General features: G+C 46.2%; 4 protein-coding genes across 6 annotated transcripts; 3 read left to right on the top strand and 1 right to left on the bottom strand.

Moving 5' to 3' along the window:
• The first annotated feature begins 32,998 nt into the window (after positions 1–32,998).
• Positions 32,999–37,530, top strand: LOC109736449 (uncharacterized). Its single transcript, XM_020295679.4, has 7 exons — positions 32,999–33,398; positions 33,482–33,562; positions 33,668–33,844; positions 34,443–34,613; positions 35,497–35,706; positions 35,835–35,923; positions 36,609–37,530. Exons 1-7 carry the CDS (start codon positions 33,302–33,304, stop codon positions 37,290–37,292), a joined length of 1,509 nt encoding a protein of 502 aa, XP_020151268.1. The 5' UTR covers positions 32,999–33,301; the 3' UTR covers positions 37,293–37,530.
• A 2,866-nt stretch (positions 37,531–40,396) lies between these two features.
• LOC109736460 (rRNA-processing protein fcf2) lies at positions 40,397–42,637 on the bottom strand. The gene is made up of 5 exons (XM_020295686.4): positions 42,195–42,637; positions 42,043–42,103; positions 41,434–41,508; positions 41,208–41,323; positions 40,397–40,810 (listed from the first exon to the last, which is right to left on the bottom strand). Exons 1-5 carry the CDS (start codon positions 42,431–42,433, stop codon positions 40,702–40,704), a joined length of 600 nt encoding a protein of 199 aa, XP_020151275.1. The 5' UTR covers positions 42,434–42,637; the 3' UTR covers positions 40,397–40,701.
• Positions 42,638–51,678: 9,041 nt separating this feature from the next.
• LOC141026123 (uncharacterized) lies at positions 51,679–54,909 on the top strand. The gene has a single exon (XM_073502100.1). The coding sequence runs from the start codon at positions 51,679–51,681 to the stop codon at positions 54,907–54,909; it is 3,231 nt and encodes a 1,076-aa protein (XP_073358201.1).
• Positions 54,910–63,455: 8,546 nt separating this feature from the next.
• LOC109736501 (sulfate transporter 3.1-like) lies at positions 63,456–70,913 on the top strand. 3 transcript variants are annotated; one of them, XM_073500678.1, is made up of 12 exons: positions 63,456–63,879; positions 63,981–64,360; positions 64,473–64,538; positions 64,636–64,749; positions 64,839–64,955; positions 65,043–65,456; positions 65,554–65,744; positions 66,210–66,295; positions 66,585–66,661; positions 66,834–66,960; positions 69,461–69,497; positions 70,522–70,913. In XM_073500678.1, exons 1-11 carry the CDS (start codon positions 63,534–63,536, stop codon positions 69,487–69,489), a joined length of 1,947 nt encoding a protein of 648 aa, XP_073356779.1. In that variant the 5' UTR covers positions 63,456–63,533; the 3' UTR covers positions 69,490–69,497; positions 70,522–70,913. The 3 variants fall into 3 exon arrangements, with proteins under 3 accessions (XP_073356779.1, XP_073356778.1, XP_073356780.1); XM_073500679.1 differs by lacking the exons at positions 69,461–69,497; positions 70,522–70,913 and adding an exon at positions 68,157–68,343 and having other exon boundaries at positions 63,534–63,879; XM_073500677.1 differs by lacking the exons at positions 69,461–69,497; positions 70,522–70,913 and having other exon boundaries at positions 66,834–67,098.
• The last annotated feature ends 380 nt before the right edge of the window (positions 70,914–71,293 follow it).

Genomic DNA, 71,293 nt, shown 5'->3' with positions numbered 1-71,293 from the left:
GTCATGTTCATCGGGAGGCAACAGAACGCGTGGGAGCCAACCGGCTGGGTCGGAACGGAATGCGTGGTCGTGTTCATCGGGAGAGCTTGGACGGAACAGGCGATGGAAACGAGGCCTGGCGTACTGCACAACGGAGGAAACGGACCTCCTACGTTCGGAACGGGGTCATGTTGATCGAGAGGGGTGTGGCGTACCGCAAAACGGAGGAAACAGATCTCCTACGGTCGAAACGGGGGTCCTGTTGATCAGGAGGGGTGTGGCGTATCGTAAAATGGACGAAACGGACCTCCTACGGTCAAAACGAGGGTCCTGTTGATTGGGAGGGGTGTGGCGTACCGCAAAACGGACGAAACAGACCTCCTACGGTCAAAACGGGGGTCCTGTTCATCTCCACCGTCGACCTCCTCCAGCCTCCACGGGCTACCGTCGACCTCCTCCAGCCTCCACGTGCTCATGTTCATACAGACTCCACCGCGCGCTACTCCACCGGCTACTGTTCAACCACCCCTCCACGGGCACCCCTCCACCGTCTACTGTTCATCCAGCCCTCCACACCACGGGGTCCTGTTCAACCACCCCTCCACGGGCAGCCCTCCACTGTCTACTGTTCATCCAGCCCTCCACCAAACCACGGGGTCCTGTTCATCCAGAGGCAACGCCACCGCTCACTGTTCATCCAACCCCCCCCCCCCCCCCCCGCAACACTCACTGTTCATCCCAGAGGCAGCATCGATCGGCTTCAGTTAGCAGCAGTAGCGAAGGAATCGCTCGATCGGGTTCAGGGACCCCGTGAACAGGACCCCTCCACGGGCACCCCTCCACCGTCATGACATAATTTTGGCTCTCTCAAAAAGGTGTGTCCAGCAAGGATTGATGACTTAAAACACAAAATAAAACAAGCAAAGACACATATCATACAAGACGCTCCAAGCAAAACACATATCATGTGACGAATAAAAATATAGTCTCGAGTAAAATACCGATGGTCGTTGGAAGAAAGCGGGGATGCCACTCGGGGCATCCCCAAGCTTAGTTGGTTGCTCATTCTTGGATAATAGTTTGGGATGACGTGGCATCCCCAATCTTAGGCTCTTACATCCTTCCTTCATCCATCGTAAGATAACCCAAAACTTGAAAACTTCAATCACACAAAAGTCAACAAAACCTTCGTGAGATCCGTTAGTGTAAGAAAAATAAGCCACTACTATAAGTGCTGTATCAAACCAGTTATTATTTTGTTTTTGTATTATATCTACTGTATTCCAACTTTTCTATGGCAAAAACTCATCAAAGAAAACCATAGAGCCATCGAAATAAGCACACAACACAAAGAAAACAGAATCTGCCAAAACAGAACAGTCTTTAGCAATCTGATCTAAACGAATACTTCTGGAACTCCAAAAATTCTGAAAAAAATAGGAAGACCTGAGCAATTTGTATATTAATCTTCTGCAAAAAGAATCAGGGAAAAATATCTTTCTGAATAAAAATGAGAATTAATTTCGTGAGCACAAAGTTTCTGTCTTTTTCAGCAAGATCAAACAACTATCACCCAAGAAGATCCATTTGGTTCTACTTGGCACAAACACTAATTAAAACATAAAAAACACAATGATAACAGTAGCATAATTGTTCTAACACTCAAGAACAGAAAGAAAAAAGCAAAAATAAATTTTATTCATTGGGTTGCCTCCCAACAAGCGCTATAGTTTTACGCCCTTAGCTAGGCATAAGATTTCAAAAATGCTCACACGAAAGATAATAATTGAAACACAAAGAGAGCATCATGAAACATGTGACAAACATATTTAAGGCTAACATACTTCCAATGCATAGGAATCTTATAGGAAAACAAATTGTCAAGACAACAAATATCTAGCATATGCAAAGGAGAGGAATAAAACATTGAAAATCTCAACATAACGAGAGGTAATTTAGTAACATGAAAATTTCCACAACCATATTTTACTCTCTCATAATAATTACATGTAGGATCATACTCAAATTCAACAATATAGCTATCATATAAAATATTCTCTTCATGATCCACATGCATGCAAAGTTGACACTCTTCCAAAATAGTGGGATTATCATCAAATAAAGTCATGGCCTCTCCGAACCCACTTTTGTCAAAATTTTCATAAGATTGGACACTCTCCAAATATGTGGGATTATTTTTAGCTAAAGTTGACACTCTTCCAAACCCACTTTCAATATTATCGCAAACATATTCATCATGACTCTTAAATAAATTTTCAAGATCATAAGAAACATTATCACCCCAATCATGATCATTGCAATAAGTAGCGGACATGACAAAACAAGCATCCCCAAGCTTGGCGTTTTGCATATTATTAGCACAATTGACATTAATGGAATTTATATTAAAATTATTGCAATCATGCTTTTCATTCCAGGAGCTATCATGAATCACTTCATAAATTTCTTCATCACAATTTTCAGATTCACTATTCTCAAGCAAAACTTCATAAAGATAATCTAGGGTGTGTTTGGTTTCACGGCAAAAATGGTTATAGCCTTGCTGGGCCAGGATATGTATTTGGTTCCCCTATCATAAACTTGCTTTGGAGGGCCAGGTAGCCTCGCTCGGCGAGGAAATCCTCGCTCGCCAGGGAGAACCAATTCGGCTCGCTCTCGACGGTAAAGTCACATCGCTCAAAAAGAATCCATGTGGAACATTAGTTACGGGCAGGAGTCCATGCATTACGGAGTATATACACGGCACGATTTGATTTATGCTGGAAGACGTCTATTTTTAGACTCCAAAAAAACAAATAACCAAACGCGCAGCCCAGGCAAGGCTGTCAAAGCCGAGTTGAGCTAGTTGGGCTAGCTCAGCCATAGCCTATCCCAGCAACGAACCTAAAGTACCCCTAGTGAACTCAACTCACTAGCAATTGGTTCATCATGATTGGATCTTTTAAAAAGATTAGCAAGTGGATGGGGATCCATATCAATAGATTTTTAGCAAGCGAAGATGCAAGCATATAGAAGGCACATGGCAACATAAGCAAACAAAAGATCAAACGAGAAAAGGCAAACGAAAAAGAGGGCGAATAAAACGGCAAATTTTGTGAAGTGGGGGAGAGGAAAACGAGAGGCAAATGGCGAATAATGTAAATTGCGAGGAGATGAGATTTGTGATTAGGACCCTGGTTATGTTGAAGATCCTACCCGCAACGGCGCCAGAAATCCTCCTTGATGGTAGCTGGAACTATGTCGGTATTTCCCCGGAGAGGGAGGGATGATGTAGCACAGCGACGGTAGAGTATTTCCCTCAGTTATGAAACCAAGGTATCGAACCAGTAGGAGAACCAAGCAACACAACGTAAACAACACCTGCACACAAATAACAACACCTCGCAACCCGATGTGTTAAAGGGGTTGTAAATCCCTTTCGGGTAACGGCGCTAGAAATTGGCAAGTTGACGGGAGAAAGTTGTAATAGATTGAAATAATAGATCACAAATAAAATAAAGTGCAGCAAAGTATTTTTGTATTTTTTGGTTTAATAGATCTGAAAAATGCAAAGTAAAAGTAGATCGCAAGGCAAATATATGAGAAAGAAGACCCGGGGCCGTAGGTTTCACTAGTGGCTTCTCTCGAGAACAATAGCAAACGGTGGGTAAACAAATTACGGTTGGGCAATTGATAGAACTTCAAATAATTATGACGATATCCAGGCAATGATCATTACATAGGCATCACGTACAAGATTAGTAGACCGACTCCTGCCTGCATCTACTACTATTACTCCACACATCGACCGCTATCCAGCATGCATCCAGTGTATTAAGTTCATGGGAAAACGGAGTAATGCAATAAGAACGATGACATGATGTAGACAAGATCCGTTTATCTATATGGCGGTAGATATAGATCTTGTCTTTTTATCCTTAGTAGCAACGATACATACATGTCGTTTCCCCTTCTGTCTCTGGGATCGAGCACCATACGATCGAACCCACAACCGGGCACCTCTTCCCATTGCAAGATAAATAGATCAAGTTGGCCAAACAAAACCCAAATATCGGAGAAGAAATACGAGGCTATAAGAGATCAAAGAAACTCAAATAACTTTCATGGATATAAAAAGATATGACTGATCATAAACTCAAAGTTCATCAGATCCCAACAAACACACCGCAAAAGAGTTACATCATATGGATCTCCAAGAGACCATTGTATTGAGAATCCAGCGAGAGAGAGAGAGAAAGCCATCTAGCTACTAACTACAGACCCGAAGGTCTACAACGGACTACTCACGCATCATCGGAGAGGCACCAATGGAAGTGGTGAACCCCTCCGTGATGGTGTCTAGATTGGATCTGGTGGTTCTGGACTCTGCGGCGGCTGGATGAATATTTCGACGCTTGTTCTAGGGTTTCTGGAATATTGCGGTATTTATAGAGCAAAGAGGCGGTCCAGGGGGCACCCGAGGTGGGCACAACCCACCAGGGCGCGCCTGGGCCTCCTGGCGCGTCCTGGTGGGTTGTGCCCCCCTCGGGGCACCCCCCAGGTGCAACCAGGGCCCCTTGCCTTCCTTTTGGCCCATAAAAATCATCGTGGAGTTTCGCGGCATTTGGACTCCATTTGATATTGATTTCATGTGATGTAAAAAACATGGAAAAAATAGCAACTGGCACTTGGCACTATGTCAATAGGTTAGTACCAAAAAATGATATAAAATGACTATAAAATGATTATAAAACATCCAAGATTGATAATAAAATAGCATGGAACAATCAAAAATTATAGATACGTTCGAGACGTATCAATCAGCATATTCCTTTTTCATCACTTTCTTCTTGGAGGTGACTTCCTCCTCAACAGCAACATAGTCCTCATCTTCAGAATCTGAATTTCTCTTCTTCCTTGTCCTTGTTGCTGCTTTGGGCTAGTTGCTTGGAGTACTTCTGCTACCCTCATCATAGCTGCCAGAGGGACTAGTGCCCTCACTTAAGTTAACTTGTTCCTCAGACTTGTTTTGACTATCACTGTTGTGTGACATGGCTGAAATCTGAAAGCCGACCCTATGAATAGATATAGTTGAGACAGAGTGGATGAGCATCACAAAGTGCAGGGATTTTGCAAAACAATTGAGTCAAAAACTTAGTTTTAGTTTTCTACAGAAAGCATTTCGGAGCTACCAATTTGTTAAACTCGGTGACACCGAAGAAATATTAGAGTCTAAACTACTGGAATCGGTCAGACCGAGACACAGTTCGGTGACTCCGAGATTGCTAGGGTTTCACTGAGAATTGAACTCGGTCACATCGATTTATAAGTTTTGGTCGGAATGAAAATCACAAGTGCAATGGCCTAGGCCAAATCGGTGAGACCGATTTCTACAACTCGGTCAGTTCGAGATGAATTCGGCGGAAACCTAACCCTAAGTTTCGAATCAAAACTAATCTAAAGGAAGTTTTTGCTGGATAGAACAATCTCAAACGTGGAAAGAATCATGGCATTGTCTTTGTGCTAAGGAAATCACAACGGATCGAACTCATACCCTAACTTGGCGATGAGCTCGCTACGGCGACAACGGCGGCGGAGACCAGCCGCAGGGGGTCGCTGGCAATGAGGAGACGATCCGAAGACCTCGAGTCGGCAGAGCTGGATATGCGCGGGCGAAGGGTTTCAAAGAAATTTCCAAAATTTGACCCGTGGTTATATATATCCAGACCCTGTCGGTGTGACTGAACTGTTCAAATTGGTTGCATCGAGATTGAAACCTAGATCAACTCAATGAACTCGGTATGACCGAAAGGAATGAATTGGTCAGACCGAAATACATTAAGAGGTTTTGGAAGTTTAAGTTTATGACGAATCGGTGGCTCCGAGTGCTCCTCACCCAGAGGGTTCGAATCTGACTTGATCAAACCTTGTGATGTAGCATGAATAGAGTTTGAGACGAGAAAAGCATAGATAGCTAAGGGAGTTCTTAGGCATTCTTGTCCATCCATTTGGCAAAAGAAAAGACCAAACCATCAAAGCAACAAATGGATGTCCTCGAATGAGAAAAATATGCACTCAACATGCTCATACAATAAGATGGCAAATGAAATATGTGGCAAAGCATGCACAAAAACTCTCTAGCATCTATCAAACAATTGGCGATGACTAGGTAATCTATATATGAGTATATTGACTGAGGAGTCAAATGAGAACATTTGATCGTAGGTCATACTCATCGTTTAAGCACAAGTGGGGTTACCACTTTTACATAAGCATTGTTGTGTTCACACCATTAGAGTTGCTTTAGCTCAATTCTTTAGAGTAAAGCTCCACCTAGATGTGAAATCCCCCTAAGAGGGATGAACTAACCTTGGGTTTTGTTGATGATGACTTCACGTAGGTGTTGAATATGTAGATGCTCAATGTTGATGTAGATCATTTGGAGCAATCCATTGGAGTGAGTTGCACTTTCAATACCTACATGGGTTAGTCCCACAAGGAACAAACAAGGATATCCATAGACATAGAGTGAACTACACACAAGATGATGTCCATGAAAGCATTAGACTACCTTGTCCCTTGACTTACCAACAAGAGGGTTTGTGACTCCTTGAATTAGTGCAAGATATGAAAGTTGATTGCTCTTGTTCTTGCCAAATGAATATGAGTGAAGTATGTTGGCGGAGTCACCCTCAAGAACTCTCTAGTTCTTCTTCTTCGGGATCCACATCATCTTGATGGGAATCCTTGGAGTCGTAGTCGTACTTGATGAAGTAGAACTTGATGTAGTCTTGGGAACCCACTTGACCAAAGCCTTAGGAGCTTCTTCAAATGCATCAATCTCCTCTTGAAGCTTGTCCTTGCCTTTTAGCTTGTGGTCTTGTGGTGGAAGATCACTTGTGTCCCCTTGAAGGAAGTAGGATCATACTTATCTTCTTGAGGAACAAACTTCGTCTTGGGGTATTAATCTTCTTCCCACTCCACTCCATTGGCATTGAACTTTCTTTCAAAACCAACACCTTGATTCTTCCGGTGCCTTCCTTGCTTGCGTACAATTTCCTCAAATTGCTTATTTTCAGCAAGGCTCTTGTAAACACCTTTCTCTATAATTCCCTTCAATAAGCTATTTTCTTGCTCAAGTGTAACTTGGCTAAGAGTATCATTAGTGGAATCGAGAGAACTACTAGAAGCAACAGTATTGGATTTAGCATGATTATTGTTACTACTAGAAGAAGAATCTTTCTTACTCTTGTTGCTAGATTTAATTTGCGGCATGTAAGTAGACAAGAGTAAATGCTTGGCAATGTAAGAAGAACTTTTCTTACGAAGATCATAATTGATTGCTTTTAAGAACCCATGCTCTTGCTCTAGATTGAGCTTTTCAAAGCATAGCTTCTCATGAGTCTTTAAAAGCTTTCGATGATCTTCTACGGTAGTTTCATGAGCTAACTTAAGAGTGTTTAGTTCTTTAGTTAGACACTCAATCTCCTTATCATCGTCATTCATTTTATCTTGATTAGCATGATTCATAGCAAGTTCATCATAGTTTTCATCACTAGAGTTGTCAACAAGTAAATCATCATCACCTAGCAAATCATCTTCATCACTATTGAAATCAACATACTCGGGTGTGATACCTTTGGGCCTTTAGCCATGAAGCATCTTCCAATTCCTTCATTTGGTGAGTCAAATATATCATAGGAGTTGGTTGACACAAGTGCTAGACTGGCAACACCTTCATCTTGAGTATATTCGGAGTTGGAGTGATAATTTCTCTCGGAGTGGTGGTCGGAGTCGGAACCGGATACCCATTCACCAACATGACCTTGATGTTTTCGTTTTGTATAGCTCCTTGATGACTTGTCCTTTCTTTCCGAATCCTTGCTTCTGCGAGAGGTTCTTTGTTCATAATGATCATATCTATTCCTTCTCTCTCTTGGGGGTGATTCTTCTCTTTTGATTCTCCTTTTAGGTGAGTCTTCTCTTCTTTTGTAAGGAGCTGTACACTCATTGGAGTAGTGTCCGGGTCTTCCACAATTTTAGCAATTACGTTCATGACTAGAAGATCTTTTGTCATTGTAGGACCTTGATTTGGAACTTCTTTCTTTGCTTCTACTCGTGTAGAACTTGTTCAAGTTCTTCACCATTAGGCTCAATTCCTCATTCAAGACTTGTTTCTCACTTGATGTTGTAGGCGCATCACATGAAGCTTTATAAGCACCACTAGACTTGTTGTGAAGCTCTTCTTTGTCCTTGGGTGACATCTCATGAGCAACAATTATACCAATGACTTCCGTTGGCTTGAGATCTTTGTAATTGGGCATCATTTGGATCAATGTGCACATGGTGTCATATTTTCCATCCAAGGCTCTTAGGATCTTCTTGATGATGAATCTATCGGTCATCTCTTCACTTCCTAAGCTGGCAATCACATTTGTAATGAGAGCAAGCCTAGAGTACATTTCAGCGACACCTTCACCATCCTTCATGTTGAACTTGTCAAGTTGACTTTGAAGTACATCCAATTTGGATTCCTTGACGGAGTCGGTACCTTCGTGCATATCAATCAAAGTATCCCAAATTTCCTTTGCATTCTCAAGACGGCTGATTTTGTTGAATTCTTCGGGGCACAAACCATTGAAGAGGATATCGCAAGCTTGAGCATTGTATTGCAACATCTTCAATTCTTCAGCGGTTGCTTCGCGATTTGGTTCTCTCCCATCGAAGAATTCACCTTGCAAGCCAATACACACAATAGCCCAAACGGCGGGGTTATGTCCAAGAATATGCATTTTCATCTTATGCTTCCAACTAGAAAAATTGGTACCATCAAAGTAAGGACCTCTACGGTGGTAATTTCCCTCGCTAGACACCATACTCTCCTAGGTTGAGAAACCAAGGCTATGATCACCAAAGCTATGGAAATCAAGGCAAATGGAGACCAAAGCTCTGATACCACATATAGGATCGAAAGTATGTATAGAGGGGGGTGATTAGACTACTTGACCAAATAAAAATCTAGCCTTTTCCCAATTTTATATCTTGGCAGATTTTAGCAACTTAACACAAGTCAAGTAATCAACCTACACATGCAATTCTAAGAGTATAGCAGCGGAGTGTAAATCATTGCATATGAAGGTAAAGGGGAGGAGTTTGGAGGGAGCAAACACAATGTAGACACAAAGATTTTTGGCGTGGTTCCAATAGGTGGTGCTATCGTACATCCACGTTGATGGAGACTTCAACCCACGAAGGGTAACGGTTGCGCGAGTCCACGAAGGGCTCCACCCATGAAGGGTCCACGAAGAAGCAACCTTCTCTATCCCACCATGGCCATCGCCCACGAAGGACTTGCCTCACTTGCGTAGATCTTCACGAAGTAGGAGATCTCCTTGCCCTTACAAACTCCTTGGTTCAACTCCACAATCTTGACGGAGGCTCCCAAGTAACACCTAACCAATCTAGGAGACACCACTCTCCAAAAGGTAATAGATGGTGTGTTGATGATGAACTCCTTGCTCTTGTGCTTCAAATGATAGTCTCCCCAACACTCAACTCTCTCTCGCATATTTGGATATGGTGGAAAGATTATTTGAGTGGAAAGCAACATGGGGAAGGCTAGAGATCAAGATTCTTATGGTTAATAGATGGTGTGTTGATGATGAACTCCTTGCTCTTGTGCTTCAAATGATAGTCTCCCCAACACTCAACTCTCTCTCGCATATTTGGATATGGTGGAAAGATTATTTGAGTGGAAAGCAACATGGGGAAGGCTAGAGATCAAGATTCTTATGGTTGGATTGGAATGTCTTGATCACAACACATGAGTAGGTGGTTCTCTCTCAGAAAATGAATGTTGGAAGTGTAAGCACGTTCTGATGGCTCTCTCTCTCTCTAATGGAGAGGAGGGTGGAGGGGTATATATAGCCTCCACACAAAATCTACCATTACACACAATTTACCAAAATCGGTGGGACCGAATAGTGAAACTCGATGAGACCGACCTGGTTCAAAATGTGAACGTTAGGCTTTTCGGTGGGACCGGCATGATCAACTTGGTGAGACCGCTGTGCTAGGGTTAGGGCAAAACTTGATCTCGGTTTGACCGATTACTCCAACTCGGTGAGACCGATTTCAGTAATAAGCAAACAGAGAGTTGGTCAGGCAAACTCGGTGGGACCTGATACGTCTCCAACGTATCTATAATTTATGAAGTATTCATGCCATTATATTATATTCTTGGATGTTTTACAATCATTTTATAGCAACTTTATATCATTTTTTGGGACTAACCTATTGACCTAGCGCCCAGTGCCAGTTGCTGTTTTTTGCTTGTTTTTTACATCGCATGAAATCAATATCAAACGGAGTCCAAACACTGCGAAACTTTTTGGAGATTTTGGATGGACCAGAACACCCAGGATGGGCCAGAGAAGCACCTGGGGTGCCCGGTGTCGTGGTTCTAAGTCTGATAGTAGAATAGGGGGTAGGGATGTAGAGGCAAGATCCTAGCTATGGAGAAGTTGTACGCACGAGTCTTACGAGTTCAGGCCCTTCTCGGAGGAAGTAACAGCCCTATGTCTTGGTACCCGGAGGCGGTCGACTGGATTATATGCGTGTGTGTTATAGGGGGTGCGAACCCTTGTGCATGTGGAGGGGGGTGGCTTATATAGAGTGCGCCAGGACCCCAGCCAGCCCACGTTACAAGGGATTTAAGGTACATCAAGAGGGGGCCGTTACTGGTAACGTCCGTAATAAAGTGTTATAAATGGCTATTAAGTCTAGGAGTTAATTCCCGACCGTTGTTGTGTTAGAGTGACTTTAGGTCTTCTGTCCGTCGAGTGTTTCTTGTTACGGTCGAGTGACCTTGATTCCTCTGAGTGGAAATGTTTCTGGTCGAGTGGATGATGGTACCCCTCGAATGCTTCTGGCTTTAGAGTGATGTCCTTGGGGAGGGTGTTTAGGTCAGGCCTGTGACCCTACCCTAGGTACATGTCCTCATCATTAGCCCCCGAATGGATCAGGGTTTGAGTGGAGAAGGAGTTGAAAATACTTCCGACTCATTTTTCGCGCTTCGGGTGTGTCTTGTTTTGGATCAACGAACCGAGGTGGTGACACCAACTTCTTTTTCAGTCGCCTTGATCCATTCCTGGTTTTGTCGAGTGAACTTTTGCTGGAAGAGGTCCGAGTGCTAATGTGGAGGAGATCTTCCGTCTGACAAGTTGTTCTGCTGTCCGCGGATCTCGCGGGATTCGAATTTCGGGAAGCGCGCGGGGCGGAGGAGGCCGCAGTAATCGGGCTGGATAAGGCAAGGCCGCCTCGATTCCCGTGCCGCCTTTTTTGCCACGTATCGCGCGCGCGACTGTTGCGGGATTTGATAAGATCGCCCGGGCCTACAGGTCATTCACTCGGAAGCAACCCCATATAAGGCGCCGGACCGGGTTTTTTGAACAGTGCGTCCTCATTCTTCTTCTCCCTTCTCAGTTTTCCCCACTGCGCCTGCTCCTGCTCCAGCGCCGCCGCTCCGTTCGAGCTCCGTCTGCGGCAATGGGGAAAGAAAAGACAGTGGCTCTGGAGCGCGCGAAGAAGGCGACGGCGAAGGCGAAGGGGGAAAAGTCCAGCCGGGGCGGATCCTTGTCGCGGTCCGGTTTGCCACGTGGCTGGATCCAGGGCGACTGGATCCGGTCGACGATCCGCCACGACGACCTCGACGATCTGGCGGAGGAGGGGCTGATTCCTCACGGATGGGCGCGGCTCCCCGAGGATGAGACCGAACCTCGACCGCGGGAGGGTGAGTGCGTCCTCCTCGCCACTCACGTCGACCATGGATTTTCTTTGCCTCCGCATCCTTTTTTCAGGCTTTCTTGAATTTCTTTGGAGCACAACTTCATCACTTTTCCCCCAACACCATCATATATCTTGCTGCTTTCGTGTCTTTGTGCGAAAAATTCTTGGGTTGTCGACCACACTGGGGTCTTTTCAAGCACATTTTCACGTGTCGCTCCCAGTCGGTCAAAAAGGCCAACCTGGGTGACGAGAGGACCCAAGTGATCCAGATGTGTGGGGGTCTTGGGATTCAGATGAGGGGTAAGAGCTCTTTCCCAGCCATAATTCTTCCTAAGTCAGTACGAGGGTGGCAGTCGACCTGGTTTTACTACAAAGACCAGCCGACTCTAGGTCAGTCGACTGGACTTCCTCCTTTTTCTATGGCTCGCGTAGAGAAGCCCTCCGCCTTGAAAGTGACCCCAGGGGAGAAAGCGGAGGTGAAAGTGCTGGTTGAGCGAGTGGTCCATCTCATCTGTGAGGGTGTAACTGGAATGGATCTGCTGGAAGTCTTCCTCAGACGACGCATTCAGCCACTTCAAGCCCGCGACCATCCGATGTGGATGTATTCGGGCATTGAAGATTCCACTCAGGTGCACCCAGAAGAAGTCAACGAGGATACGGTGGAGAAGTGGTTGAGGAGTATCACTGGCAACAAGGATAACCCCAGAGGGGCCAGGAGAATCCCTCCACTTGACCAATCCTATGAACCAGACAAGGTCCAATTCTGAATTACCGAGAGCCATCTTGATTTAACATGCAACTGTTTATGCTTCACCGACTGACTTTGTCTTGCTTGTTTTCTTCTAGGCCTTACTGAAATGTATTCGATGCCCAACGGAGAGCAGGAGCAGGACCCGGAGGGGGAGGCAAGCGGAGGTGAAAGCGGCGAGTGGCATTCCGACGGAGAGGGGGGTGAGGAGAGCGATGACCCGAGTGACGAAGAAGAGGTCGGCTCTCCTCACCGCAGGGAAAGGCGATCCAAGCTTACTCACGACCCGGCGAGCGCCCGTGACAAGGCGACCGTTCAGGCCGGGCAGTCGTCAAAGCGTCCTCGGCCGTCCTCTCCGACACCCACTGAAAAGGCCCCAAAGCAGTCTAAGGTTGTAGTGCAGAAGACTCGGAAGGCGCTGCCGAGAATCAAAATTGACGTTCCTGTTGCTTCTGCGTGAGTGTTCTTCCTTTGCTTTTACTCGACGTTCTGTGCTGCTTATTTTTCCCTTGGTTTGACCGAATGAATCTTGAAACTGGCAGTGCCGCTACCTCTGGGACCTCTGCTTATAAGAACGAGGATGAGGAAATGGAAGATGCGGTCACCTCCAATCTGGGTACAATCTTCGCGATTTTGTCTTTGCTTCGTCGATTGAACTGTGATATACCCAATCGGGTGATGAAACTTTGGCGACTGATCTTTTTACAGCCCTCAATATCATTGACCTCCCCGACAACGACGAGGATGAGCCACAGAGGCCCTTGGGGAGAAGAAACATGAAAATGTCCGCTGGCAAGACGCTTCAATTGACACCGGTGGCGGAACCGGTAATTCAGGACATCGGCGATGCCAATCGGACTTCCGTCTCCTTCGCCATACCGTTGTCGAGTGCTCGGCCTTCCGCGTCAGCTGCACAGACTCCCGCCGATCCACCTTCACTTTTTGCTACACATCACGTCCCAGAGGACCAAGTGGGTGCTGCAAAAGAGGCTATACGCCAGGCGGGCATTATGATGGAGAAGATGAAAATGGTGCGGGAAGCCAGCCAAGCTGCTTATGATGCCAGCTCCGCTCTCCAGAGCAACGTCCAGGTTAGTAGATCGTCGACTGACTCTCCTGGCTTGTTCTGTTAGGATATGGTACCTGAAAACTTTCTTTCCAAGAATCTTTGCATCCATCTGCGCCTTGCATCTGTACACCCACTGGGTGTTTTGATTTGTCACTGAACAGATTCACACTTTGAGTTGATAATGTTGTTGTCGATTGAATCTTTTGACCAGTGGGGGCACGCTGAGTGCACCCACTGGGTGTAGTCCCCGAGACCATAATTGACTGCGGGCAGTCGACTATGGTCTGAGCATCAGAATTTGAATTTCTCCACTCGGTCTGGTCGGGCCATGTCGAGTGGAACTTTGAACCAGTAGGGGCACGCTGAGTGCACCCACCGGGTGTAGTCCCCGAGACCGTGGTCGACTGCTGGCAGTCGACTATGGTATGAAGACTCTGTTTGTTGCTTTCTCTCTTTTTTTTTGCACTCGTGCTGGACAGGCCTTGTCGAGTGTAAACTGAACCAGTGGGGGCACGCTAAGTGCACCCACTGGGTGTAGTCCCCGAGACTACTGTTGGATGTTTGATTCGGCAGTAGTCTTAGAATTTGGTGGCTTTACCCTTTTACCTCTCCGAAATAACCAATCTTTTCACCAGTCGACTGACCTGTTCTTTGGTTGCAGAAATCTTGTGATCTTGGAGCTCGTTTTGCTGACCTGGAGAAGCAGCAGATTCAACTCAACCTCGATCTGGAGCTGGCCAAGACAGAACTGCAGAAAGCCAAGGATGACGCCGCTGGTAAGGAAGACCTGTTGACTGAGTTATCCCTGAACCGGATTTCATTCTGCTTTTTCTAAATCCAACATTATTTCTTTCAGAGAAACTGAACCAAGCTCTGGCAAAAAAGGATCAAGATCTGGCGGCCGCGCAGAAAAAAGTTGATGAGAAAACCGCGCTCGGTGAACAGAAGTTGGCTTCAGTCGGCAAATTGGAGGAAGAAAACTCCAGGCTGAAAACTGCCCTTGACGAAGCCAATAAGGAAGCAACTCGCCTGAAGAAGGACAAGGAAAATCTGAACGAGAAGATGGAAGGTATTGCCCGCAGGAGGAATGATCTGGAGAGTTATCTGGGAAGCCTTGCTAAGAAGTTGTTCATCATGCTTGAAGGTGTTTTCTTTGATCCGACTGGTTTGTTCTTGTCGACTCAACATATGATCATTGACTTACCCTTGAATTGTGTATGCAGAGTTTTGTCGGGACTTCGAGGAAGAGACCAGGCGAATTGAACCAAGCTTGGACCCCATCAACTCTCCAGTGAAGGATGAAGCTGCCATGAATGTGCTCCGACTGGAATCCCGCATCACTGGTGTTGTTGATTATCTCGCCCGACAGAAAGTCGCGATGCCGCGGATTGACACAGCTCTCTGGCCCATGGCGACACTTCAAAATGACCTCGAGTCTATTATGGCTCGGCTCAATGAAGTTCCCAGTCGAATTCAAGAATGGAAGAAGTCTTCTGCCCGGTGCGGCGCTGATGTGGCTCTATCTCTGGTTCGCGTCCACTGTCGAGAAGCTCGGGAAGAGAAGCTGGCGGCGATTAAAGTTGCTAACACCAAGAGGCACGACTTCCAGTCCTTCATGGAGACTTTCATTGCTGCCGCCACTCGGATTGCTGACGGGATCGACCTGGACGAATTCGTCGAGCCTGCCAGCCCTTCTCCTGTGGAGTGAACAAACTTTTATGCCCTGCCTTAAATTTGCCTGGGAATGCCGAGTGATTTTGTAAACGTTAAACTCCTTCGGGCTGAATGCCCGAGTACTTTGATCCGTAGTCTTGAACTTTAGGATTTATCTGAACTTGATTTATCTCTGAATATGCTTGCATTTTCCTTCGAGTGGAATTTGTTCTCCACACGGAATAATCTTTGTGCTTGAGATGCAGCTCTGAGGTGGATGCTCCAGTCGACCTGCACCTCATCGTCCTTGCGGATAGGGATGGATCGCACGTTGTACTTGTGGCGCAGCTCCGAAGGAGAAGGTTGCAGTCGACCTGCACCTCATCGTCCTTGCGGATAGGGATGGAGCGCACGTTGTACTTATGGCACAGCTCCGAAGGAGAAGGTTGCAGTCGACCTGCACCTCGTCGTCCTTGCAGATAGGGATGGAGCGCACGTTGTACTTGTGGCACAGCTCCGAAGGAGAAGGTTGCAGTCGACCTGCACCTCGTCGTCCTTGCGGATAGGGATGGAGCGCATGTTGTACTTATGCCACAGCTCCGAAGGAGAAGGTTGCAGTCGACCTGCACCTCGTCGTCCTTGCGGATGGGGATGGGCTTCGAACTTAGGCAAGTACTGGACTGCAGCTAAGCCCCCGAGTGGGAAGGTTGCTCACCACTCGGTAGGATTTTTCAAACTTAGGCGAGTACTGGACTGCAGCTAAGCCCCCGAGTGGGAGGGTTGCTCACCACTCGGTAGGATTTTTCAAACTTAGGCGAGTACTGGACTGCAGCTAAGCCCCCGAATGGGAGGGTTGCTCACCACTCGGTATGATTTTTCAAACTTAGGCGAGTACTGGACTGCAGCTAAGCCCCCGAGTGGGAGGGTTGCTCACCACTCGGTATGATTTTTCAAACTTAGGCGAGTACTGGACTGCAGCTAAGCCCCCGAGTGGGAGGGTTGCTCACCACTCGGTAGGATTTTTCAAACTTAGGCGAGTACTGGACTGCAGCTAAGCCCCCGAGTGGGAGGTTGCTCACCGCTTGGTAGGATTTTTCAAACTTAGGCGAGTACTGGACTGCAGCTAAGCCCCCGAGTGAGAGGGTTGCTCACCACTCGGTAGGATTTTTCAAACTTAGGCGAGTACTGGACTGCAGCTAAGCCCCCAAGTGAGAGGCTTTCTCACCACTCGGTAGGATTTTTCAAACTTAGGCGAGTACTGGACTGCAGCTAAGCCCCTGAGTGAGAGGCTTGCTCACCACTCAGTAGGATTTTTCAAACTTAGGCGAGTACTGGACTACAGCTAAGCCCCCGAGTGAGAGGCTTGCTCACCACTCGGTAGGATTTTTCAAACTTAGGCGAGTACTGGACTGCAGCTAAGCCCCCGAGTGAGAGGCTTGCTCACCACTCGGTAGGATTTTTCAAACTTAGGTGAGTACTGGACTGTAGCTAAGCCCCCGAGTGAGAGGCTTGCTCACCACTCGGTAGGATTTTTCAAACTTAGGCGAGTACTGGACTGCAGCTAAGCCCCCGAGTGAGAGGCTTTCTCACCACTCGGTAGGATTTTTCAAACTTAGGCGAGTACTGGACTACAGCTAAGCCCCCGAGTGAGAGGCTTGCTCACCACTCGGTAGGATTTTTCAAACTTAGGCGAAACGGATTCGCGACTAAGTCCTCGAGTGAGAGGCTTGCTCATCACTCGGCAGGATTTTTCAAACTTAGGCGAAACGGATTCGCGGCTAAGTCACCCACTGGGGGATTTGAGACGCAAACAAAAGCAACAACAATCGTTTAAGAAGACTGTAAAGCTCTTGTCTTTGATAAACAAACTACAAAGGTATTTCTTATTACATCTCATCCGAATGAGTACTTAAGTATAAAAGGGGCAGAGCAGCTCCGCATTCCAAGCCCGTGGCTCGTCTTTCTGATGCTCGACATTGTAAAGATGGTATGCTCCATTGTGGAGAACTCTAGTGACAATGAAGGGACCTTCCCAAGCAGGGGCGAGCTTGTGTGGTTTCTGCTGATCCACTCAAAGAACCAAGTCTCCCTCTTGAAAGGCTCGGCCCCTCACGTTTCTGGCGTGGAATCAACGCAAGTCTTGCTGATAAATGGTCGACCGGATTAAGGCCATCTCTCTTTCCTCCTCTAGGAGATTGACTACGTCCTGCGGGCCTGTTCTGCTTCATCTTCAGAGAAGAGCTCGACCCGGGGTGCATTGTGAAGCAGGTCACTCGGTAGAACAGCTTCAGCTCCATAGACCAAGAAGAATGGAGTTCGGCCAGTCGACCGATTGGGAGTTGTCCTCAATCCCCAAAGAATTGATGGAAGTTCATCGACCCAGGCGCCTGCTGCGTGATTGAGATCACGCATCAGTCGGGGTTTCAGTCCTTTGAGAATCAAGCCATTTGCTCTTTCTGCTTGCCCATTCGACTGAGGGTGGGCGACTGAAGCATAGTCGACTCGTGTGCCTTGGGAAGCGCAGAAGGTTCTAAACTCATCAGAATCGAAGTTCGACCCATTGTCAGTGATGATGCTGTGCGGAACCCCATATCTGAATGTCAACTCTCTGATGAAGCTGGCGGCAGTACTGGCTTCAAGATTCTTGATCGGCTTGGCTTCAATCCATTTGGTAAACTTGTCGACTGCTACAAGCACATGAGTGAAGCCGCTCCTACCAGTCCTCAGTGGTCCAACCATATCTAATCCCCAAACAGCAAAGGGCCAGATGAGTGGAATGGTCTTCAGGGCTGACGCAGGCTTGTGGGACATATTGGAGTAAAACTGGCAGCCTTCACATTTGTCAACTATATCTTTCGCCATTTCATTTGCTCGTGGCCAATAAAATCCAGCTCGGTATGCTTTGGCCACAATGGTCCGAGAGGACGCATGGTGGCCACAGGTCCCCGAGTGGATATCGTTGAGGATCACTCGACCTTCTTCTGGCGTTATGTATTTATGGCTGACTCCAGTCACACTTTCTCTGAACAGCTGTCCTCTTATCACAGTAAAGGCTTTGGACCGACGGACGATCTATCAAGCCTCCTCTTCATCCTCTGGGAGTTCCTTCCTAAGGATATACGCAATATATGGCACTGTCCAGTCGGGAGTGATGACTAAAACCTCCATGATCAGGTCGACCACGGCTGGGACCTCGACTTCAGTCGGATCTGTAGCACTCTTAGGCTGCGGGGGCTCTTCAGTGAAAGGATCTTCTTGAACTGAAGGTGTATGAATGTGTTCCAAAAACACATTGCTGGGAATGGCTTTTCTCTTGGAACCTATCTTTGCCAAATCATCGACTGCTTGATTTTTCAGTCGGGGTATATGATGGAGCTCTAACCCCTCAAACTTCTTTTCCAACTTCCTCACCGCATTGCAGTAACCAGTCATAGCTGGGCTTCTGACGTCCCACTCCTTCATCACTTGATTGACTACCAAATCTGAGTCGCCATAGACCATGAGGCGACGGACGTCGAGTGAGATGGCCATACGTAACCCATATAAGAGTGCTTCATATTTCGCTTCATTATTGGAGGAATCAAAGTGAATCTGGAGAACATATCTGAGCTTGTCTCCTCGGGGGGATACCAGTACCACCCCAGCACCGGAACCATTCAGCATCTTGGAGCCATCAAAGAACATGGTCCAGTGCTCCGAGTGGACTTGAGTCGGCAGTTGCTGTTCGATCCACTCGGCGAGGAAATCTGCTATTGCTTGGGACTTGATAGCTTTCTTTGCCTCAAACTTGATATCCAAGGGAAGGAGTTCAATCGCCCACTTTGCCACTCGACCAGTTGCATCTCTGTTGTTCAGAATCTCTGATAATGGAGTGTCGCTGACGACTGTAATGGAGTGGTCAGAGAAATAGTGTGCAACCTTCTTCGTGGTCATATAAATCCCATAAACAAGCTTCTGATAATGTGAATATCTTTGCTTTGACGGAGTCAAAACTTCAGAAACATAATATACTGGGCGCTGAACTTTATAGGCTTTTCCTTCTTCTTCCCGCTCGACCGTAAGTACTGTACTGACGACTTGTCCAGTGGCTGCAATGTAAAGCAGTAAAGGCTCTTTGCTGATTGGGGCAGCAAGCACCGACTGGGTGGAAAGCAGGGCTTTGAGCTCTGCAAATGCTGCATCAGCTTCAGGAGTCCACTCGAACTTATCAGACTTCTTCATCAGTCGGTAAAGAGGCAATGCCTTTTCACCGAGGCGACAAATGAATCGACTTAAGGTGGCCAAACAACCTGTAAGCTTCTGGACATCGTGCACACGCACAGGGCGTTTCATTCGGAGAATGGCACCAACTTTCTCTGGGTTAGTGTCGATCCCCCGTTCGGAAACGAGGAAGCCGAGTAATTTTCCGCCCGGAACTCCGAATGTGCACTTTGATGGATTAAGCTTGATATCATACCTTCTGAGGTTGGCAAAAGTTTCAGCAAGGTCAGCCAGTAGGTTGGGACCTTTACGTGACTTGACCACAATGTCATCCATGTATGCTTCCACATTCCGACTGATTTGAGTGAGTAAACACTTCTGAATCATCCTCATGAATGTGGCTCCAGCATTCTTCAGGCCGAATGGCATGGTGACATAACAGAAGCACCCAAATGGAGTGATGAAAGCTGTTTTTATCTCATCGGGTCCATACAGTCGGATCTGATGATACCCGGAATATGCCTCCAAAAAGGACAAGCGCTCACACCCCACAGTCGATTCGACTATTTGGTCGATGCGGGGGAGAGGAAAGTGATCTTTCGGGCAGGCCCGATTGATATGCTTGAAGTCAATGCACATGCGAAGTGAGTCGTCCTTCTTGGGGACCATGACAACATTGGCTAGCCACTCGGAGTGGTAAATCTCTCGGATAAACTCAGCTGCTAGGAGTCGAGCCACTTCTTCACCAATTGCTTTTCTCTTCTGTACGGCGGACCGTCGAAGATGTTCTTTGACTGGTTTCACTTTTGGGTCGACTCACAAACGGTGCTCGGCTAGCCCCCTGGGAACACCCAGCATGTCAGAAGGTTTCCATGCATAGATGTCCCAGTTCTCACGGAGGAACTGGATGAGCGCTTCTTCCTATTTCGAGTCGAGTGTTGTCGAAATGTGAGTCGGAGCAGCATTTGGATCGGTCGGGTGAATATGAATCGGCTTCGTTTCACCAGACGACTGAAATGCAGAATCTGTGGCAGGTTTCTTAGCTCGCAACAAATCACTCAGATCTGCATTTTTTTGATATTCCTGCAATTCTACTACTGCAATTTGTGCATCAGCGATCTTTGAGCCCTTCTGGAAGCACTCTTCTGCCTTCTTCCGATTGCCAGTGATAGTGATCACTCCTTTAGGACCAGGCATCTTCAATTTGAGGTACACGTAACATGGTTGAGCCATAAAACGTGCATAAGCCGGCCTGCCCAGAATAGCATGATAAGCACTCTGGAAATTCACGACTTCAAACGTCAACTTTTCTTTGCGGTAATTCTTGGAATCACCGAAAACCACATCGAGGGCAATCTGGCCGAGTGACTCAGCCTTCTTGCCAGGAATAACTCCATGGAAATTCATATTGCTTTCACTAAGTCTGGACATCGGAATGCCCATTCCCTTCAAGGTCTCCGCATACAGTATATTCAGGCCACTGCCACCATCCATCAGAACCTTAGTCAACCGAGTGCCTTCGACGACTGGGTCGACCACCAACGCTTGCCTCCCAGGGGTGGCTATGTGCGTTGGGTGATCAGACTGGTCGAATGTAATGGCAGTCTGGGACCACTTCAAATAACTGGGTGTCGCCGGAGCAACCATGTTCACTTCTCTGTTGATGACTTTCAGTCGACTTTTGCTCTCAAAATTAGCAAAAATCATCAGAGTGGAATTGACGTGGGAGTAACCATCATCGTCCTCTTCCTTATCTTCAACTTTGTCCGACTCTTTCTCCTTCTCTTTGGGTTGTTTCTCTCGGAACTGCTGGATTAGGAGCCGACACTGTCGAGTGGTATGTTTCGGGTAAATGAGATTACCCTCCTCATCTTTTTTGGTGTGAATGTGGCATGGTAAATCTAACACATCATTTCCATCTTGATATTTTACTTTCTTGGGGTTCCATGGCCCTTTGGGCTTCCCCTTGAACTTTCCTTGAGTCACGGCTAAGGCTTCTCCAGGAGCAGCTGGCTCGGCTTTGCGCTTCTACTTCTTACTGGAGTTCCCTCCTCCGGTTTCGTGGGCGACTGTTTTGTGCTTGCCACTCCGGAGCCGATCCTCCTCTTCACCATTGGCATACTTGGTGGCAATCTCCATCATTCAACTCAGAGACATATCTCCGGTCCGACCGAACTTCAGATTCAACTCTCGATACTTGACACCTTCCTTGAAGGCACAAACTGCTTGGTGATCTGACACATTTTCCACCGTGTGGTGCAACGTGATCCATCTCTGGATATAATCTCTCAAAGTTTCATTCGGCTTCTGCACACAAGATTGCAGCTCTGTTAGCCCTGCTGGCCGTTTACATGTACCTTCAAATGTTCTAACAAACACTCGAGCAAGCTCTTCCCAACTATAAATGCTGCCGGGCGCTAACTGATTCAACCACGCTCTCGCCGAGCCCTCCAACATCAGAGGAAGGTGCTTCATGGCCACTTCATCATGGCCACCACCAATCTGCACAGCCACTCGGTAGTCCTCAAGCCAAGTGTCAGGCTTGGACTCACCAATGAATTTACTGACTCCAGTCGCCAACCTGAAGTTGGGAGGAATCACTGTTGCTCTGATGGCTCTGCTGAAACACTCGGGACCTGAAACATGCACTCTGCTGCCGGTCGGATAATCTCTATCGTGGCCATCTCTGTGTGCCCTGTTCTTGTCAACCAGACCTTGAACGAGAATGGATCTCGCGTCAAAGCCCGGCTCCCGGGGGTCGACTGGAATCCTTCGCCCACCACTGTGAGGGTGTCTGTCATCGTGTTGCCGAGGCGCGTATGACCCACTCCTTGGGGGAGGCGTGGGTACTCGACGACGATCATACTACTCACGGTTTCTGTAGTGATCCTGTCGATCTCCACGTCCCTCACGCCTTGGGGGCGATCTTGGGCTGTGAGCCGACTGAACTGTGTCTGCAATTACAGATCTACTATGAATCCTATTCCGAGACTGTGATACTGATGTGTTCTGCTCCCCCGCCGCCTGGAGCAAAGCCCGGATCTGCATCAAACCTCTACCAGCCTCCGACTGGGAAGGCTGAATCGACTCTGCTATTCGGGCAGCAGCTGTGATATTCTGGATCGGAGTTCGATATACCTGGGTTGGAGCGGAAAAAGTTGTCGTCGACTGGACTCAGGAACTCGCTGCCGAGCACGCTCATCGAGTGCGTGCTGGAGGTTCTCCAGTCGAGTGCGCTCAGCCAAGTTGGCCAGGCGCGCCTGCTCCAAGGCCCGGGCCTCGGGGGTTTCTCCAATGATAGGAGTGTGAAGTACATCCATGTTATGGCGGTGAAGTTCTTCCCTCTGCTGCGAAGAGAGGGGCTCGGGGCGGTACTCCTCGTGGACACGCGACGGATGGCCTCCGCCATCGCCACCGTCATCGCGGGGGAAGCCAGGAGGACTACGCGGTCCGTTGACCATCAGGACTTCCGCCGCGGGGTCACTGCTGTCGCACTCGGACGTAGTCTCAACGGAGCCAGTCGAACAGGCCGTAGAGAGTTTCGTCGGGCTCGATTGCCGCGACTTGGGTGGTGGTCGACTGGCGAGCCACTGCGTGCCTCACCCACCGCTGGAGCCTCGACCGACCGGAACGCTTGCGCCGGCGGGCAGCAGGGAGTGAAGACACCACAGGAGCCGACCAATACTGAGTCGACGGCTGCCGCAGGAGGACGCCGCAGACGCACGCGCGAAAGTGCGTTGCCCCGCGGACGGGGAGCGCCTCGACGTCGAGTGGAGCCTCTTGGAGCCTCGATTTAAGGTACATCAAGAGGGGGCGTTACTGGTAACATCCGTAATAAAGTGTTATAAATGGCTATTAAGTCTAGGAGTTAATGCCCGACCGTTGCTGTGTTAGAGTGACTTTAGGTCTTCTATCCGTCGAGTGTTTCTTGTTACGGTCGAGTGACCTTGATTCCTCCGAATGGAAATGTTTCTGGTCAAGTGGATGATGGTGCCCCTCGAATGCTTCTGGCTTTAGAGTGATGTCCTTGGGGAGGGTATTTAGGTCAGGCCTGTGACCCTACCCTAGGTACATGTCCTCATCACCCGGGGGGGCACAACCCACCAGGGCGCGCCTGGGGGGCTAGGAGCGCCCAAGTGGGTTGTGCCCACCTCGGTGGCCTCCTGCACCCTCTCTTTACCCTATAAATTCCCAAATATTCCGAAAACCCTTGGGGTTAACCTAGATCAGAAGTTCCGCCGCCGCAGGCCTCTGTAGCCACCAAAAACCAATCTAGACCTCATTTCGGCACCCTGGCGGAGGGGGGAATCATCTCCAGTGGCCATCTTCATCATCCCGGCGGCCACCACGATGAGGAGGGAGTAGTCCACCCTCGGGGCTGAGGATTTGTACCAGTAGCTATGTGTTTAATCTCTCTCTCTCTCGTTTTCTTGAGATGTCATGATCTTGATGTATAGTCGGATCATATGGTGTTTTCCCCTCTCTATCTTATTGTGATGAATTGAGTTTTTCCCTTTGAGATTTCATTGTTATCGGATTGAATACTTTTATGGATTTGAGAACACTTGATATATGTCTTGCAATTGAATACTTGTGGTGACAATGGGGCATCGTATTGATTCACTTGATATATGTTTTGGCACTCAACTCGCGGATTCCCGAGGTGACATTGGGGTAATCTATGCATAGGGGTTGATGCACATTCTTGTCTTTGTTTCTCCGGTAGAAATCTCGGGGCACTCTTTGAAGTTCTTTGTGTTGGATTGAGTATTATGAATATGAATTTGCTTTTGTGTTATTTTAGTACGAACTCTAGGATAGATCGAACGGCAAGAATAGCTTTGTGTTATTTTAGTAAGGACTCTTGAATAGATCGAACGGAAAGAATAGCTTTGAGGTGGTTTCGTACCCTACAAACAATTTATTCCTATGTTCTCCGCTAGATAGGAACTTTGGAGTGATTCTTCACCGCACTTTGAGGGATGGTTATATGATCCAATTATATTAGCATTGTTGAGAGGTTGCTCTAGCAAAAGTACAGACCCTAGGCCTCATTTCAAGCATTGCAATACCGTTTTTGTGCCTGTTTACTATTTGCTACCTTGCTGTTTTTATTATTCAGATTATAAAAATATATTTCTACCATCCATATTACACTTTTATCACCATCTCTTCGCCGAACTAGTGCACATATACCATTGTATTGGGTGTGTTAGGGACACAAGAGATTTCTTGTATTTGGTTGCAGGGTCATTTGAGAGAGACCATCTTCATCCTGCACCTCTCACGGATTGATAAACCTTAGGTCATCCACTTTAGGGAAAATTGCTACTGTCCTACAAAACTCTGCGCTGGGAGGCCCAACACGTGTCTACAAGAATAAAGTTGCGTAGTAGACATCGGGACCGATCGCTCATTTCGGTGAGACCGGAATGTTACGAAAAGGAAACAGAGAGTTTGCATTGCCAACTCGGTGGGACTGATCACTCATCTCGGTAAGACCAAAATGTTACGAAGGGAAACAAAGAGTTTGCAATCCCATCTCGGTGAGACCGAGATCCCTATCGGTAAGACCGAACTGATTAGGGTTTCTGGCTATGGCTGTCAAGTGAACTCGGTGGCGTCGGATAGATCAAATCGGTGGAGCCGAGTTTGACTTTAGGTTTAGGACATATGTGGAAATGAGAAAGTGGTTGAGGGCTTTTGGAGGATATCACTAAGCATTTTGAGCAAGCAAGCCATTAAGCAACACCTCATCCCCTTTTAATAGTATTGGCTTTTCCTATGGACTCAATGTGATCTTGGATCACTAAAATGAAAATGTAGAGTCTTGAGCATTTGCCAATATGTGTCCTTAGCATTTTGAGGGGTCCACATCTCTAGTCCATGCCATGCCAATCATTGAACTTTCTGAAAAATTGATCTTGAATGGATATTAGTTCAATGAGCTATATGTTGTTATGAATTACCAAAACCACCCAGGGGTTAGTTGCACTTTCACTCGGCACGATGAACTATCGCAACAGTGCATACTCAGGGAGAACACTTATACCTTGAAATTTTAGTGAGGGGTCATCTTATAATGCTACCGCTGTACTAAGAAAAATAAGATGCATAAAAGATAAACATCACATGCAATCAAAATATGTGACATGATATGGCCATCATTATCTTGTGCCTTTGATCTCTATCTCCAAAGCACCATCATGATTTCCATCGTCACAGGCTTGACACCTTGATCTCCATCGTAGCGTCGTGGTCGTCTTGCAAACTATCGCTTCTACAACTATCACTAACACATAGTGATAAGGTAAAGCAATTACATGGAGTTTGCATTTCATACAATAAAGAGAGAACCATAAGGCTCCTGCCAGTAGCTGGTAACTTTTACAGAACATGATCATCTCATACAATAACGTATATCACATCATGTCTTGACCATATCACATCACAGTATGCCCTGCAAAAACAAGTTAGACGTCCTCTACTTTGTTGTTGCAAGTTTTACGTGGCTGCTACGGGCTTCTAGTAAGAACCGTTCTTACCTACGCATCAAAACCACAACGGTGATTTATCAAGTTTGCTATTTTAACCTTCAACAAGGATTGGCCGTAGTCAAATTCGATTCAACTAAAGCTGGAGAAACAGACACCCGCCAGCCACCTTTATGAAAAACTAGTTGCATGTCTATCGGCGGAACCGGTCTCATGAACGTGGTCATGTAAGGTTGGTCCGGGCCGCTTCATCCAACAATACCACCAAATCAAAATAAGGCATTGGTGGTAAGCAATATGATGATCACCGCCCACAACTCTTTGTGTTCTACTCATGCATATCATCTACGCATAGACCTGGCTCGGATGCCACTGTTTGGGAACGTAGCATGCAATTTCAAAAAAATTCCTACGCTCACGCAAGATCTATCTAGGAGATGCATAGCAACGAGAGGGGGAGAGTGTGTCCATGTACCCTTGTAGACCGAAAGCGGAAGCGTTTGACAATGCGGTTGATGTAGTCGAACTTCTTCTCATTCCGACCGATCAAGCACCAAACATACGGCACCTCTGATTTCTGCACATGTTCATCTCGTTGACGTCCCTCGAACTCTTGATCTAGCAAAGTGTCGAGGGGGAGTTTCGTCAGCACGACAGCGTGGTGATGGTGATGGTGAAGTGATCCGCGTAGGGCTTCGCCTAAGCACTACGACAATATGACCGGAGGCGTAAACTGTGGAGGGAGGTGCCGCACACGGCTAGGAATCAATGTTGTGTGGTCTAGCGGTGCCCCCCCCCCACATATATATATATAGGTGGGAGAGGGAGGAGAGCAGCAAGGGGCGCCCCAAGTAGGAGGGATCCTACTTGGGCGCCTCCTCCAAGTCGGCCTCCCCCCTTCCATATTCATTGGAGGGGGAAGGAAAGCGAAGGGGGGAGGGAAGGAAAGGGGGAGGTCGAATCCTCCCTTTCCTTCTCCCTTCCCTTCCTTTCCTTCTCCTCCTATTCACCCTATAGGGGGCGCACTAGCCCCTTAGGGGCTGGTCTGTCCCTCTCTTGGCCCATTAGGCCCATATAGTTTGCCGGGGGGGTGCCCGGAACCCCTTCCGGTGCCCCGATATGTACCCGGTACCCCCAGAACACTTCCGGTGTCCGAATATCATCGTCCTATATAAAAATATTTACCTATCGATCATTCTGAGACTCCTCGTCATGTCCATGATCTCATCCGGGACTACGAACAACATTCGGTCACCAAATCACATAACTCATATAATACAAAATTGTCATCGAATGTTAAGCGTGCGGACCCTACGGGTTCGAGAACTATGTAGACATGACCGAGACACCTCTCCGGTCAATAACCAACATCGGAACCTGGATGCTCATATTGGTTCCCACATATTCTACGAAGATCTTTATCGGTCGTACCGTAATGACAACATACGTTATTCCCTTTGTCATCGGTATGTTACTTGCCCGAGATTCGATCGTCGGTATCTTCATACCTAGTTCAATCTCATTACCGGCAAGTCTCTTTACTCGTTTCGTAAAGCATCATCCCGCAACTAACTCATTAATCACATTGCTTGCAAAGGCTTATTATGATGTGCATTACCGAGTGGGCCCAGAGATACCTCTCCGATACTCGGAGTGACAAATTCTAATCTCGATCTATGTCAACCCAACAAACACCTTCGGAGATACCTATAGAGCATCTTTATAATCACCCAGTTACGTTGTGACGTTTGATAGCACACAAGGCATTCCTCCGCTATCCGGGAGTTGCATAATCTCATAGTCAAAGGAATATGTATATGACATGAAGAAAGCAATAGCAATAAAACTTATCGATCATTATGCTAAGCTAGCGGATGGGTCTCATTCTCCTAATGATGTGATCCCGTTCATCAAATGACAACACATGTCTATGGTTAGGAAACTTAACCATCTTTGATTAGCGAGCTAGTCTAGTAGAGGCTTACTAGGGACATTGTGTTTTGTCTATGTATCCACACATGTATCAAGTTTCCGGTTAATACAATTCTAGCATGAATAATAAACATTTATCATGATATAAGGAAATATAAATAACAACTTTATTATTGCCTCTAGGGCATATTTCTTTCATGGCGTTCTTGAACTCCGTTCCGTTGTCGCTGCGAACCTTCTTGATCTTCACTTCAAATTGATTTTGGGCCTTCCTAGCGAAGTTCTTGAAGATCTTTTGGACCTGCGATTTATCATTAAGAAAGAACACCCACGTAAATCTTGAAAAGTCATCGACAATGACTAAACCGAACGAGTTACCACCGAGACTTTTGTATGCGTTTGGACCAAAAAGATCCATATGAAGCAGCTCGAGCGGTCTTCTCGTGGTCATGATGTTTTTCACGGGGTGGCTTCCTCCAACCTGTTTTCCTTCTTGACAAGCACTACAAAGTCTATCCTTGTCAAATATAACGTCTTTAACTCCAAGGATATGATGACCTTTAATAATCTTATCAAGATTTTGCATGCCCACATGACCTAACCTTCTATGCCACAACCAGCCTTTAGATGATTTAGCAATTAAGCAAGTGAGCCCTTTTAGTGAAATCAACAATGTATAGATCACCTCTACGTATACCGGTAAAGACCATATTATGATTATCTCTTTGAAACACTTGGCAATCTACTTCAGTGAATAGGACATTGAAACCGAAATCGACTAGTCTAGATACGGAAAGTAAATTGTATCCAAGAGATTCAATGAGCATAATATTTTGGATGGAGCTGTCATGTGAGATGGCCACCTTACCAAGTCCAACCACCTTACCCTTAGAGTTATCACCAAAAGTGACATACTTTTGAGGGCCGTCATTTTCAGCAAGCTCACGAAACATATCCTTGTCTCCGGTCATGTGATCGGTACATCCACTATCAAGAACCCATTCCTTTCCTCCAGCCATATAGCCGCGAAGGTTAGCCATAAGACCAAAGTGTCTCATAGACTCATCGAGATCAAAGTCACTATCATCATCCTCATCATAGTATCCATGTTCAACATCATCTTGTGATGGATCATCACCTAGAGTGATTCATTAGATGTATGACCATGGAAATGTGCATCTTTATGAATTCTAATGACTTGAGAGATAATGCTACTAATGACTCCAACATCTCCTTTGGCACGCATAAGGTCATGAAGCTCAAATAGACAACCATCAAATTTAGGATCACTAGGTTTCATTTTATGAAAAGCTATGGACTTTTGAAGAATCACATCTTGATTTTTCAAGGAATAGTTTGGAAACCGTTCCTCAAGAAATCTCCATATGGTGTAAGCACATTCAAGAATATGCAAGCATACAATCAAATTTCTAGGTAATCCTCTAATGATAAGATTGATAGTTCTAAGATTGCGGATCATGTCAAGAGACTCATCGGGGGTAGGATGCAATGGATCAATAAGGGGCGCACAAGGGCTAGTAATATACTTGTTCAAATGATATTCATTGAAAATCTCAAGCATCTCATTTTTCCAAGCATTAAAGAACTCTCCATCAAGCATAGGCACTCTACATCTAAAACTCCCCATCGTAGACTCATCCATCTTCCTCCAATGGTGACCAATGCTCTGATACCAATTGAAAGTATCGAGAAGAGGTGTCTAGAGGGGGTGATTAGACCCTCAACAAGCAAAAGTAGCAGTTTTTAAGTTCTTCAAGTTGAGGTGGAGTTTGAGCACAAGTTTAAGCATTCACAATACATTTCAAGCAAGCATGGCAAGAGTATATGAGCAGCGGAAAGTAAAGCATGCAAGTTGCAAGAAAGTAAAGGGATGGGATTGGAGTGTGCAAACGCAATTGAGGACACGAAGATTTTTGGCGTGGTTCCGATAGGTGGTGTTATCGTACATCCACATTGGTGGAGACTTCAACCCACGAAGGGTAACGGTTGTGCGAGTCCACAGAGGGCTCCACCCACGAAGGATCCACGAAGAAGCAACCTTGTCTATCCCACGAAGGACTCGCCTCACATGGGTAGATCTTCACGAAGTAGGCGATCTCCTTACCCTTACATACTCCTTGGTTCAACTCCACAATCTTGACGGAGGCTCCCAAATGACACCTAACCAATCTAGGAGACACCACTCTCCAAAAGGTAATAGATGGTGTGTTGATGATGAACTCCTTGCTCTTGTGCTTCAAATGATAGTCTCCCCAACACTCAACTCTCTATCACAGATTTGACTATGGTGGGAAGATGATTTGAGTGGAAAGCAACTTGGGGAAGGCTAGAGATCAGGATTCTTGTGGTTGGATTGGAATGTCTTGGTCTCAACACATGAGTAGGTGGTTCTCTCTCAGAAAATGAGTAGTGGAAGTGTAGGCACGTTCTGGTGGCTCTCTCTTGAATAGAGAAGGGGTGGAGGGGTATATATAGCCTCCACGCAAAATCTAACCGTTACACACATTTGACCCAACCCGGTCAGACCAAATAGGTGAACTCGGTGAGACCAGTTTAGTTCAAATTTTGAACGCTAGGATTCTCGGTGGGACCGACATGATCAACTCGGTGGGACCGATGTGCTAGGGTTTAGGCAAAACTCATCTCGGTTTGACCGATTACATGAACTCGGTGAGACCAATTTCAGTAATAAGCAAACAGAGAGTTGGTCAGGCAAACTCGGTGGGACCGATTGCATATTTCGGTGAGACCGAAATAATTGCAACAGGCAACAGAGAGTTTCCAAGGCCATCTTGGACGGAGATCCTATCGGTGAGACCGAATTGATTAGGGTTTCTAGCAGTGGCTATATCAAGTGAACTCGGTGGCGCCGGATGGATCAAATCGGTGGGGCCGAGTTTGACTTTAGGTTTTAGGACATATTTGGATTTGAGAGAGTGGTTGAGGGCTTTGGAGCATATCGCTAAGCACTTTGAGCAAGTAGACCATTAATCAACACTTCGTCCCCTTTTAATAGTATTGGCTTTCCTATGGACTCAATGTGATCTTGGATCACTAAAGTAGAAATGAAGAGTCTTGCGCTTTTGCCAATCTTTGTCCTTAGCACCTTGAAGGGGTTCCACATCCTCTTGTCCATGCCACGCCTTTGTTAAACTTTCTGAAATATACTAGATAAAGATATTAGTCCAACAAGAGGTATGTTGATATTAATTACCAAAATCACCCAGGGAGCACTAGTGCTTCACTAAGCCGCTGAGAATTTGATGAACCATCAGAATCAAGCACTACCACTCGGAACCACGTGAGTAGAAGGAAACCAAGCAAACCGACCAGACAATTCATGGGCCATGAAGGTGTGACATTGCTAGTCATGGTTGCTTTTATCATGCCGACAGCAGGGCAACAAGCGGCATGCCTATGTTGGCGTCAGATGGGGCCTTCACACTTGGATCTAAACATGTGGGCGTCAATGCGCAGAAGCTAGAGCGGCGGCTCCGATGCATTGTGGTGTTCGTGGAGTGCTACCAGGAGCGTGTGCGATGGTGCATTGCAAGTGGTGGTCCGGGTGAGGTTGTTGGCTTTTTGGTGGCATCGAAGGTTAATTTGGCGGCAAGGAGGGCTAGCTATCCTTGTGGCAACCTGTTGATGGTTGTGGCGCTCCGAACGAAAGTCTTTCTAGACTATGTCGATGCTCTTCGACGTCGTTCCCATCTCGATGGCATCACCATGGAGACCCCGACCACCCTCCAATCGTTGAAGTCTCATCCTTCGAGTGAAAACCCAGATCTAGTTAGCTAGACCAGATGTCAATGGCATCTTTGATGCCTCCTGCTTGGAGGCGCTATCTTGGAGGGGTGGCCCAATTGGAGTGCTTGGCTTTGGCGCTATCCAGTAGGATGTTGGAGGGTTCTGGTGTAGTCCACATGCGTCACAGGCTAGGTTCGTTCTAACATATAAAGTAAGAGTATCCAAAATTGAAATGCTAGGACCAAGAAGATATGTAATGTGATCGCGACGAGCGTTTACTCAAAAATTCCCCTCTAAGATATATCCAAGGGCTCATAACACCGAATCCAAGAAGATACACAACATGATCCCGACGAGCGTATACATAAAAGTTGCCCTCCAAGGGCTCCTTAGTATCGAATCCAAGGTAACTCATGATTTTTCTCAAGTAAAACACATCAAATGAAGATTTTTCTTTATACAAGCTATTGGATTAGCGTATCTAAATACATATGTAATGCATATGATACGACTTAAGATGAAATACATCGGACGACCTTAACCCGCGTTTCCATGAAAGTTGTCCTCCAAGACACAATTATGTGTTGAGGGCATATACACATTTTAGTGTGACTAGCACTAAAGGCTTGATTTAACGTTTTGACGCTATCCAGTGGGATGTTGGCGTGTTTGGGTGTGGCCGACGGGTGGGCGTCACATGCTCAGTGGTATGGTTCTAACAAATAAATTAATAGTATCCAAACTACAACACGAGGACCAAGAAGATATGCAGCGTGATCCCGACAAGCGTTTTCGTAAAAAAGTTGCCCTCCAAAATACATCCAAGGCCTCCTAGCACCGAATCCAAGGCAACACAGATCTTTCTCGCGTAAAAAAACATTAAATGCAAGATTTTTGAAGATACAGGCCATCGAATAAGCGGAGATAAATACACATCTAATGCATACGATACGACTTAAGATACAATGCATATAGGAGCCTTAACCCGCGTTTTCATAAAAGTTGCCCTCAAATAGACAGTTGTTTCCCCCCTAAAATGCCCAATAGAGAGTTGGGTGTCGAGGGCATATATGCATTCAAGAATGATTAGCACTCGAGTGTTTAAAAAAAAAGGCTTGATTCAACGCTTAATATTCGGTGGAGATTTAGCGAGTCCCTAAACAAAAAGCTCGTTTCTTTCCCCAGATTCCTCTAGTCCAGTGAAAAGGCGGCGAGGGGTTTTAAAGGGGACGCCGAAATGACGGATGAACACCACCTACATCACCACCCTCTCTGCACGTGAACGCCCCTCTTTCTCTCTCGTCGCCGTCACATCCTCCTCTCCCCTCCCCCCAAAACCCCTGCCGAAAAATTCCGTAGAGCGAAGAAGGCGACCGGAGAGTGGCAGCCAGCAGCAGCGGCGGCAGCAGCCAGGCGAAACAGCGCCTCTCTTGTCCCTTTCCCCCCTTTTTAATCTCTCTCTCCTCCGCCCCCTTCCCGCAAGAAAAGCTCGGATTCCTGGGCGTTTCCCCCCATTCCCCTCCTCGATCTGAGACCTTTGTCGTCCCCAAATGGCCGCCTCCCGCTCCCACTGAACCCCCCCGCCGGCACACCCTTCGCTTCCCCGCTCCTTGGCTTCGCGCTGTCGGGGGCTCCTCAGTGACCGTGCGCCGTAGTAGTAGTAGTGGCCGAATGGGTGCTGCAAGGGGAGGCGTCTCGGCGCTGCTCGTGGCCGCGCTCCTGCTCGGCGCCTTCGCCCCTCCGGCCTCCGCGGCGTCGTACCCCGCAAGTGAGCCCGGGTTCTCGCTCTCTCCCCTTCCGCGTTTCTTGATTTGGTTCGGTCCTGACGAGCTTTCTTGGTTGCCGTCGCAGAGGTGGTCAGCGGCTTCCTCTCCAATGCGGCGTCGGCGGTGCTGAAGCGGCTGTGGTCGCTCAAATCGACGGTCAAGACAGGTGACTGCTGGAACCCCTCTCTTCGCCTGCGCCGCGACGCGCTTTCCAGGTTTCCTGAATCGGGGTTTTCCTCAAACAATGTTGGTTTCTCTGTGTGGGGAGCAGCGAGCGGGGCCAAGTCCATGGTCAAGTACGAGGGCGGCTACACCGTGGAGACGGTCTTCGACGGCAGCAAGCTGGGGATCGAGCCGTACACCGTGGAGGTCACCCAGGGTGGCGAGCTGCTCGTCATGGACTCCATGAACAGCAACATCTACCGGATCGCGCTGCCGCTGTCCCGATGTGAGCCCCCTTTCTTTTCTTTCTGGTGCTCCCTGAATTTGGAGTATCTAGTTAGTGCCTAGTGGGATTCTGCTAATCAGATGCACGCCAAGTGATTGGCCAGGGTTGGTGTTGAACTGCTGATGCTGTGGGTTGGTTGGAGTCATGAATTCTGCTCTGGCCTATCTCTTGATTGCGATGTATTTGTTAGTTAGCCGTCCGAAATTGCGACGTTTTTCATCTGTTCTTATTACCTGGTTTGTTTCATTTGAAGAAGTGATTTGCACATGTAAAAGTGGGCAATTGGGTCTATAATTTGAAAGTTGTTCGATCCACGTGGTTATTTTAAAAAGTTTGTGCTATTTTTTTTGCGGGGTTCATGTTAATCTCTTCAAGTTGATGATATAATTTATAGCATTGGCAAGGACAAGTTGGCATGATGATATCCTGACTTAAGATGATTGTCCTATACAGCTTTACCCTGTTTTGTGATCTACTTTTTTTGTTTCTACATTTTCCATAAGGTGATGATGACATGGCTATCCATGTTCAGCGACAGATGATTTTGAGCTATATTGACCCTGGTTTCATCTTGTGGTCCTGATCTGAACAAATGCAGATAGCAGACCAAAGCTTGTTGCTGGTTCACCAGAAGGAATTCCTGGTCATATTGATGGGAGGCTGCGAGAGGCAAAGATGAACCATCCAAAGGGATTTACGGTGGACGGCAGGGGCAACATATACGTGGCTGATGCTATGAACATGGCTGTTAGAAAGATCAGTGATACAGGTAAGCTAAAATGTCTTGTGGGGTATATGCACATGGTTTTGTCTGTTCCTTGAGCATCCTATGTCTGCCTTTTGGATTTTGTTGGGCTTCTCCAGCATGTATTTAGTAACTGGCACCTACATCCAAAATTGCACTTGGAAGGATGAAAAGTGTAAACTAATATCAAAGCATATATGTACCCAGCTTGAGTAAATCTGCTTAGAGTGATCTCCGAAGTCGTCGTGGTGACCAAAGTACAACATGTTTCTAAAAACTTACTGAAAGCACTGTATGGACATCACTTGATTTGTAGAAACGGAAGATAATTTTTAGCTTAATTGTTAGCACAGAAGAGCACAACTGTGAGACAAGAAATGATAGAGAATACTGCTTTCTTGTATGCATACAAAGCTATTCTTGGAACAGTATAATGTTCTGAAGCTGCATATAAGAATCATTAAACGAAACCTCTCTGCTTTTCTAACTTGATTAAGTTGCTATAGCTATTCTATTTCATAACAACAATTGTTCCATGCACAACACTTTTACTTGTCACTGTTAAATGCAATAATGCTGTCTTGCAATGTTACCGTGTGCCCCAAATTTACCCATCCATCTAACTTAATGAGAAGTCTGACAGTTGAATTTTCGTAACATGCATAATTATATTATGACCTTCAAATTAACTGAGTTACTTTGCAGTAAAATTGAACCATTCATCTAACTTAATGAGAAGTCTGACAGTTGAATTTTCGTAACATGCATAATTATATTATGACCTTCAAATTAACTGAGTTACTTTGCAGTAAAATTGAACCAAAATACTCTCCCATCCCTATACATGTTTTTTCTTATCTAATTTATTGTAAAAGAAGTGCTTGACATATTGTGTTCTGGCATTTAGGAGTTACAACTATTGCTGGTGGGAAATCAAGCAGAGGAGGGCATGTTGATGGACCAAGTGACGATGCAAAATTTTCTACTGATTTTGAAGTCCGTTACATTGCCAGTAGCTGCTCCCTTTTGGTGATTGACAGAGGAAATCAAGCTATTCGGGAGATTCAGCTCAACTTTGATGACTGTGTGTACCAGTATGAAGCTGGTTTTCCTCTAGGTATATATTCATCATATATTGTGCAATTATTATATGCCCTGAATAACTTGTTGTCAATGCTTACTACCTGAGTTAGCTTTTTAACATTTGTACCGTATAGCTAAACTTCATAAGCTGTATCTTTACAGGAGTAGCACTGCTTCTTGCTGCTGCTTTCTTCGGCTACATGCTTGCATTGCTCCAACGCCGGGTTTTAGGGATGGTATCAACAGAAGATGTAAGTGCTTACTGTTTCTTTTCTTTTTCTGTGAGGGAAAAACATCATGTAACTTACCTGCCAGATTGGCAGAGTTAGCAAATAAGGCAATGGCTACAATGGACCGTGGGCCTGCTGTACCCCAGCAGGTCAGCACATGAATATGTTGCCATCAGTCTTTTGTCACTCCTGGTACTGATGTCCATCATTCATTGGCCCCAGCCAGCTTCCTTACTATGCCCGCACATAGCCCACAGTTACCAGTTTGTTGGATAGCTAGTACACCTGTACAGCATTCTAGTTGAAATTGCTGGGTAAAATAACGTATTATCCGGAAGTTCACAATGCTACCTAGCAGACCAGTTAACGTAATTCGGAATGGAAGCTTGTAAATATCTACACTTACACTATTAGAATTGCCCAATCTTAATCAGAAGCTGCTTCTGATTAACTAGGTGGGGCATGTGAAATTTCTGCATAAATGTCCAATTTGTTTATTCTGGAAGGGTAATCCAGTATGAAATGTTTTCAAAATATAACACTGTAAATATCTCAACTGTGTAGGTTTATGCCATCCTTCTCCTAAATTTGAAAATAGGTGTCATTTTATTTGCATTTTCTTTTTGTGCAGTAGTTGGGTTTTGACAGGGATCTTGTTGCAGTAAATTTGACCACAGCATTGTCTTGAATGTAAATTATCTTGCAGGAACTCCAGACTCCAATGAAAGCCAGCATCGCAAGCATCCCTCCATACCAGATTCAGAAGCCGCTAAAGCCTTCCCTTCGACCCCCGCTAATCCCAAACGAGGACGAATCCGAGAAACAAGAAGTCGAAGAGGGGTTCTTCACCTCACTAGGCAAGCTAATCGGAGGAGCAAAATCATCCGTTGCCGAGATCGTCGGTGCAGCATTTTCCAGGAAGAAGCGCCCAAGCGTCCACCATTACCAGCAGGGCAGAGCAAGCCCCTGGCCAGTGCAAGAAAGCTACGCCATCCCGCGCGACGAGACGCCTCCGGTGGTGGACACGAGGACGCCGACCCCTCGCAAGAACTACGCTTTCATGTCCAAGGAGCCGGAGAAGATCCACCACATCCGGCAGGGCCGGGCCCCGTACAACGGCTGGAACAACGGAGAATCGCCCCAGCAGCAGCAGCAGCAGCAGCAGCAACAGGTGCATCACCAGTACCTGCAGCACAACAGGCAATACTCCCTGGGGCCGCAGACGTTCTACGAGCCGAGCTGCGAGGCGGCGAACGAGATCGTCTTCGGGGCGGTGCAGGAGGTGGACAGCGCGCGCCGCGCCGTGGAGATCAAGCCGGTGAACCACTGCGACGCGGCGGCCTACGAGCAGGGCGGGCTGCGCTACCGCAGCAGCGGCTACATGGGCTAGACAGACAGCTAGCCCATGGTTAGATTTCGGTATTTTGCCGCCTCTGTTGTACTACCTGTAAGGCTGTGACAAGGAGAGAAAATGGAGCAGCAGCTCCAGGTTGAATCATGGATGGAAGTCAAGGGAAAGCTGGGTTTTTGCTAGTAGAAGGTGGTGATCTTGGACTAATATATTACCGAGGAATATATGTTATATGTATGTAGATCATGAAATGCGTTTTGATCTGTTGGTCCTGGAATTCATCGTGTGGTGGATGACTTGTCGCACCGGCCGCATGGTCGGGGCACTGTGCTGGAACATGCGCCGTCGCCCATGGGCATGGCAGACAGGCGTGGTGATTTGCTGCTCATGGTCATGGGGGTAGGGCAGGGCAGGCACGGCTGGCGGTACAAGGATTCAGTGTAAAAATGTGGTGGGCGTTCAGTCACATGCTGCCACGCCGACCCTGTCGGCCGCCACTACGGACGGCGCCGGGCCAAGGGGACAAGGCAGTACGCATCGGCGCACTTCTATGGTAGTTCCTTTCCATAATTTCACGCACGACCGATGCCAATGGAAAGAAGCAGGGGCACGGCCCAGCGACTATCTCTAGGATAAACAGTGAAGCTGCCATGCACTACGTTTGGCGATTACCGCCCAAACCCCATTCACACCTCACTCATTTACTGTCCCTTCGGTTTCACTTTTTTTTTTGCGTATACGCTTCGGTTGCACTGATGGCCTCTCCACCACCGCGCCGCCCCAACCCTTGCCCCGTCCACGATAAGCTAGCCCCACCAGCACTGGCTCGACGGCTTGATGCGATGTCCACATCGCTACCAAAGACATATGACGTGTTTGGTAGGCTGCATCCGTCCCAACCAAGCCATGTCGATGCAAACTTGCATGCTTGGTTGGCTGGGCTGCACCTGATTCGTGGACCGCAGAACCGCAAAGCACTTCTGGGCCTGGCTGAGGGGGAACTGTCGAATCGGTCATCTTTTCAGATCCAGGATCTAGCAAGTCACGTGTGCCCCTCACCTGCACGCCCGATGAAGCGCGGGAGACGGACATCACATCTTGAATCTCACATGTGTCTCTCACCGCCGTTTCGGTCTCACCGATGGCCGCTCCACCACCTTGTCGCCCCAATCCTTGGAGGGGGGGGGGGGCATGGACCCCGTTCAGTTGGCGAGGGCTCCGAAGTCCCCTTTTCCCTTCTGCCCGAGGCCGTGGTCCTCGGCTATCGCGCCCATCAACCTTCGTTGCTCCTCCACCGGCGGCAAGGACGATGGTAGCATGGATGGGGCTGCAGGTGCCAGCACATCCGCGCGCCCGGAGTGGGGATTTTGACCCGCCTACGAGGGGTTTCTTCCCTTGCTCCGGCACAATCCGATGCTCCTCCCACCGCTACGTCGAATGTGGCACCGGTAGGGGCAGGGTCATCGACTGCGGGTTCCGGCACATCCACCCTTGTTGGGTCGTTGTTTCGGGTTGCTCGCGTTGTCCATGACTACTCCACCTCCGGCGGCACCGGCTCCAATGGCAGTTAAGACAATAAGTAGAACACACATCTCTCTTTTCATATTCGATTTTTGGGCCGATTAGGTTTTTGGGGTGGTTGTTTTGATTTGGTATGATTTGATCCAAGTGGTGAGGACTATGATCAATTTAGTACTGCTAGTATTGCTAGGATTACTAGGATTGCTAGAATCCGACTCAACTAATTGATAGGATCGCTACGAACATAGTACAGGTTCATGATTATGATTAGTGTAGGATTGCTTGCATAGAATGTGCATGTCTATGATCAGTATAGGGCTGCTAGGATTGGTACATGTGCTTGCTATGTGTCCATGCGTATAATGTGCATGATCAATGCATTGATCAAGCCAATGCACATTGCTACGACCAGTGCATTGATCAAGGAAACGCGCATTGCTATGATCAGTTCATTTGATCATACCAATGCACATTGCCATGATCAGTTCATTCATGTACACTGTAGTGGTAGATAGTGTCCATTTTGCTATGCTACTGACCCGTGTCTGCCTAACTGACAAGGTGATGAAGACCGAGTGGGATGTCATCGGTGGTGGCGCCCTCCACCAAAAGTCTTGGAGGACGTGATTTGCGGATCGAGATGTCGGGGAGGAGGGAGGCTGCAGTGGTGGTGACGGTGATGTCTTTGCCCATGCTTGGCCGCAGGCTAAAGCTTGAGCACAAGACAATAGAACCAGTGCCACACCGGTTCTACGTGTAGATCAAGAACGATGACGACCTCGCCTTCCTGGTTGTCCTGAAGGCTTTTCAGCCCGTCCTGAGGAGGTGATTCTACATTCGGCTGTCTCGTGGCGTGCCGCTCGCCGCTGGCAAGTGGTGTAACTGCTGGGTGCAGGTTCAGCAGTTGGGCAACAAGGTGGTGATGGAGCAGTGCTAGAGCAACTTCTGCTGGAAGGACCTCGTGCTTGCCGGCGACATACTCGTTGTCAAGATCAACACCTTTTGCTGGAAACTGTGAATTTTTTGCTGAAAACTGATGATATTTTGCTGTCTTAAAACTGCACCCTTCTAGGTATCTGTGTGATTGCTAATGTGTTGTGTTAATTGTGTGTTTTATGTGATGTTAATGTGTTATGTAAAGATCACCATTTTTGAAAGGGGGTGAGCAGAACAACACATTGCACACAACCAAACAGACGTGGTTTGCATTTGTTCATCCTTAAACCACACATGCCGTCCAAACAACACAACAGACACAAAATAGATCAACGGTGCAATGCAAGGGAAGGGACAAAACGTAACAAAATGCACAACATGGCCCAAAGGTTATTTCTACTCAGCCAAGCTAAGGGGGTGTTTGGTTCAGGGACTTTTTAGTCCCAGAGACTAGAAAAAGTCCCTAAAAAGTCCCTAGGAACCAAACAGGAGAGACTTTTTCTACAGGGACTAGAAAAAGACTCTACTAGAGAGTCTTTTTTTATTAGTCCCTGGGACTAGAAAAAGTCCTAGGACTTCTGAACCAAACACCCCCTAAGCCGGGCCATAGATACAAGAGGACCAAATTTTGATGCAAGCAACCAAACATGCACATAACGTTCCTCGTTAAAGGAACTATACCAGGATTCAGAATGTGTGCAAATGTTAAACACTTCCCCTGCTCTTTTGTTGCAGATCAGTAGATGAACATTCACAAGATCAGTTTTTCTTTTTGCGCAAAAGCATCCTGCCAAACTCAAGTTCAGATACTACAATGCTTTGACCATCATCCCCTCAAACACTGATCTCATCTCTCTAAGTGCGGGGAGAAAAGTTCAATACGTTCAGTTACATGAATTCACCACATCACACTGGAGTGCACAACCTATAGCCGTGCTCGCCCATTTCTCTTTGGCTCCGTTTTTCTGTTCTTCCTTGTTTTACATTGATCCTATTTCCGCCTGTCCTTGGCCCTTTTGAACGTTTGCTTGCCCTTGTTCTTCCACTTCTGGTTGCCTCCGGGTGTCCGGGCCACCTGAATTTCCCTTACCTTACGCATCCTGCAATTTAACGGAGAGCCATGTTGTTCAGTTTCAGGAATTCTTAAATGGAAAAGATGCATTATCTACCAACTTTAGTTATTTAAATCCAGTGTATAAATTCAGTTTTCTTCTTTTCAGAGACTGGAGAACTTCTGATATGCTACAGGTTGAATCTATCCCCTCAAACTTCAAAAGTAGATGGTGATTCATTTGCTCGAATGCTGCGTCACAACCCAGCTCCAAACCAAGGAAAGGCTCTAGTCTATTTTACAGTATGTTTCTGTTGTTGTATAACAACCGATGAACTCTTTGATCTGGAGGGCCATATGCAATTAATACACAAAAACTTTTACTGGCAGGTGACAACAAGACTCCAGTATCACTGCATGTGGATAGAAAAGGATGATGGGCTTACCTGTAGTTCTTGAGTTTTTGGTCAGATAACAGCTCATCAACCAAGGTCTGCTTCCGTTCATGCTTTGTCAACCTACTTGAGTAGAACTCAGATGCAGGCTCAATAACCGTTCCAACCTAAACCCATCATCAAAATATTCAGCACGTTAACAACTGATGAGCATTCACAATTTTTCAATGGTATGGTATCCAAAATACTTCATAAAGCTCGCAATTAGATCACTTACTTGGAAATACTTCGGAAGAGCCTTGGATTTACCAGACCTCTTGAAATGCCTTTTAGGGTCCATTACATGCCTCAGCTGCAAAACATATGTCGAGCATATTGTGCTTAAGCCACCAAAACATATAAAAACTCAAGAATAAGTAGATGGCCCTGTCTAACATTGTGATTCAACATTTACATAGTATTTCAACTCATGATATTCAGTTCATAAAAGTAACACAGTCTGACCAGATTGCAATACTAGGATCAGATAAGCCTCCAAAGATGGCGCATGTAGACAAGCAAATGAGGAATGCTAAGTGTTCACTAAACCATACATGCTTGCTTAATGGTTAAATTTCATTCTATTGAGAACAGACAAAAGGAAAGCAGTAGTACTTTGTTTTAGGAGAAGCCTAGCTATCCTAAATAACAGACAAGCAGATGCTCCACATTCCCTCAAGCACTACTACACACTTATCAAATGACTGATGCTTGCCCGTCAGGAATTCAGGATCACCTTCCTAAATGCTAAATTAAACAGGCGCTTTTCTGTTTTCCCAAGTTACATAATGGAGCCCCACACTGAATTCTACTACTGACAACAGCGCACCTAAGTGTAACACCATACCTGCAAAATCTCAAGGTCTTTCTTCAACTCGGGAGTGATGCTCGGCGCCGGCATGTCAAACCTGGAAAACGACGCAACAGATCATAATAAGCACCCACCCATCCAAGACCCCAGTAGAAAATTTTCCAATTCATAAGCGGGGCTCAACTCACCAGCCCTTGCCGGTGGTGTCCTTGACGTTCTTCCTTGCCATCTTGTTGACCTTCCTGGGGTCCCTCGGGGGCACGTAGAGCCCGTCCACGAGCTCGTTGCTGGGCTTCCAGAGGGACTCCTGCGCGTCAATGCTCGGGGTCGGCGCCGAGCCCTTCTTGCTGCTGCCGCCGGCCGCCGCCAGGGAAGGCAGCTGGGGCGCCCACGACAGGCCGATCGGCGCTGCCGCCGACGACGACATCGCTCTCCGAGCCCTTGTAAGCTTGGATAGCTGCTCCTTCTCTTGCCCCGGCGTTGTTGGGTTACGCGACGGCGGCGGGGGCGGGCGGTGGAGGGGAAATCAATGAGGCGGCGGGGTAGGGGGAAGACTGCGACGGGGGAGAGGGGAGGGGATTAGGGCTGGAGACCTACGCGGGGAAAAGCGAGGAAACGCGCACCCCTCCGCGCGCTTTGGGCCAGCCCATATGCGGGAGACGCGGCCCTTGTTTTACTTCTTCTTTTTCAAATTTTGAGAAATGTTCACGAACCACAAATTCGACAAAAAATGTTCAGGGTTAAAAAAACGAAATTTTAAAAGTTCAGTCATTTGAAAATATGTTCTGAATTTCAAAAAATATTATCAGATTTCAAAATGTTCACGAATTTGAAAATATTCTTGGATTTAAAACACATACATGAATTCAGAAAGTGGTCCGAATATCAATATATCTTCATGGATACAAAAATGGTTCACGAGTTTGAAAAATATGTTCCAGGATTTCAGAAAATAACTGTGAATTTGAAAAATCTTTTTAGATTCCAAAAAATATTTACAAATTTTAAAAAAATTCTTGGATTTTAATAAACGTTCATGGATTAGAATTTTTTTCTAAATTTCAAAAACAATATTAACAGTTCCAAAAAATGTTAATGAATTTGAGAAGTGTTCCCGGATTTTCGAAAAAATGAAAATTGTTTGAATTTTAAAAATGTTTGTGAATTCAAACAATATATTTGAAAATTTTATAAAAATTTCAAAATTCAAAAGAAATGCCTGCTAGTTCCAAATATTCTTCCCAGACTTAAAGATGGTCTCCAATCCGAAAATTGTTCATGAATTTCAAAAATTGCTCCAAAATTTCAAAAATGTTCTCTGGTTTAGAAAAATGTCATCAATATGAAAAATATTCTCAGATTTCGAAAAATGTTCATGAATTTAAGAAATTTCTTGTATTTAAAAAAATCATGAATACTAAATTGTTCATGAATTTGAATTTTATGTGCGACTTTCTAAAAAGGTCATGATATTTAAAATACATTCACGGATTTGGGTAAACTTCACGAATTAAAAAAATAAGTTTGAAGAAAATCACGAATCTAAAAAAATGAAAAATAAAAACCATCAAAGTCAAAGAGAAAACAAAAAAAAGAGAAAAACAAAGGAAAAACAAAAAGGAAAGAAAATCAAACATGTGGGAAAAAATGGAATGGGCCGGGCCACATAGAGGACGGGATGCACGGGAGGGTATGTGGTAGGTCACTATCCAGCGACCTACACGTGAAATAGGAAGCTCCCAAGGGCTATAGGAGGAGATCCGCGGACGTGGGGTTTTTGGGACATGGCTTGGTAGATCTTCTTGAGGACATGGAATTAAAATTTCGCGACTATAGTGGGCCTATTTCTGTCATGATCTCTTATTCACATATGTCAACCTGTTGTTTTTCATGTCAAATACTAAAATTCCCTAAAAAAATGTCAAATGCTAAAAAGGGCGGAAGAAGTATCAAGCCTCTTGAATATTTACTCTTTGATTCAGAGATACATCTCTGATTTGGAAATTTCTAAAGCGAACAAACCTGCTCAAGGACCTAGATGGACTGCACTACATGAGGGTTTTGTAAAAATAAATGTCGACGCAGCTATGGGCAGAAACGATGATTGATGTGAGTTGGTTGTTATATGTCGAGATGAAACGAGTGCATGTTGGGGAGCTCCAACGATCTCAATTTTAGATATGGTTGATCCGGAAACTCTGGAAGCAATGGAAAGCTGCGAGGCTCTTTCTTAGCAGCGAATCTGGGTTACTAGAAGATTCAAGTGTCAACCGACCGTGCGACGATGGTAGCAGACTTGAAGGGTAATTATAAGGGCTCTTTTGCAACAATTATACAAGACCTACACAGAAGGATGCTTGATTTATGTTTGTGGAATTTATCCATGAGAAGAGGGAGATGATTCATGAGGCTCACGGGCTCTCAAAGGCAACAACTACTTTACCATTTGGTCGTCATTTATGGCTTGCAGCTTTACCTGACATTATTTGTATCCCCATACTGATTCTTACTTAAATAAAGTTGTTACCCCTAAAAAAGAATTTTTACTGCCAAGCTTTAGGTTAGCGTGTGAACAGAGAAAAACATCAACCTTTTTCAATAAAGGTTGTTCTTCGTAACATTGTGAGGGCTATCCTACAATGATGCATTTGCTTGCCTGCATATAGCCCAACCAGGCCTGGGCGGGAAGAAAAAAAGCATGTTTGGTTGCATACAAGGAGTCCTGGCTCGTATGGGCACGAAACTTAAAGCCGCCCAAAGCCTGGCTCCCTAGGAATACTCGAATCGACCGTTTCCAGCAAGCCAGGCTGAGTCGGGGGTAAAAGTAGGACACGACGTACGTCGTGGTGGAGGGGGGAATCAGGGGGGGGTGACGCGAGAAGGAAATCGGCGGAGGCGGGACGACGCGAAATCTAGCCTCCCCCATTTACTCGCTCACCCTATCTATAGGACAAGCACTTCCTCTGTTCTTAGCATCGACGACGGTGGGGAGTCAAATCAGCACAGGCGGCGACAGAGGCGGCAACAACACTCTCCGATAGTACCAGTTGGTTCTGCCCTTCTTGGATTCCATCCCTCATCTCAATCATGACCCCTACGTCCGCTTCGTCGGCTCCGAAGCAAGTAAGAAGCATACCAACCCCCACCCTCCCGCCTCTGTTAGGTCATTTGTTAGGAAGGTGTAGGATCGATTGCGCCATTGCTGACCGCACCATGGGTGTCGCCTAGGTTGTGGATGAACGAATAAAGCTGGTAGTGTAGGCAACATCACTGATAGCTGTGATAGGCTAGAAGATAGCAACCACACCTATGTGAAAGAGCAAGTTGCCATGTTCCTCCATGTTGTAGGTCATAACAAGAGGTTCAGGGTTATCCACAACACGTTCAGGAGATCAATGGAAACCATTTCCAGGTATTTTGAGCAAGTGTTATATGTTGTTGGGGAGCGCAGGGGAGAGATGATCAAGTCACCAACTGGGCAAACTCCAAGCAAGATTCGCACTAGCCCAAGATGGTATCCGTATTTAAGGTGAGCACTACTCGTAGTTCATGCCTTCACATGCTTGTGTTGCAATTTTTAGGGTTGCCATAACACCATCTTGTCATGCCATTTTCAGGATTGCATTGGCGAAATAGATGATACTCATGTGACTGCTAAAGTGCTGATGTCACAAGCTGAATCATACAGGGGATGGAAAGCACTACACAAATCAGAATGTTCTTGTTGCGGTTGACTTTGATCTGAAGTCCACCTATGTGTTAGCTGGGTGGGAAGGATCAACCCATGATGTTAACATCCTAACCGAGATCATGAGTCAACCTGATGGCATCAATATCCACGATGGCAAGTTCTACCTAGGAGATGCTGGATATGCATGGCGACCTGGTGTTCTTCCATCCTTCAGGAAAACCAGCCACTATCTAAACGAGTTCTCTTCCAGGAACTATCCTAGCACTCCACATGAATTGTTTAATCACAGACACTCTGGCCTTAGAGTTACAGTTGAGAGGACATTTGGTGCTATGAAGAATAGGTTTAGGATCCTGGATCAAAAGTCATTCCACCCTTACCCTACCCAGTTTAAGCTCGTTCTTGCATGTTTCATCCTTCATAACTGGATCCTACAATTGAGTTGTGATGAACTTGTGCAGGAGGATGAAGATGTGACGCCTGATGATGTTTGCCAGCTCTGGCCATGGTGTAGAGGCATTTGACAAAGAATCCTGGAAGAATAAAAGGATGGAGTGGGCTCAGGCAATGTGGGATAACAGAGGTCAGACAAGGATCTGAAGAAGAAGAAGAAGAGGCAGTAGAAGAAAATACCAGCAGCAGCAGAAGAAGAAGAGGATGAGGATGGACCTCCACTTGGTTAGCATCAATGAACTTTTCCCTAGTCAGCCATATGGCTCTTAATTTTTACCGCCATTTGTTAGTAGCTAGGATGAACTGTAATTTGTTCTCTAGCTAGGACCGAGACGATGTTGAATTCGTGTGTGGTAAGGTCACCACTAGTGAGAAGTGATGATCACACCTTATGTCGTTCGCAAGCAAACAACGTGTGGTTCGTCTAACAAGTGCGACCCAGGAAACCAAACACCATGCTAAAAATTGCTTACCTGATGCAGCTAGCCTATATGTAGGCAACCAAATTACACGCGTATGTTGGTTTTTGGCCTGCATTAGCTCAAACAGGCCCAACTGGGACAAGTATGCAAAGTGCCCAAAAACAGAGATGGCAACCAAACGCGTCACAAGTTTCTAATGGATCTCTAAATGAAAGGTACTTAGCTATGCCCATCAATGCTGGTCTTTTAGAGAATGGTACTTTTGATTTTGAGAGATCGCAGTAGGAATAAGGTGAGAGAGTAGATGGAGAAATTATTATCCTTGATGGGGAAGGATGCATTAATCATGTCCCATACAAGCCATCCTGGTTTACTCAATGGTGCTTTTCCACCTTCCCCATGGTCTATGTGAGCATGTTAATTCCATCATCCGCAAATTCAGGCGGGGTGGTAAAAAGGGAGAAGGAAGGCTCATTGGGTTTCGCGGGACATGGCTTCAGGGATTTGGAACTGTTTAATTTGGCCCTTTTGGCTCGACAATCATGGAGAATCTTGTAAGAATTAATATCCTTGAGAGCAAGCCATCTCACACTCTCCTTGATCGCAGGGTCATCGTCATCAATCTCAAGGTTGTCAAACACTCATCATCATCAATCTCCAGGTCGTCAAACACCTCGTCGTTCAGGTCCAGTTGGTCAAAGATTCACCAAGATCGGTTTTAGAGGCAATCCCCGCTCCACATCTTGTCACCAACTAGGCATCAGAAGGAGTTGCCATCACACAGGGGGATGGAGGGGAGTCAAATGACAGGCGCTCGATACAGAACCCTAGCGCTTGGGAGAAAACGTGGACTGGGACTCGGTGGTGATCAAACTGCCACATGGACATGAAACCCTTCCACTATTGTTTACTAGTAGACTGCCCGTGCGTTGCCACGGGCCAAAAATGGATGTGTAAACAATGCTCAATTTATAGCTGCAATCATCTTCCGTTGTAAATGTTGTCGCGCCTCGTTGTAAACTTTTTTCTGGTTTCTTGCTCCTCCATTTTATAGCTGCAATCATCTTCTATTCCTACACATGCTTCCAATCCTATGTTTTGGATACCTCCAGATTGAACGCAGCCCATTTCTTTCTATCCTTGTCTTTCTTCTCGCGGAGGCAGCATCTCCTTAACCATCAGTGAAAAACAAAGCGGCCTATCTCTTGTCGTCCCTTCTCCCCATTCACCTTTATCTCTCTTTTTTGAAACGAGGCAAAAAGACTTGCCATTTTCATTGATTAGAGAGTGAGAATTGCCCGTTAATTGACGGGTAACCAGGCTAAAACCGATATATCCAACCCACATAACATGGGTACACCGGCCAACCTGGCTATTGACATAGAACATAAAGCTACAAAGAGGAAAAGACATCTGGCGACTAGCCGCAAGCGTCATCGTCATCACCGGTTACCTCCGAACGAGAAACTCTGACTTCACCATAGACCTTCATCGTCGAAGCCAACCCCGCAAGCAGCTGCACCGAAACCATGACGACACATGCCAACAGAAGGCCACACGCGCAAACAACTGACAACTCCGACTCTGACGACGAGCATCACAAGGGAAATGTGCAGGACTTGCGGCGCTGCAGCTTTGACTTCAAAGCAACCAAACAACCAGCGAAAGAGCACCTCGGACAAGTTGAGAATATATGACTACCGAAGCCCGAGCCACGAACGAAGCTCCTCTCGACTCCATCATCGTTGCCAAACAGACACCATCGCCCCCGAAATGGCTGCCTCAACAAACTACACAACAAAGATGCCGCAAAACACGCAGCGAACATGCCGCCATCCACCAGTCTCCGGGTATTGGCCGACTCTGAGACGATGCCCCAAAGAAGGAAGAAGACGTGAAGGCCCCTTTGTCGCCCGATCCTGAGGATCCGAACTTTCCCTCCGGAGACAAGGCCGCGGGGACGGGCCGAGAGGAGCACCACACAGCAACAACGCTTCCAAGAAAGAGCACGACGCCCACGAGGATCACCGTCCCCGGACCCGGCAAAGGCCAAACATAGGATTTCTCCCGGAGATACTCAACCATCAACTGCTCGCACCGGCACAACAAACAAACCCCATCCTGCCGAGGCCGACAATGAACTTGTCATGGGGTCCCACGATGCACCACGTCTGGACGCACGCACCACCCCCTTCCCCCAGCCAAAGCCGCTAACACCAAATCCGGGGCCACTGCTCCAGCAGCCTCCACCATGCCACAACCACGCCGGGCTAGCAAGATGGCCATATTCGTCGCACCAAGCCTGGAGGGGGGCCGCCACCCCGCCCCATCCAGCAGCAGAGCTGCCGGGCCGAAGCCTGAGCAACCCGCATCAGCCACAACCCCGCCCTTGGAGTGGGTGGCAAGTAGCCAACCGTCGGATCCACACGCCAGTAGCCGCCGGAGCGCCGCCAACCGCCATGCCGTCCCTGCCAGATGCCGTCGAGGCGCCCCAAGGCCGCTCCCCAAGCAACATGAAGAAGGACACCCATCTCCAGGTTGCCTCGTCATCGCCCACACAGCCGAAGGGGACTGCCGCATCTGCAGTCACACCGACCACACCAGCGTCGCGACCAATCTCGGGGCCGCCGCCGCGAGCTCCCAGCACCGATGTCAGAACGACGTATGGGTGCCCCGCCGCCGCCACGCAAGCACCAGCGGCAGTGGCGGCAGGCCGCTTGACTTGGCCTATCCTCTGGCGGCTAGGTTTGGCGCCCTGGTGCCGCCAGGAGCGGCACTCGAGCGGGGTCTTTTCTCTATGGGACCAAATTTTACCTCTATCTCTTCATCCGCCCTTACTCTAGTATTATTGTCAAATCCCAAACTTTATCTTCTCGCTTTACCATCATTTGACGTTTTTATTTTCAACTTTAGAAATCAATGAAATGGTCCTCATGTACTGCGAAAGATGGCATATTGTCTGCTTTCAAAATGAAACAGTTCTCACGAGCACTATTCAAGGAAGAAAAGAATACAGTTAATTAGCAAATGCCATATGTGTAGACCGGAGAATGGTAAACACCCAAAGGTAGTTGCCGCACCCATTACTTCTTTTTCTTTTTTCGCCTTGTCGCACCCATTATTAACCGCAAGGAAATTCCGCATCTACTTATATATAAAAAGTACTTTACGGGATAACTAGGAAAAAGAGAATTATGCTAGAAATTACCACAAAAATCAGAAACATCTAACCTTAAATTTTTTTACATCAGAAATCATAACTGTTTGATCTACTTTACAGCTAAAAAATTACCCACGGCGAATCCGGCCAGCAGCCTATCGGCCATCCGTTGCCATTACATAAATCCGTCGGCCATCCCCAAGGTTATGTGGTCCACCATCGTCGACAGGCCTGGCCAGCAGCCTATCGGCAGCGCCACCCCTGCTGGGCCGGGGCTGGAGGGGCTGGAGGACAGGGTGCTGATCCACCTTGAGCTGATCGAGGACTTCAGCCCGGACGCCGCCGACAACATCCCGAGGAACGCCCAGTGCCACCCCCTCGACTGGACCAAGGGCGTCATCGACGGCGAGCGGCAGACGAGGGAGAGCCACAGCTCCCCTGCTGCCCGAGGGCGGGGCCAGCGGCGTGATGATGATCATGAGGACCACGACGACCACCGCGGCAGACAGGGTGACCGCGGCCGGTCCTGGGCGGGCAGGATCTTCCGGAGCAGATCCCGAGCGGATGGCAACAGGCGTGAAGACGGAGGGCGGCGCGATGAGCAGCGCCGACGTGATGATCGCCGTGGAGATCGGCACGATGGGCGTGACGGGAGGCGCAGGCAAAGCGGGTCGGAGCCGTCGCCAGCGCTCCTGGCCGGCTCGGGTGCTGCCAGCAACACCTCGGTGCGGGCGACTGAGGGCATGCCGATCGTGGACGTTGCGGTGCCTCCGCCTGTGCATGGCCGTTCCCGCGTTCGTCACCCTTCGCCACGCTCCGAACGGAACCGCTCCAACAACAACCTGACGCCACAGGCTTCTCCACCGCTGTCCCCTACGTCGGTGCTGCCGTCCTCATCAAGTTCAAGGCGTGCTGATGCCCATCTGCTGCCAGGGACGCGGCAGTGGCGGTCAGGGTGGAGGGGGCTAGTGCGCTGGTGGCCGGTTTGTGCTCTCCTCTGCGGCTGTCGCTCCCAACACCGACATTGCCGCGCGCTGCTGGGTTCTCACCATCACCAACTCCTCCAATCTTCCCAGGCAGGACCCCTCCTAGAACCCCGCTCGTTGCTGGCGGGGTGGCTGCGGTGGCCGCACCAATGGAGGCCTTTTTCCGGGAGCGGGAACGGGCTCTACTTCCGACCCCTCAGTGTTCCCCGGTCAAGGCACCAACAAGGAGACGCAAAACGCTGGCCGGGGTTGCTATCACGTCCCAGAGTGGGGGATTCTCGCTTCGTCGTACCAGTGCCCGCGTTCAGGCGCGCAAGGTGGGCTTCGCCACCTCCATGGCAAAGGAAGCGCATGGGCTGGTCTGCCGCACTATTGGCATCATCCGCAACGGCGAAGACGTCACCGCCCGGGCTCTCGACCAATTTGAGCGTCAGTTCAAGGATCAGCTGCCTGATAATGTCATGACTGCTCTCCGTGGCCTGTTCAAGATCGACGACACGCATGCTGCTGCGGTGGAGGAGGCCCTCATTGGTCATGGGGGCGCAGTAGCGCTGGACCATGAGGAGGAGGTGCAATCCAGCACCTAGGTTGTGTTCGTTTGTTGTGCTGTCAGGGTCTCTAGTTTATCATGTTAGGACAACCAATTAACCTTCTTAGTTGGAATGTAAGGGGATTAAACTGCCCAAACCGACGGGCCACTGTTCACGAGACTATCGCTGCAACTTCGTGTCATTTGGCTTGCTTACAGGAGACCAAACTTGAGGTGTTGGACCAGTTTACGGCTTCCTTCCTGGAGGGGCCAGGCTCAAAAGCTTTGCCCACCGGCCGGCACTGGGCACTAGGGGCGGCATCCTGCTGCTTTGGGATGACGGCGTTGTGGCTGTGTTTGATGTTGTGCTCTCGGTGTACTGCCTATCGGCCACAATCCTCATCCACGAGTCTGGGGTTTCCTTCAAGATCATGGCGGTCTATGGCCCTACTGCTTCCTCTTGCAAGAACGCCTTCTTCGCGGAGCTCCTGGCTCAAAAGCCACCTCCAGGGACCAAATGGCTCGCTCTGTGTGACTTCAACCAAATACAACGCGCGCACGACAAGAATAAGCGGAACATCAACCATGGCCGCATCAACCGGTTCCGTAACACCCTCCACGCATGCGAACTCAGCGAGATACACCTGCAAAATCGTTGTTTCACTTGGAGCAACGAGCGAGACAACCCCACCCTTTGCAAGCTCGATTCATTTTTCTGCAACGCGGATTGGGATCTTGCCTTCGGCACCCACGTGTTGCATGCTCTTTCCACTTCGCTTTCGGACCACTGCCCTCTCCTTCTCGCGGATGATAGTGGGCCAAGGAGACCGCGTTGCTTCAAGTTTGAGAATTTTTGGACGTCCATGCCGGGCTTCCAGGAAGTGGTGGACAAGGCTTGGAGCGAGGTGTGCCCTCATGTGGAGCCGTACCTGCGACTCTTCCATAAGATGAAAAAAGTTAGTGTCAGGCTAGCGGAGTGGAGTCGAAATCTTTTCTCGAAGGCGAAGCTTCACTTGCATGCGGCCCTCTTGGTGATACTCCGCCTTGACGTCGCCCAAGAAGACCGGGAGCTCTCGCCTGGGGAGAAAGACTTGAGGGCAAAGCTAAAGAGAAGGGTGGTCAGTCTTGCGGTCCTTGAGCGGGCGAGGAGAAAGCAATGCTCTAGGATCTCAAACTTAAAGGAGGGAGACGCCAACACCAAGTTTTTCCATCGAAGGGTGAATGCACGCCGGAGAAAGAACCACATCCATAGAATTAAGCATAACGGTGGCTGGGTCACTGGACATGAGCAGAAGGAGGCCTTGATGCACGAGCATTTCACCAGCATGATGGGGCGGGGGACTTCCTATCCCGTGGACTTCAACTGGGACACTCTCGACTTTGGTAATCATGACCTCTCCGACCTCGACAGCCCCATATCTGAGGAGGAAGTGAGAGCTGCCATCAACGAGATGCCCAATGACAAAGCGCCCGGCCCGGACGGTTTCACTGGAATTTTTTTCAAGAAATGTTGGCTCACTGTCAAGACTGACATCATGCAAGCCATCCACTCCTTCAACAATTTGCATTCGGCAAACCTACACTGGCTCAACGCTGCGAACATCGTGCTTCTCCCCAAAAAAGATGGGGCGGAGGAGATAGCTGACTACAGACCTATAAGCCTCATCCATGCCATCCCCAAGATCATCGCGAAGGTCCTTGCCCTACGGCTTGGCCCTCACATGCACGTCCTCATCTCCAGCGCGCAGAGTGCCTTCATCAAGAGGAGATGCATCCATGACAACTTTATGTATGTGAGGGGCCTTGCCCGCCGCCTCCATAAAAGCAGAACTCCAGCGCTGCTATTCAAGCTCGACATCCGCAAGGTGTTTGACTTCGTCAAGTGGGAGTACATTATTGACCTCATGCAGCGGAGGGGATTTCCTCCGCGCTTTCGGGAGTGGATCACGGCCTTGCTCCGTTCATCTTCCTCGCGAATCCTCCTCAACGGGGTCCCAGGACCTATTATCAGGCATGGTCGCGGCTTTCGGCAGGGAGATCCGATCTCTCCTCTGCTCTTTGTCATTGCCATCGACCCTTTGCAGCAAATGCTCGACCTCGCGACCCGTCGTGGACTTTTACACAAGCTTCGAGGGCGTCGTGCCATTCTCCGCACATCCCTATATGCCGACGACGCGGCGGTCTTCATGGCTCCTATTAAGGAAGATATCGACAACTTCGCTCAGATCCTAAACTACTTTGGCAAGGTCATGGGCCTCCGCACAAACTTCCAGAAAAGCTCGGTCGTCCCAATTCGATGTAGAGACATCAACCTCGACCACATCCTTGCAGCCTTGCCGGCCTCCCGCGTAGCTTTCCCCATCAAGTACTTGGGGCTACCTTTATCGGTTCGGCAGCTGAGGCGAGGCGACTTCCAATTCCTTGAGGACAAAGTGGCGGCCAGGCTGGTGCCGTGGGACGGAGAGAATATTACCGCCATTGGGCGCGGGGCGCTTGTCAAGTCCGTGCTAACCTCTCAGGTCATTTACCACATCATCGCCCTTAGGCCTCCATCGGGCACCCTGCTGAATATCACAAAATTGGAGAGGGCATTCCTTTGGGCGGGCTCTAATAAGACAACTGGGGCCAAGTGTAAGGTTAACTGGGAATCAGTCTGTCGGCCGACTGACCTCGGAGGGCTTGGCGTCCTGGACTTGGCTACGTTTGCGAGAGCCCTTCGGCTTAGATGGCCGTGGTTCGAGTGGTCTGAACCTTCCAAGATGTGGATTGGAATGGACAACCCTTGTGATGAGCTTGACCGTGATCTATTCTACGCCTCGACGCGCATAACCATTGGCAACGGGGCATGCGCCCCATTTTGGGACTCCCCGTGGGTTAATGGCGAGAAACCTTCCGTCATAGCACCTCTCATCTTCGAGGCTTCCACGAGGAAGAAATGGAAGGTACAGGAGGCCATGCATGCGGGCGCTTGGCTGTCCAAAATCAAGCTCCCCAACAACTGGACAATGGAGCACATCCGGCAGCTTGTCACGCTTTGGGCTCGGCTGAGGGCCATCCCCCTCGCGGTGGACGCCGAGGACACCATCACCTGGAAGCATACTGCCAGCGGAATCTACTCTGCCACATCCGCGTACAGTGCGCAACTCCTTGGGCTGGTCAGCTCGCCCATGGGCTTCGCCGTTTGGAAAGCATGGGCTCCCCCTAAGATGAAATTCTTTGCTTGGCTGGCAATCCAAAACCGAGTCTGGACGGCGGATAGATTGGAGAGGAGAGGGTGGCCGAACTGCGGCCTATGTCCACTCTGCAAGCAGACGTTGGAAACGGCGAGCCACATCTTCTTCAAGTGTCGGTACTCCATTAGACTGTGGGGCCTGATCAAAGGCTGGCTCAAGCTAGACTACCTCGACATCTCCTCCTGGATCACGATGCGCTCCATCAAGGACTGCTGGCTCAACATGTCCAACTCCAGCATGCCCAACCGGAAGGCGATGGCTTCTCTTGCTATGCTGACCTGCTGGACCATTTGGTGCGAGAGAAATGCACGGGTGTTTCGTCACAAATCCACGCTTCCGTCTGTATTGTTCTCCAACATTAAGAGCGACGCCAACCTTTGGGTAATTGCGGGTGCTAAGCACTTGGGTCAAATCATGCCGGGAGAGTAGTGGCTTTGTAATATTTTCTTTCGCTTTTCTTGTAAAGGCAACTCTAAAATCCTTCTTAATTAATGGATGAGGCAAAGCTTTTGCCTCCGTTTTGAAAAAAAAAATTCCTGCATGTAGCATCCTTGCACCGGCGCTGACGCCTATAGCAATCTGATATGCAGCCGTGCCTATGTCAGAAGCAACGGAGGCCACTACCAGTTGATCGAGCTAAGCATAAATACGTACGTACATAACAAAATTTATTATTCTTTCCATTGCATAACCTATTCCTTTATACAGTACAACATATCATCTCTATATTTTTCATGTCCTTTGCTTATTTTTTTCCTTTTTTATGTATTGTGCACAGGAGATCTTGGTCATGATGGTTCAAGATTCAAATTAATGGAGCGAAGATCTTGACAGTGATTTCATGGTTGTGGTTACGGGATAACTTCGAGAGAAAAATTCCAAGCCAGGTAAGAAAAATAGAGGGTATATTAGTACGCCAATGATACCCACATGTATAAAAATATAGAAACTTATTGTACCTTATTGCTGAGGCATGCATGCTGTAATAGATAAATTTCAGGTTGCCGCAAGATCTTTGAAGTGCTGGGATGGGAGGTTGTTGACGACATAGGTTAGCGACGTGCCGAGACGGTTTGACGATATGGCTTCGCAGTGTAATGGTAAGAAATCTCTGCATGGACTGTTTACTGTTCCTCTATATGCACATGATTTTTTTTGCGGGTCTCTATACATACATGATGTAGCGGCAACAACGGCGGCGCCGGGAGCTAGCGAAGCTTAGATCATACGTACAAGATTTTATGGCAACAGCGGCGGCCGGAGGATGTAGTGAAGTTTAGATCACATTTTCCCGTATGTAGATGAAACCTGTACGCTTAATACAAAGCAAGCAAACTGGATTTGCATGTCAAGAAATCTCACGTGAGAAGCAAGCTAACTGATGGATGCGGTGGTTGTTAGACAAAAAAGATGCTGATTGTTTATCTCCAGCGGGAGTTTGCATGCGAAACACACAACGATGAATGTTCTGTTGAGGCTGCAGAGATGCTACTCACTTTAATTTCGGCACAGGTTTAGTGTCCGCTGGCCGGAGGATGGAAGCTAATAGCGGCTGAATGGTGGGAGCAACGGCGGCAGCCTGACCAGAGGACAACTGAACTTCCTCTCTAAGCATAGGTACGTACGTACGTACATAATAACATATATTTTTGTTTTGTTTGCATAATCTATTTCTTCATACAGTATATATGATCTCTAGATTTTTTATGTCATTTGCTTAAATTTCCCTTTTGTATTTATTGTGCACAAGAGATCTCGGCGTTGGTCACGATGGCTCAAGATTCACATTAGTGCAGCGTGACACTGATTTCATGGTTGTGGGTACTGGATAACCTCAGGAGAAATATCCCAAGCCAGGTAAGAAAAATAGAGGGTATTAGTATCCAATGATACCCACGTGTATAAAAAATATTGCTTTCAGTTTTACTCATATTTTTAGCCTTTCATGGAAGATAACATGATTTTGAAGACCTCTAGAATTTATTTTTAAGATGTTTAATTTTTCTATGTCTAATATTACACTGTGTACTACAATTTTCATTTCTAATTAGATCTCCTCTCACTTTATAGGGAAACACATACCGACAATACATAAAGAGGTCTCCTTTTTAGCAATGCCTAAAGGGGAAAATCCGGGTAACCAACACAGATTAAGCGTCAGCGCACTAAATTGGCACTATAGCACACTAAGTGACTCTAAACGACTAAGTGTGATGCGGCTCCAAACACTATAGTGTGGAGGTAATGCGCTATTTAAAACTATGATTTTTATACCCCCGAATATTTGTCTTGGCTCGATCGCCATGAAAGAACTCAAGTTTATGCTTGAGCTCTAAAATCTGAGGGCAATTAAACATTTTTTGTTATGCACTGATTGCTCGAGAGACTGTTGGCTGAGCCATGTTTTTTGCTTGCTTATTATGCTTGTCTATATAGGTAGCATAATTTCCAAAGGTGGATATTTGTATTTTTGTCCAGTTTGCTATTGAATTGCTGAACATAACCTATTGCTTTCTAACACGTGGCTTAGTTGTAGTGATTTGTATTCACCATACTTATAATTTAAGTCTAGCTGTTGACGAGAAATATGGTTAGGAGCTGGTTAATTCTAGAAGCATTAGCTCTAACGAGGTAAACTCTTATAGACGAATTAATGAGGTAAACGCACAATCTTTATTTATATGTATGTGATTTTACTTTGGCATATATTGTATTGGTTGATACTCCAAGTATCATTTCTCTTGGTGGCTTTAGTGATGGCTTAAGAAGTCTATTTTATGCTAACACACTCATGTCACATACAATTTTCACAATATGTATATTAGACGGAAATATACTAGCGAAGAACCATATCTAAAATATAATACGTCATAGATATTAAAAAAACTTCCATGAAAGCATTCGTTGTGTCATTAGCAAAAACCTAAAATTAGGATAATTAGAAAGGGTTGATTGGAGGGTTAGTTATGCCGAATCTAAAATAAGAGGTACTTTCCTGTGATGTGACTTGATCCGTAAGCGTGCGGTAGATAGGAGATTCATTCACAATACAGATTAAACATATATCACAAACCGGTCATACTTTTATAAGTGGTATATAAAATATGGGCAAGGAATAATGTAAATTGTTGCAGTATAGGTTGGACATGGTAGTTAAAATAATGTAAGAATCTTTGTTTTTTTTTCCTAAAATGTAATAAAAGAATACTTTTATTCGTTCACTAGAATATGGCATATAGGTCAAAATTTATAAAATCATATTATTGTTCAATAAAAATAATGAAAAAACTATATTATTGTATTCTATATGTATTATGAGCAAAAGTTAGTATAGTTTGAAGGAAAGTAGTAAAACTTACTTTACTATTTATTTACCAAGTATATTTCTAAAGTTAGGGTATCACTAATATGTCACCAACACAGTTGAGTGCATTTGCTACAACATCGAAGATTTAGAAAATGAAGGTCAAGGTATAAAACATATGGATGCAATTAGTATATTGGCTATTGAGCTTATGAGCACCGATACAAATTTCCCACATAAGGTAGAGTTATCACATACTTATCACTTACTCCCTCCGTTCGAAAATAGTTGTCATCAAAATGGACAAAAAATAATGTATTTAGAACTAAAATACATCTAGATACATCCCCTTTTATTCATTTTGATGACAAGTATTTCCGAACGGAGGGGGTACTTAGTTTTCCATATTCAAAGTTTTCCTAATATGTAATTCTATATAGGCCGTACAATCCATGTGGTTTAAAAAAATAAGCAAAAAATTATGGAGGACTACATCTACTTAGTAAGGACCTTTAGAGTTAGGGATTATGACAACTTAAAAAGGATTTCACAAAGGTATTTCAAAACCTCAAAATATTGGCATATGACAACTTGCATAGGATTTCATACATATTGAAGACCTTCAACTACTCAAGAATAATAATAGAAAATGGTTACATCTTAGATACAACATTAAAAAAAGTCAATGGACAAGAATTTATTTTTTAACTATTACTTTGTATGTAATGATAATGATACCATAGATAGTAGGGAAAGTACTGATAAACAATGTGCATGTATACAGATCATCCATAGATTCATAACCAAGTATCATTGAATTTATTTTTTAGATACCTTTTGTGCATATATCATTTGGTTTTCTACCCTAATGAAATCAATAGACCAAGTACTATCAAAAGGAGGGATATCGAGGTAGCATGTTTTAAACATCTGTGAAAACTTAGTCCTACTGCTAGAGTAAGTAATGTAAGTTATTAATAGCGATTTTTAAAATCTGTAAATAGATTCTAACATGAATTTTATAGGTTTAAATTATTTTTTGTGGCAATAAGATCATGGTGACCGTTAAGGGGACATCTTTTATAAAATTTGGTAGATTACGTTCTTTTGGAGAAACATACAATAGCAACTCTCACTACAAATTTGGACAACAATGTTTTACAAGAGAAATACCCAAAGGAAATTACCAAATTGTGGAATCGTGATATTATAATAATGGTTTTCATCTATTTTGTAGCCAGAAATATGGATCTATGATAAGTACATTGGATCTACATTAAATATTCTTTCGATTCCTACATTTTGTAGTACATCTGGACACTCGCCATCAAGAAGGAAAACCCAAGGGACCTTTAGAGTGATTCTCTCACGTTTTGGATCCATGCTGGATCGACTAAGAAGACAAACAACACTCTGGAAAGGGGAAAGTGAAGGATCAACATTATCGGAGCTGTCGTTTGCGATGTGGACTATGTGTTTTTAAACAAGTAGTACAGGTGATGTTTCTTTCTACAAAGTGTTGACAATGTTCAAACATTGCTTAAGCCAAACATGAGCCAACTTTGTTCTAGCTTTGTGCACGTACCTCAAGTCAGCTAAATTAAATGATCATGCAAACAGATACTTAACATGACAGTTTTAATGGATATATATAGTACGTAAATTTACATTACTTATACTGAACTGGAAAAAATCACTTACAGTACAAAAGCCACTAAAATAAAAAATACATATGCCTACATGAAAACAATGAAAAATATTAAATATGTGCATGAAGAATAAAATAAAACAATGCACATGATAAAAATGCAAGCAAAATGATACAAATATAATTTGCACAAGCGTGTGAACATAAGAAATAATGTTAATACGACATGCATAATTAGCATGTAAATTATAAATGGATAACACACACATACATACATGAGGGTTTCAATAAAGACAAACACATCTAAGAAAAAAAATGTATGCAAGAGTAGTATATTTGTAAATGTCATCACATTGGGTTCCAATTTTTCATTATAAAAACAAATAATATGTTCTCATAATTCAACTCCATCCAATTCTAGCCCGCGCATCGAGCGGGCCACTTTGCTAGTTACCTATAATGGTATGTAGCGCCATGGGGTGGAACCCCGGAGCACATGACGAAGGCAGGATGGGATAAGGGAGGGTGTGAAACCTAGTAGCTCTGTTCTGCGGAAAAGGAAATGGTAGAGAGAAAGGACATACCATTCTGTACAGAAATCTGGACAAGCTTTGTGTAGGTAATGTTCAATATTAATGTGCGAACAAAAATGTTAACAATTTTCAACATGATAACTGCCATGGTGTACTGACCGGGAACTACTTACTGAAGATCACATAAGTGCGACTTTTGGCATTTAATGAAGAAGAATGTATTCACAATCAGAGAGGTATGTTCCGGTTCTTATATGATTATGGGTTATAATTTGACCATTTCTATCATGGGTTATCAAACCGAAAACATTATTAATTATATGCATAAAATAAATAAATAAATGTGAAACTTCATTGTAAATTCATCTTTGCCACTCCATGTAATCGGAAACAAAAAAAATTATAAACACGTTGATGCATAAGACAAGCGATGGTCTTGAGGCAGGAGGGTCAGAGGAGGGCGACGGGACCTAGTCTGTCTCCATTGTGGTCTTCTTGTATGGTCCTATGGCGATACGACGTAAATCCAATGGTGAAAAGTAATCAAAGTGGGTTCTCCCTAAATCCAATTGTCCAAATCAGAATATCAAACAAATTTAACTACAAAGTTCTACAGATTAAAGATAACTGACATACATTAGTACAAGAGCATACCTGTTTGCTGATGGCAACTATAATCTGAAATCCAAAAGCTTAAATAACCTCAAAGTTGAAATACTGCATCCTTGCAGCTATGTCTCCACTGACAAATTGACTTCTTGCTAATAGAGAAGCCCAACGATTGGTGGTAAGCAACAAAAATGTCCGCAATATGGTCACTGCAGTGATACTTTCTTTTTTATCGTATGCTCACAATATCGTACAGTAACACACTGGTAGTATCCACTTCATCTGAAAATAGCAGTCATAAAATTTAGCACGGAAGAGCATAATTTATATATGACAAATTGTATCGGTTGTACAATCTTTTATTTTGAGGCAAACGTTATACAGCTTGTACTCTGTACTACTTGCCAATTCACAAGATATACAGTGCAGTAGCAGCAATCGATCATCATTCTCTGTTCATCCTCTTTCTCGGGACCAGAGCAAGCATACCGCCAGTCAATCAACCTTATATAAGGCCCTAATGAAAAGTGAAAACTCGGAAGAAAGAGCATCACCTACAATAGTCAGTATTCTAATCATCTGATGCAGACTTGGGTACGAACCGTGGCAGTAGAATTTTCAATGTCAACGTCAACAATAGCCCAACTGAAGCGGCATGACTAATCAATATATTTATTGGGTGTCATACAAGTTAGAATAATTTTAAAGTACTTTTCATGTTTTCGTAACAACCCAATTGAAGCAACATGAGTAATCAATAGATTTATTGGAGCTAGCAAAGCGGTGCATATATATCTTACACCTGCTATTTTTCACAGTTGATGATCGTGTCTTGTTACTATTAATTAAACGATGTTCTCTCCTTCATTGTCATGGAGAGTACGTACGTCAGTTCTCAAGGAATCCGAGGATCGTGCAGGAATTCTCATCCACTTCTAGCTTGCGTGCCCGGTGTAAAATATAGCGCAAGGTCTGCAGGTAAGCGATTATAGGAATCCAGGAGATATAAACCATCGTCGCCCACAAACCTGACGTACATCACTACTACAAATCTAATAAGCCGATCTAATTGAGAAAAGTTTATTAGAATTTAGAAAGCCTAACCTCGACAGAGCTGATATTCGTTGTCGATCCAGGAGAAGCATGCCAACACAGCGGAAGCGGCATCCATGTCGGTTCGTGACGAATGGCGGCGACGTCGCCCACCTCCTTACAGGATGAGGCAACTCTCACCTCGTGGCAGCGGCCGTCCGTCCTCAACAATGAGTCGACTCCTGTGTCCTTGCCAGAGGAGGTCCTCAGATGCGGCGGATACATGGGGAATCAGTGCGCCATAGTGATAGAGAGGCCACCATCGACGGCGGTCTACACGATCTGCGCGGCCATGGCCACAGAGATGCTCGATGTGACAGATGCAAAGGCGACCACGACTCTTAACCGGACAACACCGGATCTGATTGAGCTCTTGGAACCCTCGATACCTAGCGAAGGTGTTGACGACACGATGCCAAGGAGGATGGTGGCAGCCTGCGGGGAGCGGCCGAGCGGGCCCACCCCCTGCGTGAGCGTGCACGAGAGACAGAGAGTGAGGGAGAGGGAGGAACCCGGATGGGGTAGGGCACGAGGCTACGTGGTGGCGGCGGCGCTCGGACTCTTTGAGCGGTAGGGCAGGACGACGGAAGTGAGATGAGGCGTCCGCATTTTTGTTGCTGCTGCCATTGGATAATATTCGATTACAAATTAAATACGTACATAAATACTTTAATAATGAGATAATATTCCATTACAAATTAAGTAGGTACATAAATGCTTTAATGATGAGATTTTTTAAAATTGGTTACTTGTTTCCTAATTAATGTGATTGAGCAATTTAAGGTAATTAATTTAGATTTGATCTTTAGAGATTGACCGTGATTGATTCTTTCACATAAAGATATTACTAAATAACTTGCGTCAGTATGGAAAATTCTGATCCGTTTAGATTTTTTTCGTTGTGTGAGAGGGTGATGCGAAACTAAACCGGTGGGATGGGGGAGGAGACGAAAAAAAAACCCAGCGAAATAAAGCAGTTGAAAGTGGTGGGACAAAAATAAACCGTGGATACTATTCAACCAACTCAGATATTAGGAGTAGAGATTATCAGATTGATTCCTACTTTGATGTGATGTATATTTGCTCTTCCAAAATTAACATTTTATTTTTATATATGCAGTAATTTCTTGTGTGTGTGCGCGCCTTGTATCTCCGACATCACTCCGACAGACGAACCACCTTGTATCTCCGACATCACTCCGACCGGCGTCCGAGGTGCTCAACTCTCCCCCCCCCCCCCCCCCCCCCCTCTGTGTCTGCGCGCGCGCGCACAGTTGCATATAACATATCAAACAGAATTGATCCATCGAACTAGGCAACGGCGACGACACACCGGCGAACCACCTTGTATCTCGGACACCACGCTGACCGGCGTCGGGGTGCTCTCTCTCTCTCTCTCTCATACATACGCATATGGTTCCTAATTAATTTACTCCTTTGTTTTGATGAAAAAGGATTTCCACAAATGAATATCCTTATCCAAATAAATTTACTATTTCTGACTCATAGTAGTTATCTAGGTGAATCGATCGCAATTACACCACTCCAGATAAGCACATCATTTGATCAAAAAAAAAAAAGAGAGAGAAAGATAAGCACATGTGTGAGATTTGGTAAGACCCAGGTTTTTTTAGGAATCGTTTTTTCTTTCTTGAGGAATCTTTACAAGCGACCGAATCAGCATTGCAGAGTTTGCCGATCAACCAGCTTCCAACCCGCACCACACGGACTCGTATGTCCCGGAGACACACGCGCGCTATTTATACCAGTCCTCGAAAACTTTTCGATCGACCCAGATGTTGTGAGTCGTGACGCCTCCCTTATGCATGCTCGTGGACAATTCCTCCAGCTTCGCTAGCCGTCAATCATGGTGGGGATGCCGGTCGTCGACGTGCCCGAGACGCCGGTGGCGGCGGCGGCGCCGCGCGTGCCCGTGCCCCAGGCACGGCCGTTCCTCCACATCCTCAGCGCCCACCTGAAGGAGACCTTCTTCCCCGACGACCCGTTCCGAGCGGTGGCGCGGGAGGACGGGCACGGCCGGCGCGCCGTGGCCGCGCTCCGCTACCTGTTCCCGTGCCTAGAGTGGCTGCCGTGCTACACCCTCCGCGCGCTCCGGTCCGACCTCATCGCCGGTGTCACCGTGGCCAGCCTCGCCGTCCCCCAGGGCATCAGCTACGCCAAGCTCGCCGATCTCCCGCCCATCATGGGACTATGTAAGTACATATACATGTAGATGTACCCAGGCCGCCCGGTACGCGTGCACGCGCGTGCGGTGCGACATTATTGCCGAATTAACCCCACGTACGTTGTACAGACTCTAGCTTTGTGCCGGCGCTGGTATACGCGGTGATGGGAAGCTCCAGGGACCTGGCGGTGGGGACGACGGCGGTGGGGTCGCTGCTGTTCCCTGCGTTGCTGGGGAAGGAGGCGCCGCCGGCGGAGAACCCGGAGCTGTACATGCACCTGGCCTTCACGGCCACCTTCTTCGCCGGCGTGTTCCAGGCCGGCCTGGGCATCCTCAGGCTGGGCTTCGTGGTGGACTTTCTGTCGCAGGCCGCCATCGTCGGGTTCATGGGCGGCGCCGCCACGGTGGTGTGCCTGCAGCAGCTCAAGGGCCTCCTGGGCCTCCAGCACTTCACCAGGGCCACGGACGTCGTCGCCGTCATGCGCGCGGTCTTCTCGCAGACCCACCACGTCAGTCAGCCACACTATCCTCCTTAATTAGTACACTTCTACTTGTATTTGATCTGACAAGGTTGCTTGTGTTGCGTTTTGCGTGCCATATCTCATATGTGTGCGATTGCAGTGGCGATGGGAGAGCTTGGTTCTCGGGTGTTGCTGCCTCATTTTTCTGCTCATGACTCGCTTCTTCGTAAGCTCCTTGCTTTAGTTCTCCTCTCTTTTAAAGTTATAGTCGCCTCGTGAGAAGTACAGTAGGAAACTAGATTTGATATTTGTTTCGGCAACAGAGCAAGAGGCGGCCCAAGTTCTTCTGGGTGTCGGCTGCGGCACCGTTGGCGTCGCTCATCGTTGGAAGTGTCCTCGTGTACCTCATCCATGGCCAAAACCATGGCATCGAAGTGGTAAGCTCACGCAGCAAACGCACATTGTTAATTACTCCTTCCGTTCCAAAATGTAAGGTGCCAATTTGGTGTTTTTGTTGGACATCCAGATTGGTAACCTCAAGAAGGGCGTAAACCCGTCGTCCGCCAAGAGCTTGATCTTGTCGCCGCCGCACATGATGGTCGCTCTCAAGACCGGCATCATCACCGGCCTCATCGGCCTCGCCGTAAGCCCCCTCCTCCTGGGTCCCGACTTCAGTTCGTCCTGCTTGAGCTCATCACAACTGTGACATTTGTGTGCGCTACAAATATAGGAAGGGATCGCCGTGGGGAGGAGCTTCGCCATGTCCAAGAACTACCACGTGCACAACAACAAGGAGATGGTCGCCTTCGGGCTGGCGAACATCGTGGGGTCCTGCACCTCGTGCTACCTCACCACCGGCCCCTTCTCGCGCTCCGCCGTGAACGTCAACGCCGGCTGCAAGACCGCCATGTCCAACGCCGTGATGGCGGTGGCGGTGGCCGTGACGCTCCTCTTCCTGACGCCGCTGTTCCACTACACCCCGCTGGTGGTGCTGTCGGCCATCATCATCTCGGCGATGCTGGGCGTCTTTGACTTCCCCGCCGCCGTCCGCCTGTGGAAGGTGGACAAGCTCGATTTCTGCGCCTGCCTCGGCGCCTACCTCGGAGTCGTCTTGGACAACATCGGGATCGGACTCTCCATCGCGGTATGTGCATGCTATCAGCTGTATCGAGTCGGAAGAAGTCAGAAGCATGCATGCATGCATGATGTGTTGACCTCGAAGCATTGTGTGTATCTTTCAGGTCGGGATATCGGTTGTCCGGATCCTGCTGTTCGTGGCGCGGCCGAGGACGACGGCGCTCGGCAAGATGCCCAACTCGACCATGTACAGAAGGATGGACCAGTACGCCATGGCGGAGAGCGTGCCCGGAGTGCTGGTGCTGCAGGTCGACGCGCCCATCTTCTTCGCCAACGCGAGCTACCTGCGAGAGCGGTGAGTAAGATCCAATATAATGCCTAGTATATAAAAGAATATCTTGGAGTATTTTCTTAGTACTAATTAAACTGCAAAAATTTCTTATATTTAGTTATAGAAAATAGTATATTGTTTATATACATGTACAAATATAGAAGTATTTTCAAAATATACTACTCCCTCCTCCCAAAAACAAGTGACTCAACTTTCTATTAAATTTTACTAAAGTTAGTACAAAGTTTATTTTGGAACAGAGGAAGTAAAATTTATGAACTCACATGCAAAAAAATATATATATATAACTTGCTTTGGAAAATCTTAAGTATAGTACCTGAACATATTTATAAAATTATAAAGTAATATACATATACTACCATGATAGTACTATAAGAACGTGAGTGTACCTATCATCATCGGATGATACATGATAGGATCTACCATGAAACTGTACTATGGCAATAGTGACATCTGGTTGTGTTTTAGGATCTCGCGGTGGATCAACGAGGAGGAAGAGCGGATCAAGGCCACGGGTGAGCAGAGCCTACAGTGTGTCGTCCTGGACATGGGTGGTGAGTTGTTCTAGCACTGATTAGTTTTAAATAATAGTACTATGTTCTTTCTTTTGCACCGGCTCTTATATATGTACTTCCTCCATCCCAAAATTTTTGTCTTAAATTTATCTAAATACGGATATATCTAGTTACATTTTAGTGTTAGATACAGCCGTATCTAGACAAATGTAAGACAAGATTTTTGGGACGGAGGGAGTAATATAAAATGCACGTTCTTGAAAACGCAAAACCTGTAAAAGAAATAGTCGTTTCTGAAAACCGCTACATGGTTTTTCTTTCTATGCAGCCGTCGCTGGCATTGACACAAGCGGAACGAAGCTCATAGAGGATCTCAGCAAGAGCCTGCACATGAAGAATATTCAGGTACGCACTAAATATAAACATGTCCAACTCAGGCCTTTTTTGCAAAACATGTACAACTGAGACCTTGTCCAACTCAATTTGATGGGAGGTCTTTCCGGGTATCTGCGTGTGTGCGTGTTTTTTTTTTGCTCGAACCAATTGTCGGGCTGACCGACTGCATTGAGTGGTACAGATTGCACTGGCAAACCCCGGGAGTGAAGTGATGAAGAAACTGGACATGTCCAAGGTGCTCATGCGCATCGACGACGAGTGGATCTTCCAGAAGGTGGGTGACGCGTGCGACTACGCGCTGCTCAACTGTAAGATAGCAACTGTTCAACACAGCATTGTGTGAAACTCTTTTTGCCATGGAGTGTTTTGTCACGGAGACGCACTTGTGTAAGAACAACACCTCTACATGTGATGGAGTAAAGTATGTTTCAAATCTTGAACTAGAAGCATTCACGTGTCTTGTCGAACCTTTTTTGTTTCTAGTGTTTCCTTTGCTTCTATATTCACGGATCAAGTGGCTAATTAAGGAGATTCTCAAAAAAAGTGGTGAATTAAGGAGGCTCGAAAAGGTTTAGTATACATCTTATAAAGGCATACCAAATAGTTATTAATAAGACTAAGGAGTGATTTAATTTGGAAACTCTAACCATCTAGTTGTACTCCATATGTACCGCTAAAGGTATTTTTGAACTGGCCATCATGTGGTTGTTCTTGGTACTGGACCGTGTAGTTGTGATGACATGGCTTCAAAGAACACTAAACCAGATTTACATATTTACCGAGTGAGATGACATCAAGCGGTTTGCCTGAACTTAAAAGGTCCACTTTCCACAGGATTGTTTGATGTTATGTATACATTTGTTTTTTTTAAACCATCAACATATCTGAATAGTCCCCCTCGTCAGGCAAAATAAATAGATAAATGCAAACTGAGTAATAGAAAACCAGCAACATAATTCTACCGAATCGCTGTTACGTTTAAAGATCTAGCTGCTAAGTATGAATATCAAGACGTGTTCTCTAAAGGTGTTATTTAGAGCCTCAACTTTTACGAGAAGGTTGTAAGAGAGAGTGCAAGATGGACTTTGAAACTTTAAGATATATAGGAAAATGATTATGTACTCCCACTCCTCATATACCACATAAATGAATTTATTATACCTATTGATCATTTGTAATATACTGCATTAACCATTAATAGATACCCCGAAATGATTTTCATTTTTTTTAATTTGAGACCACATATTTTATTTATTTACAAGTAAAGTATGCTTTGTACGTAAAAATGCCATACTGCATAAACTAAGGGCTTGAACGATACCTTTTTCATGAAAATTGTATTAAGGTATATTATAATAATTAATAGGTATGTTGCTAATTATAAAGATGTACAATATGTTTGTTTAAGAGGTATATTTGAGTGTGGGAGTATATACTCCCAGGAGTATAGAAAATTAGTCATATATATAAGTTATTCTACAACCATATGAACTCATTGTCGCAGCAGTAGTTGAACTGCACCATGTGCTCATTTTGAACTTCCGCACACTGTCAAAATGGCATTGCGATATACCATTGGAAAGCTGTGGGCATGGCGATCATAACCTATGTTGAACATTTTTGCAAAACTTGACGACTTAAGAGGAGTATAAAAAATTGTGTTTTCTCACTGAAAAAATGTGAATGGTATTTCCGACCGCATTTTCAAACGTTTTATCTAAATGAGGCAAACGATATGGCGTCGAAAAACTATTGCAAACACACTCATCTTTCAGGTAGAAAGTTTTCTCAAATTCCCTACGGTTTAAAAGCTTGAAAAATGACAGAATTTTCAAACCGAATGAGTGAGATTGTATTTTTTACCTCGTTTCCAAAAAGTTTATCGGAATGATGCAAATGATATGCCATTGAAAAGCTGCTAAAAATATGTTTCGTTCTCATATTGATTCCTTTTCAATTCCAAACTATCTAAGTGTAATTTGAAAAATGGTGAAGTTTGAACGATATTGTATTTGTGGCCCCATTACTAAATGGTTTATCAAAATTTTAAAAATGATAAGGCACTGGCAGAGCCGGTCCTGAGATTTCCGGGGCCCGAGGTGAAACGACAACCCGGGGCCTCTAAATATGAACATCAAAATAGTAATTTCCAATTTTGAAAAACTTCTCTTGGAATGAACTTTGTGCAAGTTTTATGTTTTTTCTACTTGTTCAACATTATATCCAAAATAATATGTATTAGTAGGAATCAATATTGTTTTCTATAAGAAAATTGTTGGACACTATCCTTCATTGATGCGTAAATCCATCTGCACTCCTTTACAACATTATCCTCTTCTTTTCTTACTTTATTATGGTCCTAATTAACCCGCTAAAATTAACCATCTACACTAAGATTTAATTTTGTAGCGTGCCGGGCAATGTCTCACTAGTAGAAAAAGGGCCTAATGTGAAGCACATTAGTCCCGGTTTGTAACTGAACCGGCACTAATATGACCATTAGTGCCGGTTCCAACGGCTAGGCGGGCGGCGCTCATTAGTACCGGTTCGTGGCGAACCTTTAGTACCGATTGGTGGCAGGCTGTTGTCAGGCTAGGGCCCCACCAGTACCTTTAGTACCGGTTCATGCCACGAACCGGGACTAGAGATGCACCTTTAGTCCCGGTTCGTCTAACCAACAGGTACTAAAGGTCATCCTATATATACCCCTGCGTCGAGCCCGAGCGCTCTGTCCTTCCCCTTTCCTCTCCTCTGTTTTCTTCCTCTTCCTCTTGAGCTCACACTCCATTTTTGCCAAAATTTGTGAAGGTTTGAAGGCACCCCATCCATCCAAGTGATCACAAAGGTTAGCAACTTTGTCCTTTCATCTCTCATTGCTAGATTAGCTCTTGCAATGCTCTATAAGTATAGTGATTTGTGGGTTTTATTTTGGGAGGAATTATATGTGGTAGTATTTGATTTATATGCAATTTGAGGTCAAAATAACTCTTAGTTCGCATATGTAGGTGTGGTTTACTTAGTGCCTTCTCGTCTCCGTCCTAACCACCGTCGATCGCCCGCACAGTCCCGTCGCTGGTGTTGATGTAGAAGCCCTCCGTGATCAATGCCCCCTCCGGCAGGACGCCGGAAAAGGCCCCAAGATGGGATCTCACGGGTACAGAAGGTTGCGGCGGTGGAATTAGGTTTTCGTGGATGCCTCTGATGGTTTGGGGGTACGTAGGTATATATAGGAGGAAGAAGTACGTCAGTGGAGCAACGTGGGCCCCACAAGGGTGGAGGGCGTGCCTGGGGGTAGGCGCGCCCCCTGTCTCGTGTTGTCCTCGTTGATTTCTTAACGTAGACTCCAAGTCCTCTGGATCACGTTTGTCCGAAAATCACGTTCCCGAAGGTTTCATTCCGTTTGGACTCCGTTTGATATTCTTTTTCTGCGAAACACAGAAATAGGCAAAAAAACAGCAATTTGGGCTGGGCCTCCGGTTAATAGGTTAGTCCCAAAAATAATATAAAAGTGTATAATAAAGCCCATTAAACATCCAAAACAGAATATAATATAGCATGGAACAATAAAAAATTATAGATACGTTGGAGACGTATCAGTCGCCAGCACCACCTTGTGGTGAGCCTCTTGTTCTTATCTTTTTTATATATAAAAAATCATGTTTGTGTGATTTAGATATATAGTTACTTGTATAATTATCTTACCCATACGTTGTTTGTTATACATAGTGCCATGGTTTTGACCGTCCCCCTCGGCCCTCGTCCGGGTTATGATTCGGATGTGGTATATTCTCTTTTATAACTATTTGTTGCATTTCGTGTTTATGACAAATTATGTCCATCAAGTTGACATAGATATTTTTATCTAGGAGGTATGTGAACCAGAAATTCCAACCGACCCTATTGTCGAGAGGTTAAATTTAGTTGAAAGAGAAAACGAGTATTTGAAAGAAAAATTGAAAAGGATTGAGGGGAAGAAGATGGAATTGGAGTTGCATGTTGCTGATGTCGTCGATGATCACAAGATCAAGATGGAGAAAATGCGCTTGAAGATTAGAAAGATTAGAAAATATGCCATTGATAGTGAGGCTTGGTATCATTATGCTGTTGGATCAATTGTTACCTTAGTTGCGATCTTGATCACATTTGTTGTTGCATTTAAATGCTTTAGCTAGAGAGTTATTTGTATGTTTGTTTTATGAGAATAAGTGTTGTATGAACTTTATGTACGAACTTGTATTAATTTGGTCTATTCAGTGATGTGTAATGAAGATGAGCCGGCAATGGATGTACGATGACCGATGCTCTCCCCAGTTTGTTAATGGCGTGCAAACTTTTCTGCTTGCGGCTGAGGTAAACAAGCGTGCAGATGGTTTTATGTCTTGTCCATGTGCTGGCTGTAAGAATTATCAGAATTACTCTAAGTCAAAAACCATTCACTAGCACCTGTTTGAGTCCGGTTTCATGCCCCACTATAATGTTTGGACCAAGCACGGAGAAAGAGGGGTTATAATGGAAGACAATGAAGAAGAAGAGGACGATGATAGCTATCCTGGCCATGGGTTCCCTGATTATGATGGTACAACATTGGGGGAAGAAGCTGAGCCGGCAATGCGGGAAGAAGCTGAAGAAGAGGCATCAGAT

Source organism: Aegilops tauschii, chromosome 6 (assembly GCF_002575655.3).
Source record: "Aegilops tauschii subsp. strangulata cultivar AL8/78 chromosome 6, Aet v6.0, whole genome shotgun sequence".
NCBI classification, from domain to species: Eukaryota; Viridiplantae; Streptophyta; class Magnoliopsida; order Poales; family Poaceae; genus Aegilops; species Aegilops tauschii.
Note: the sequence above shows the minus strand (reverse complement) of the source record. Positions and strands in the feature narration are given on the sequence as shown.

Coding starts and splice junctions, on each gene's coding strand:
- LOC109736449 (XM_020295679.4), top strand. CDS start 33,302: ATGGGTGCTGCAAGGGGAGGCGTCTCGGCGCTGCTCGTGGCCGCGCTC. Junction 33,563..33,667: donor CAAATCGACGGTCAAGACAG/GTGACTGCTGGA, acceptor TGTGGGGAGCAG/CGAGCGGGGCCAAGTCCATG. Junction 35,707..35,834: donor TGAAGCTGGTTTTCCTCTAG/GTATATATTCAT, acceptor GTATCTTTACAG/GAGTAGCACTGCTTCTTGCT.
- LOC109736460 (XM_020295686.4), bottom strand. CDS start 42,433: ATGTCGTCGTCGGCGGCAGCGCCGATCGGCCTGTCGTGGGCGCCCCAG. Junction 41,324..41,433: donor CTCTTCCGAAGTATTTCCAA/GTAAGTGATCTA, acceptor TGATGGGTTTAG/GTTGGAACGGTTATTGAGCC. Junction 40,811..41,207: donor CAAAAACTCAAGAACTACAG/GTAAGCCCATCA, acceptor GTTAAATTGCAG/GATGCGTAAGGTAAGGGAAA.
- LOC141026123 (XM_073502100.1), top strand. CDS start 51,679: ATGGCGGTCTATGGCCCTACTGCTTCCTCTTGCAAGAACGCCTTCTTC.
- LOC109736501 (XM_073500679.1), top strand. CDS start 63,534: ATGGTGGGGATGCCGGTCGTCGACGTGCCCGAGACGCCGGTGGCGGCG. Junction 64,956..65,042: donor CCGGCCTCATCGGCCTCGCC/GTAAGCCCCCTC, acceptor CTACAAATATAG/GAAGGGATCGCCGTGGGGAG. Junction 65,745..66,209: donor GCGAGCTACCTGCGAGAGCG/GTGAGTAAGATC, acceptor GTTGTGTTTTAG/GATCTCGCGGTGGATCAACG.